The 60,948-nt window shown below is 48.3% G+C and overlaps 2 protein-coding genes across 2 annotated transcripts; both read left to right on the top strand.

Annotated features, from left to right (window-relative positions):
- The first annotated feature begins 15,081 nt into the window (after window positions 1–15,081).
- Window positions 15,082–27,014, top strand: MFAP5 (microfibril associated protein 5). The gene is made up of 7 exons (XM_065397520.1): window positions 15,082–15,142; window positions 18,582–18,623; window positions 22,977–23,012; window positions 23,804–23,839; window positions 24,620–24,707; window positions 25,168–25,241; window positions 26,893–27,014. The coding sequence occupies exons 1-7, from the start codon at window positions 15,082–15,084 to the stop codon at window positions 27,012–27,014; spliced, it is 459 nt and encodes a 152-aa protein (XP_065253592.1).
- A 25,062-nt stretch (window positions 27,015–52,076) lies between these two features.
- AICDA (activation induced cytidine deaminase) lies at window positions 52,077–57,428 on the top strand. The gene is made up of 5 exons (XM_065413488.1): window positions 52,077–52,090; window positions 56,025–56,172; window positions 56,497–56,767; window positions 56,959–57,074; window positions 57,375–57,428. Exons 1-5 carry the CDS (start codon window positions 52,077–52,079, stop codon window positions 57,426–57,428), a joined length of 603 nt encoding a protein of 200 aa, XP_065269560.1.
- Window positions 57,429–60,948: the final 3,520 nt, after the last annotated feature.

Below are 60,948 nucleotides of genomic sequence, written 5' to 3'. Positions count from 1 at the left end.
CTGAGGGTTACCTAGTTACAATTCTATGCCTCATGGGGCACTGCCTTCCCCTACAAGGTTTCTATCACCTGCTGCCTTATTAGTGAGGGACCTTGGGCTACTTCCTGCCATTCCTTCCTTGGGATTGGCTGCAGGACTGTGACTATACCTGGCAGCTCCCTTGAACCAGGGAGATGGGGGATGATTGGCCAGCCAATGCCTCCCAAGAGCCAAAGGAAGGAGCTGTGAGGTACAGGAGGCAGTAGTAGGGGAAGGAGGTCACTGAGCACCATCTCCAAGTGAGCAACAATAAATAGGGAGGCCTCAGGCCCTGTTAGGGGAAGAGGTAGGGAAGCTGGCCAGCTGAGAGTGGACAGAGAGGATTTTCCATTGTGGGGAGGGATAGGTCATGACTTTGCTCCCTCAGGCTCACAAAACATATTGAAAATTTTAAGGCAAGGCTGTTTAAGTGCATTCAAATTATGATATGAATGGTCACACAACTCTCTCTTTCTTCCCCTTTCTTTTACTGTCCCTTCTATCTGTTCCTCCACTCCTACTCTTTCTTTCTTTCACCTTCCCCATCTCCCTAATAGCAGCCAAAATGGCAAATGCAATGCAGAAATTTCTCCTCATTCCTCCTGTACATTCTGATTCTTGCTGTCTCTCCCCACCACACACAGTCCAGTTCCCTAGGGTGAGCCCCCTCCCATAGTCCATTTTGCCAAAGCAGCTAGTGAAGGGAGGATGCTTAGCTTTCTAGCTCCTGGCTCATGGACACGGGGTGATGTCATCACTCTCTCTGCCAGCTGATTCGCTGGCTGCCAGGCACTCCATCTGTCAGCTTTCCATGAAAATCATGCATCTTAGTTTTGGGCTTTTTCTCTCCTCTCCTTTGTTTATCTGACCCTGCTTTCTCTGTTCCTGGGACCTTTTTGTGCTCTCTTCTTGAAACACATATGTGGCCATCTAGGATTTCACGGTTGTCACCTTGCTCCACTCTTTGGCCACTTGGAACATCACAGCAGCAGCAGAGATGGAACTGCATTCCTCCTGCTCCAAAAGCACAAGAACTGACCACTTAAGCTAAAGGAGACTCTCCATTAGCTGTTACCAGTATAGGGTGTATGACACAAAGTGCAAGAGTCCTGTTTTCAGTAGAGGTCAATGGTACATGTATAAGGCATCTGATTTTAGGTTTTAACAGATAAACATTGGTAATCTCCCCCCCCCCAAATTATAAATTGGTGTTTACCTAATAAACACTGGAAATGGTTACTCAATTCATGTTGACTTCACCCTTTTCCCAGTGTAATTTGTGTATAAAGATGATATCCCTGCTCCCTGGCTTGTATTTAAAGGTTTGTCTACGTGGAGCAGTAATGCAGACTATGCAGAGATCTGATTTCTAAAACACACCAACATGTTGCACATTAGTTGCATGTATAGACCCTTCTTGGTGCACACTAAAAGTTCCTAGTGTGCTTTAATGTAGTGCTATTTCAAACAATATTATGTGTATATACAAAGTCAGAGTTCAGAAAACCCCTGATTTTTGGACAGCTATATAGAACTCAAAAATAGCTACAAAATAAACCCTGAAAATGAACTTAATAACCCCCCCAAAGCAGAACCCCTATGTATGTACATCTAGCCAGTTTATTACAATTTATATGATTTCCCTACTCATTGCTCTTGTGCTAACTTATGTTCTTTGAATGATCCTGAATTCCTCATAGATTCATCGCTTGTTACAGCACAGTGATGGAGCCAGGACTCAGAACCAGGATATATATCTGGAATTCTAAAGTCCTGTGGGATATTAGTGGAAAATAAACTTTGAATATAATTCCTTCTCAAACTGTAACAAATTCCTTTAAAGAATGATATGCTCAGGTCCCCAAATATTTCTGGAAATGGAAACAAGTGTTACATTTGGGGATATTCAGGGATGGAGAGAAAGGAGAAAGAAAAAGGAGGGAGATATATGAAAAAATAATACCTAGAAAGAGTTACAGAGGGAAGGAGCGAGAAAGGTAGTCAGAAAAAGATACAATGGGAGATTAACAGAGGAGGTAGGTTGTGGGGGGGAGGGGGGAGAGAGGGACTTTTTGACTTTTAAAACACTTTTAGTAATATCAGTGCAGAAACACAGCAAAAACAAAAATACAAATTCAAAAACAGTTGCCAACCCCTGAACAGTACAAAGTGCAATTCCAATAGTCTAACACTGAATAAATTGATCCAAATAGCTTATGTGTATAATATCTAAACTCCAGAAGAAGGCGTAAAACCACTAAAAATCTAAAAAAAACCCAAAGAACATCACCAATCCCAGTACCAAGTAATTTACATCTACTTTTTAAAATGACCATCTTTGCTTGACCCAAAATAAACTTTGCAAGGCATATCACAGATCAATTTGTGAACCTAAACTTCACAGTCAAAATAAATACAGTAGGAGAAAAATCAAGAACAATAACCACAAAATACCCGGAAGTAAAACAAATAATGGCTGTAACCTGGAACAAATAAGAAATGTATGAAAAATAGTCTCCTCTGTGTGTCAGAAAGGACGTGACATGGACACCTGTGGAGTCAAAAGTTGCACAAATACATTTGTGGCAATAGCAACGTGAAGGATTCTCCATTGGAGATCACCTATCCTCTTTGCGATTAGAGGCTTGTTTACAGTTCACCAGGATGGATGGGTGGAGTCCACCACCAGAAATTGTTTTCCCCATACTGTATCGGAATCATCAACAAGCATTCAAAAATGATGTATCTTTACCACAAGCATAAACAGTGACTTATGGCCTAAGATATTATAAATAAGTTCAGAAGACCCATTGAAGGCAAGCAAGCTGCTAAGCTTGTCAACATCCCAATCCACAGCAGGATCAACAGGCAGGAAAATGGAAGCATTAGTATAATCAGGAATGTTTCCCTCAAGGAGGCAACTGTCCAGACTGGCAATATTGCTCCTAGGAAGTGCTGATTCTACCTCTGATAAAAACCAAGAAACCCAGCAAACAGAATGAAAACCAGGCTTGACAGCCAACATATCAACTGAGACCCACGTAAAATGGTAAAAGTAATTAAATGAACCAGTTTTGTTACAAGTGCTACAATAAGGGAAGAGACAAGATTCCTAGAAACAAGACTAGGAATGTGTATGGCAGGGTTATAAACAAGGAATTCAGCAGGCAGTCCTGGGAACTCCAGCTGCCTGTCCTGTTGCCTCAGCTTAAAAAAATCTCCAAAAATGAGGTAACACCTCTAAATTGAGGCGCCCAGGGTTCAAAAAATGTTCCTGATCAGAATCCAAACCCCCTGCAGACCAAAGAAAAGCAAAAGTCAGTTGCTTCCAAGAAACAGGCTTATCCCCAAACAACAGCTGTTACAGAGACTGTAACTGAAAAGTAGTGACTCTGCTCAAAGGATCAAAGAGACCTTGACCCCCTCGCACAACAGGCAGATACAAAACACTCTGCCTCAGCCAATGATGGCCATCCCAGCAAAAGTCCAAATTAATCTTCTGAGCTTTTTCTTAAAAGAGTGGAAGGGGATCCAAAACAATACATTTGTGCCACAACATAGAGGCAGTTAAATTATTAATGACTAACATCTGCCCTCAGAAGGAAAGTTGAGGCAAACATCATTTCCACTTTTGCAAGTTCCTCTCCAACTTGTTCATAACTCCCTGCCATTTCCAACTCAAAATATCATCAAGTCCCAGCAAAATATCCAATGCATTAAAGCCAGTTTGGCTCCACAGTAGTGCCCCCGGCAAAATTGGAAGGTTGGAGATTATCCAAATCCCCAGCAGCAGTGTGTCACTCTTCCAATTTATGTGAGCTAAGGAAGCCTGCTCAAAAGAATGCTGACATTCAGTCAAAACCTGGACATCGCAATTACGAGTAATAAACACAATCACATTGTCAGCAGGTATGGAGACTTGCACCAGAGAACAAGCTGGAATAGGGAGAGAAAGGCCAGAAAGGTCCTTTTGCAACATGCATAATTCACAGCAAAGCTCCTAATCCCCACAGGATCTGAAAGCACTTGGCCCAACAGTGTCTGAAAGTAGGCAATAATCTTCTGCTCTTCATGTTTCTTTTCCAGGCCAAATTAAAACTGAGTAGGTGCATCCATTTGAGAAAGGCCCTGAAATTGGGCCCTGACCAGTATACCTGGAACTTTGCTATCCAACAAGTTCTGCAAGAGCAGTTTTTTATAGTTCAAGCTCTCAGACAATTCAGCATAATTACTGCCATGAAAGGCTTTTTCAAGTTCCACAATCCCCAACTCTAACTCCTCTATACTCCAGCAGAGGCCCAGGGTTGTCTGCTGTGTGCATTGCTGACAAAAACATTGAATATTAATTTTATCCATCTCCCTCCATTGCCTCCAGGAGGGGAAAACATCCTTTGAGGCAACCCAGACTCCCCAAAAGTAATTGAAAGAATCCCAAAAGTGAACATATTGTAGAAGGTGAGTGTTAAAATGCCAGTGTAAACGATGGTCTTGCATAGAAGGAAGAGACAACACAAATAAGATGAAACCATAATCTGAAATCCCAGTAGGGACAATGCAACTAGAAAGCAAACAAGACCAATGATGAATTAAAACATAAAAAGGATCCAAATGGGCCATAGACAAAAGAGCTGGCACTAGCACTCAACCATGTGTACAGCGGTGCATTAGGGTGAAAATGTTGCCGCACAACAGTCATGCCAGAAGCCTGTTAAAGAGTTACAAGTCACTGAGCAGACAGAGGATGAGGTTCCAAATGATTCTTATTCAATCTCTCATTAAGAGTACAATTACAATCACACCCCAAAATTAAAATCACATTTGTCAATCAGTTTGTCAAAAGAGCATCTATGCTCTGAGGAGGAAAAAAAACAAAAATAAACCACACCCTGTCTTTCTCTACAGTAGAAGCATAGACATTAATAATAATAATAATAATAATAAAAAAGATGATATTGCTCAAAAGTAGCTCAAACTGTCAATATATGGCCTGGAACAACTTCCTGCACAACCACCAATCAGGCTTCATGTTGTCCACAGAGAGACAGGCAGTCCCTGTACCTGCAGTGAAACCATGACCCAGAAAAACATCCCCTCTCCAATCAGCAAGCCAATCAGTTTGGTTGCTAGCCTCTGTGTGGGTCTCTTGAAAAAATAAAAATGTCCACCTTTTTCTGGGGCAGATACTCAGAAAGAGCCACACTTTTTTAATGTCCCTCCACCCATTCACATTCAGAGAGCCACATACAAATTTATCCATCAGACCAGTACTCATTAGAAAAAATTTAAAAAACAGAAAACCCCTCCTCCCTCCTAAATCTCAAATAAAAACACCACATTTTCCTATATCCATTAATCCCCAACATTTCCACTGGTCAAAGAGACAAGCACTTTGATCATCAGGTTTTTTTCAATCTGTAGCACTTCTGTTTGTCAAACTCAGACACAGAGACATGTCTCATAGTATACTGAGCAGACAACACAACAAGACTAAGCTCAGGAAACCAGTCTGACACCTCTACTCCACATTTCCTTTTAGCCACAGCCAGAAATCTACCAATAGCATCCAGGGTATGTCTCCTGTCAGGCATTCAGGGCCCAGGAATCTGAGGTCATCATCCCCCACATTCTCAGGCTCAGAATCACTGCTGACCTCAAGGGTTTGGGGGAGCGGGGAGGGAACCTCAGAGAAACTGGAGGGATAGGGCTGCTGGACCGAGGGGGCAAAACTAATACCTGAGAATTCTCCGTGTCCCCAACCTCAGCAACACCCTGAGCAGTGTGCTCTCTACCCTGCCCAAACTAGCCCGCTTAATTGTACCCTCAGAAACTGGAGCTCTCTTCACAGTCAATGGCCATTTTTTGCTTTGGGGCTTTGCCAGCAAGCCAGAATCCACAGCCCAGGCCGTGGATTCCATAGCCTCCATTACGCAGTCAGGCTCAGGCTGGGAGGCCACTGAGTCAGGAGCCACAGAACCAGTAATGCCATCTCTCCCAGGTTGTAAAGGGGCACTAATGCCCCAGACCCAACATCCCAGAGACATCTGGAGCCTGTTGGGACCCAATCTCTGCCACAGCCACCTCACTCTGTGCTTCACTCCCTGTGGCCGGCCGCTCAGACATGCGGCCTGCGGGGCAGAGGCCACCAAGCCCCCTACCTGGGTCACTTCCTATCATATTCTCAGCCCTCTCCACAGTCTCAACAAGGGTTGGCTTATGAACTCATGGAGAGGAGGGTGGTTCTCACTGACTGTGATTCGGAGACTCTTCTCCTTCAGCTGCAGCCCCCCGGTTCCCTGTCTCCACAGGGTTTTTTTGTGGCTCTGCAGAAGGGTCTGGTGTAGGCAGTGTGCTGCTTCAGCAGCCTCTCTGCAGGAGTTATCAGTGTAGGATTGCTTCCTTGCTCTGCTCACCCTGACTGAGCTGGACCGTTCCCTTTTGAGCTCTGCCTCCATTGTGAGCATGCCCAGCAGGTACAGCTGGGCATGACCTTCTGGGCCCAGAGCTGCTTGTTAACCCTTGGCTCCCCATTGTGGGGCTTATATACCCCATCACACACGATCCCGTTCAGGCTAAGACTGGAAGGTGAGTCTTCCTCATGCAACCACCCTCCATCCTGATAAAAAAAATCAGCATTTGTGTGTGCCTGTTGGTGACGAAGTACCTGGAAGTCGTAGGGCTCCAGGAAGAGGTACCACCTCATGATCCAGGTGTTGGATCCTTCATGGAGTTTATCCAATGGAGGCAGGGCATAGTCTATGATGAGTAGGAAGGAGTTCCCTAGGAGACAGACTCATAGACTTTAAGATCAGAAGGGACCATCATGATCATCTTCTAGTCCAGGAGTTTTCAATCTGCGATTTGTGCATCCCCGGGAGGTGGGGTCCACAGACTATGTGTAAGGGGTCCGTGAAAGGTTGTCATTACCACACATCAGTGGTTTTCAACCTGTGGTCTGCAGATCCCTGGGGGTCCACAGACTATGTCTAAGATTTTCAAAGGGGTCCGTACCTAAGTTCCCTGTAAGCTGCACGGCCACGCAGCAGCCCATTTAGCACCACGCAGGTGCTCAGGGAACCCGCCCGGCTGGGACCTGCTGGAACCGGGGGAGAGGCGCCTCTTCCCCGGCCTGAACCCAGCCCCAGCCCCAACCTAGCCAGGCCCACAACCTGCCACAGCCAGGGCAGGGGCGCCCCTCCCCTGGCCCCAACTCAGCCCCGAATCTGCCACGGCCAGGGTGCCCCTCCCCCAGCCCGAACCCACAACCCAGACCTGCTGCGGCTGGAGCGCCCTCCCCGGCCCGAATCCAGGCCCGACCTGGACCTGCTGCAGCTGGGAGAGTAGCGGCCCGAACCCAGCCCTGGCCTGGACCTGCCACGGCTGGGGCACCCCTCCCCTGGCCCCAACTCAGCTCTGGACCTGATGGGGGAGGGGTGGCCCAAACCCAGCCCTGGCCCAGACCTACCGGGGCAGGGGCACCCCTCCCAGGCCCCAACTCAGCCCCAAATCTGCCACAGCTGGGGTGCCCCTCCCCCGGCCCAAACCCATAACCCAGAGACAGCCCGGACACCTGCCACAGCCAGGAGAGGGGCACCTATCCCACGGCCCCAGCCCTGGAGCTGCCGTGTCGGGGAGAGGCGCCTCTCCCCATCAGTCCAGATGCTGCTGCAGGGAGAGAGAGCTGTGGGGAGTCCTCTCTCCCCACCGTAGCCCTGAAGCACCCTCCTGCACTGCAAACCCCTCATCCCTGGCCCCAGCCAGAGCCTGCACCCCCAGCCAGAGCCCTCACCCCCCCCACCCCAACCCTCTTCCCCAGCCCTGAGCCCCTCACCCTCGGCCCCACCCCGGAGCCCACACCCCCAGCCGGAGCCCTCAAACCCCTGCACCCCAACCCTCTACCCAAGCCCTGAGCCCCCTCCCAAACTCCAAACCCTTCGGCCCCACCCCTACCACATGAATTTTTTTATGTACACCAATATGAAGGTGATATCACCTCCATATTGGTGCACATAACAAAATTCATTCCGGATGTGTGGGAAAAATTAGAGGGAATACTGGTCCGTACCTCCATTTAAAATTTTTTAGGAGTCCGCAAATAATAAAAGGTTGAAAACCAGTGATCTAGTTTAATCTTCTGCACATTGCAGGCCACAGAATCTCACCCACCCATTCCTGTAATAGACCCCTAATCTCTGGCTGAGTTACTGAAGTCACAGAATGACAGAAATGTAGGGCTGGAAGGAACCTCAAGAGGTCATCTAGTCCAGCCGTCTGATCTGAGGCAGGTCGAAGTATACCAAGACCATCCCTGACAGGTGTTTGTCCAACCTGTTCTTAAAAACCTCCAGTGACAGGGATTCCACAACCTCCCTTGGAAGCCTGTTCCAGTGCTTACCTATCCTTACAGTTAGAAAGCTTTTCCTAATACCCTAGCTGCAGATTAAGCCCAGTACTTCTTGTCCTACCTTCAATGGAGATGAAGAACAATTGATCACGATCCTCTTTATAACAGCCTTTAACATATTGGAAGACTTTTATCAGGTCTCCCCTCAGTTTTCTTTTCTCAAGACTAAACATGCCAAGTGTTTTTAACTTTTCCTCATAGGTCAGGTTTTCTAAACATTTTTTCAGTTTTGTTGCTCTCCTCTGGACTCTCTCCAGTTTGTCCACATCTTTCCTAAAGTGTGGTGCTCAGAATTTGACATAGCACTCCAGTTGAGGCCTCACCAAGTCCTCAGATCATCATTAGGGCTACGATTTTGTCACGGAGGTCATGGAAGTCACAGACTCCGTAACTTCCAGAGACCTACATGACTTGAGCCTCCAGCACCTGGGAGCTGTAGGGTCCCTCGCCACCCCTGGCAGCTGGGAACTGCAGGGGCCAAGCTCCCAGCCGCAGAGGGCAGCAGGGGTGCCCCGCAGCTCCCAGCTGGGGCGGGGGGCAGGGATGCCCTGGACCTCCCAAGCAGCGGGGGGCAGGGATGCCCCGGAGCTCCCAGGCTGTGGGGGACCCTGAGCTCCCGGCCACTGCAGGCGGCGGAGCCCCCGTGAGCTCCCAGCTACTGCGGGGGTGCTCCGCAGCTCCCAGCTGCTGCGGGAGCCCCAGAGCATGGAGCCGCCATGGGCGGCTGGGGTGTCTCAGAGCTCCCAGCTGCCACAGGCAGTCGGGGTGTCCTGGAGCTCCGAACCGCTGCGGGCCACCAGGGTGACCTGGAGCTCTGAGCCCTGCCGTGGGCAATGGGGGAACCCTGCAGCTCTGAGCCAGGCCCTCCTGGGTGATGTGGGGAGCCTGCAGCTCCCCATTTTGTCATGCATATTTTTAGTAAAAGTCACAGATAGGTCACAGGCTTCCGTGAATTTTTCTTTATTCATAGAATCATAGGACTGGAAGGGACCTCGAGAGGTCATCTAGTCCAGTCCCCTGCACTCATGGCAGGACTAAGTGCCTGTAACCTATCTGTGACTTTTACTAAAAATATGCATGATAAAGTCTTAGCCTTAATCATGATTTAACAACTAGTTTAAACCTGTAAGTGACCCATGCCCCACTCTGCAGAAGAAGGTGGGGAATAGCTTCCAGGTATTGTGTTGCATAGTCCACGATCAAATAATATGTGCTTTTCTCAAGGGGCCCCACTAAATGCCCACCCATTCAAAGGGTACTCCCACCACTGGGAGTGGAACCAGGGTGTCCCTTTGGGTCCTCCCAGCTGACATTCAGGGCATGAGGCACAAAAATTGCATATTTCTCTGTGTATCCCCGGCCAGAAGAACCTGAGGGCCACTCTCTCCAGCGTCTTTTCCCTCCCCAAGTGTCCCACACACAGCACCGAGTGTGCTGGGTGGAGAACCATCTGGCGGAACTTTTTGGGGACCAGGAGCTGTCTCTTGCATTTGGGGGTCCCACATTACCCTGTAAAGCGGTTCATTCCAGAGCTTGAAGTGGGGCCACTACTTTAGTTGTCGAGATTTATGCTTCTTTCCATCAGAGAAGGCTATCTGCTCCCATGCCGAGCTCAGAGTCTGGTCCTGTTGCTGTTCCTGCATGAAATCTTCATTCTTAGGTAGCCATATAGGACTTACACCTTTAGGTGCCCCTGAGCTAGCAGTCAGCTGGGTTGACATTCCTGGCTGACAGGAGGTACCTTCCCCGTGGTCTTCCATCTTGCCCTGCCCCATAAACCGCCTCTGGGATTGGGTTGGTTTCTATTGGGGGGGTCTCCGCTCCACCATTTCAGGACCCCCCTAACCATTTTCAGTCCTGCCTTAGTATCCTGGGGTAGACCAGGGTGCCCAATAGCCTTATCCAGTAGGTCTTGGTGTAGCCCCTTACCCTCAGCTGCACTTCCGTAGTGGGGTAGGGTTAAATGTCCCAGTGTATGCACTGGAGATCGATAGGAGTGCTTGACATGTCGAGAGACTCAGCAAAGTTTTCTTGCACGATTGTTTCGTTGCATCCTGAGTCTACCAGGTCTGTTACCTTAGACCCAATGACCCATACTAGGATTAGCATCTTGGCTGGGTTCTGTCTGCAAGCCCTAGTGCATGCAGTCCAGGTCTGGCCATAGCAGTCCATAAAATGGCATTCCTACCTAAAATGTCCTTTCTGTCCACACTCAAAACAGTTGCCCTTTGGAGCTGTGGCTGGCTGGCCCTTCTCTGGGGTTGTGGGGTTTCCCAGGGAGCGTGTACCCCCCTTCCCAGGGACCTTGGTCCCCTTGCAGCTCCACCTTGGTGGCGGGGGTCTGGCCCCTGGATGGGAGCAATCTGAAGTGGAGCGTCCAATTCAGCAATCCTGGGCTCTCCCCCAGCCGGGCCTCCACTATGTGTCAGTGTCCTGAGTTCAGGTGCCTCGGTCCTAAGTATCAGCGAGGCCGGACCCTCTGCAGCCACATAATTCTCCATTAGGGTTATGGCATCTGCAGTGCTGCTGGTCAATGGTGCTTCACCCATCCTCTCCCACCGGCCAGGAGAACCTGGATGAACTGCTCCAGCACGATAGGCTCCACTACTTTTACTCCAGTCTGCTTCTCAGGGTCCAGCCAGTGCCAACACTGTTCTTTCAGGCACTGTGCCACTACGCCGACCAGGCTCCCGGTGGGTATTTTTCCTTCCTGAATCATTGGTGGAATGTCTCAGGGTTGATAACCATGTAATCTAAAATGGCTGCTTTTACTTTAACATAATTCAGTGCCTCTATGGGGTCCAGGATCCTGTAGGTGACTTGGGCAGGTCCCATCAAATACGGGGCTATGAAAATGGCCCAGTGTTCTTATGGCCAGCATGCTGCAGTGGCCAGCTCCTCAAAGGTGGCCAAGAGGCTTCTGGGTCACCCTCGGGACCCATTTTCATGAGCTTGACGGGCAGCCCAGGGGGAGGGACATCACCTGAGTATCCTGGCAACACGGCGTTAGATGCCCTCTGGGGCTTCAGGATCTACTACTGTTGCATAGGCATTGCTGTTGCTCCTGCTGCTGTGCTGCCAGCTCTCGGATTAGCTGCTGCTCCTGGGCTGCTTGCTGTTGCTGCTGGCAGCTATCAGTTGTAGTAGCTGCCCCTTGTTGTTGCTGGTTTTGGACTGCCTGCTGTTGTTGGCTCGCTATTATCCATTTAAGCAGCTTTTCTGTGTCCATGGTCTCCTTTGAGCCAGGTTTGTCGGTAGGTGCGCCATCAATCTATCGGAACTGGGTTGATGCCCATGTTCACCACCAGTTGTCAGGGTCTTCGGTGTTCAAGCCCCAGCGATATTGCCTAGTGTCGAGAGTCCAGGACCTCCTACTCCAGCGGGTAGGAGTTTCAGATCATTGAAGATCTGCTGGTTAAGTTTGCTCTTGTACCTGCCTATGAAAGCACAAGACATGCTGAACCTCTGGGGCTTTGCAGCCCAAATTAATTCTCCTGATAGGGCTAGTGATCTTACCATAACTAGCCAGGTCTCTAGCCAACTGCTTATTTCCTAAAAAAGGAGGAACATTAGAGACAGTGACTTTAACAGCAGGTGTTGGGAGCAGCAAAACAGGGACAAAAGCACCTTGCACAACAATCCCCTCCACAATCACCTGCTCAACAAGGCTAAGCGAGGCAACAAACACAACAACAACCTTACTCATGTGGAAGGTGTACATCACATTTTTAAACCCAATCACCTTCCCCACAGCTAGAACACATTCCCCGCCAGAGGCAGAGTCTGGAGGCAAAATCCACAACCCAGGACCATGCGTTAAACCTTCAGAATCTGCAACAAACTGAGGTCTCTGTCCCCCCAGTCCAGAGAACAGACAAAAGCCTGCTAAAACAAAAGAAGTCCTGAAATTAAATCCCAAACTCCAAAACTAAAACACAAAACCCCATATCCCCAGCAGAAAGAACAGCAAAGCACACCCACTCTCCAGAGGCAGATTAAGGTTTTGTGGGGCCCTGGGCCAGAGCAAGTGGGGGGGGGGGCCTCCCCACTCCCATTCCACCCCTTTCACCTGCAGCCTCACCCATGGCCCCACCCTGTTCTGCCCCTTCCACCTGCGGCCCCGCCCCTGTTCCACCCACAGCCATGCCCCTTCCACTGCCCCCAAACACACATTGCGGCCTGCAATCCATTTGCTCCTTTCTGCCCATCCGAGACCGGAGAAGCTCTGTCCCCCATGCCATGGCCCCGGGGCCGCAGCAGGGAGTGACAGCTCCCCCAACCCTGAGGCCATGGCAGGGAGCAAGAGTCGGGGAACTGGGGTTGGGGTGCGGAGGCTTCCCCCATGCCTCCCAGCGCTTCTGCCAGGAACAGGGTCAAGGCACAGGGGCTTCCCCTGCCCTGCCTGGTGCTGCTACCTGGGTTGGGGTGTTGGGGCTTCCCCTACCCCACAAGCCCAGCGCCTCTGCCAGGGCTCTTTGCTTCCGCCACCCAGTGGATCTTTTTCCAGGGCCCCCCAATTGGCCAGGGCACGGGCCCCATCGGTCCAGTGGCTAATCTACCCCTACCACTCTCAGCCTCACTCCTACAATCCTCTGAGAGAGAGAGAGAGAGAGAAACAGGAAAATGGAGAGAGAGAAAAACATAGAGAGAAACAAAGAGATGGTGATGGATATGTGCTTTCTACAGGGATGTTTGACACTAGTAAATCAACTCTGAGAATATGGCAGGTGGTTGAATCAGAACCCAGGGCCCTGGTGCTTCCCATTACCTAGGAGTGCCTGGGAGCAGACAACAGCAGGTACAGTGTTGCAGCCACACCTGTGCTTTTTCGTTAATTTGTCTGGTGACAGAGCAGAGCAGTTTATGGACAGGTAGTGAGAAGAGTGCATTCCTCTAGCATGGGAAGAATGACTCTTGCGATTTCTAAGCTCTGGAGTTTTTAATAAAAGTTAAACATTTGTTAGGGAAATCCAGGTGAGTCCTGGCAGTGCTTCAATGCACAGGAGAATAGCAGGAAGATAGGATGGGCGAGAAGAGACTAAGGCTATGTTTACACTCACTGCGGTATAACTTATGTCATTTGGGGGTGTGAAAAAGCCACCCCCTTGAGCAACGTAAGTTACACCGACCTAAGGATTGGTGTAAGACAGTGCTATGTCCGCAGGAGAGCTTCTGCCGCCAACATAGCTACCGCCACTCACGGGGTTGGAGTAGTTAAGCTGATGGGGGAGCTCTCTCCCGTCGCCTTAGAGCGGTTACATTAGAGCAGCAGTTCTCAAACTGTGGGTTGGGACCCCAAAGTGGGTCATTCCCCCATTTAAATGGGATCACCAGGGCTGGTGTTAAACTTGCTGGGGCCCAGAGCTGAAGCCAAAGCCTGAGCCCCAGTGCCCAGGGTTGAAGCTCAAGGGCTTCAGCTTCAGCCCCCCCACCCAGGGCTGAAACCCTTGGGAGTCAGCTTTGGCCCCCCCGCCTGGGGTGGCGGGGCTCAGGCTTCATCTCTGGCTCCCTGCCCAGGCCAGGGGATCTCGAGCTGATCTCAGGCTTCGGTCCCCCCGTCCAGGCCAGCGGATCTCAGGCTTCGGTGCCCCGTCCTGGGGTCGTGTCATAATTGTTGTTGTCAGAAAGGGGTCACAGTACAATGAAGTTTGAGAACCCCTGCATTGGAGAGCTTACAGTGTAGCCATAACCTAAAGCAATGGGGTAAGAGCAAATGGCTGAGTGAGGGGAAAAAAAGTGTGACAGAGGAGGGAGTGAAAGAGAAGGGGAGAGACCCAGGAGAGAGAAGGCAGTGGATGAGAGGGAGAGAGGGTTTCTGCACTGGATGGCAGAGTGAAACAGGATACACGTGTGTGACATAGATACTGGGAATCCATCCCTGGCACTGGCCCATCCGGAGGGAACAGGAGGAGCTGGCTCTATTTGGATCATAATAAACTGGAATGAGGGTGTGGGCTGCTTCTCCTCACCCCCCCTCCCTCTCATTCCATCCGCATTATACCACCAAATCCTGCTACTTCTCTCTGTTTTTTTTCTAAAATCGTATTTTGAAGACAACCAAAAGTGGAACATTTTCTGGGAGTGGCTGAGTGTGCCTCACACTCCAGCCAAAGTAGAGGACCAGCCAAAGGGGGAAGAGACAGCGTCTGCAGCCGAAGAGAGTGGAGATCGTGGACAACAGTGAGTGAAGGAGACTCTATCCCTTTCCCCAACACCCCACAGAATAAGTTCCAGAGAGAAGGGGGAGGAGGAGGATAATGATGGGAAACTTTTCTAAGGGTTCCAGGCAATACCATGAGCAAATGGGTGAGAAAAAGAGAGGGAGAGGGGATGAATGTTTGGGGTGGATGGATGGGGAGAGAGAACGAATGGAGGGAGAGAGAAAATGAATTGAGAGGGGAGGTGGAAGTAGAAAGAAAGAAGGCAGACAGGATGCTTTCTCCAGTCCAAAATGTATGGGGAAGGAGCTCAAGAATGGCAATGACAGAGCAGGAGGGAGATAGATGGAGGGAGAGAGGATGAGGAGAAGGAATGCATCGGGGAGAGGGATTTGCAGTCAGTGGATGAGGACAGTGTCTGGCCTGCAGGGGGAAGGTCTCCCTGTTCCTGGTGCGGTTTGTGCCAGACTCTCATCTGACCTCTCTCTCTTTCACTTTGTAGGGATGATGACTTTTGGAACCCGTGCACTGCTGTGCATCATAGCCCTCTCTGTCCTCCCAGCTGGTGAGTCACCACCCCATGGAAGCCACATCAGGGCTCTCTCCCCTTTCTTTGCCCCGTGGAGGCTCACACAGAGACTACTGTTCAGTGACAGGAGGGGAAGGACACACACACACAGATGGAGAATGACAGGGAAAGAAAAAGGGGAGAGTGCAGGAGAGGATGGAGAGAATGCTGGAGGGAAGTTTGAGAAGCAGTGATCAGTGCCCATATGTTCTCCTTCTCCTAAGCAGCATGGATAGGAGCAGAGAGAGGTTCAGGGAGTGAGCGGAGGGGAGATGCATGTTTGCAAATTGTTCCCCTACCAAGCATAGCTGCCATTTCCCTTGGTTCTGCATGGTTGGTGGGATGCATGGAAACAGGTTGGAGTGGCCAGGCAGTGAACAGCTCCTCTAAATATTATGAGCCTCCTCTCACACTGGTGTAAATCAAGAGTGGCTCATTGGAGTCAATGAGTTACACAGGCGTGACATAGATATATGTGAGAGGTGGCTTAGGACCAATGTTTAGAAAAAGGTGTAGCGGTAGTATGTGCTCAGGAGGGAGCACAATGTATTCTCAGCTGGATATGATGGGGGCAGCAGATAGTTGGAACCCTGGTCTCCCAGACACTGCCTGGGGCAGCGTCTCAGACCGGGTATGCGGAGCACTTCCAGCTGGTCCATGGAACTTGTTCTGTCACAGTGGTGAAAAACATCTATCAGTCTTCAAGCACTGATGCTTCCTGCTGGTTGTTCCCCATTCCTGGCCTCATTGGCTTTCCAGAGGCTTTTCTGGCCAGTTAAGCTCAGGATTCCAAGCTTCTCTCCACCTGCTGCTTCATGTCTATCTGTGCTCTGAGTTTCTTTGGCATAAATTCAGGTGGGATTAAATTTGCAGATGACACCAAAATGGGAGAAGGCAGCACCAAACTGAAGAGTAAGCTGGAGAGAGTGGAGAAGAGAATGAGGGATGATTCCATCTTAATGGATAGAGAGTGCTGTACCCAAGGAAAGAGAGAACCAGGGGATAGGTATCGAATAGGGGATATAGCCCGACAGCTGCACCCTTCACATTAAAGCAATTCTCCCATCATTAGAGATCAGCCTGTGCTGAAATGTGTGGATCCAGAGAGGGACATCCCCATTATTCAGTGGCTGTTTGGATCTGGCATGTTTCTGATCCTAATAGTACTTTTTCCCATAAGCAGGTACTGTAGCTATCACAGAGCAAATGTGAGCTGGTGACTGACAGAGCAGGGAGGAGAGGCAGCCCTGGCACAATCTTGAACTTAAAGGTGACTTGCAAAGTAAAAAGAAAAAGAGGTTGTGTCCTTTTCGGTGTTTTTCTGATGCACAAACAAGGCATGAAAGGGTTTTTTCCTCCTTGTTTTTTACCCCAGGCCAGGTCGACACTAAAAAGTTAGGTCGACCCAGCTACGTTAGTCAGGGGTGTGAAAAATCCACACCCCGAGTGGTGTAGTTAAGCTGACCCAACCCCTTTTGTAGACAGCGCTACGTTGACAGAAGAATTCTTCCACTGACCTAGCTACTGCCTCTCAGAGAGGTGCATAACCTATTCCAGTGAGATAACCTCTCCTGTCCGGTTAGGTAGTGTTTACACTGAAGTGCTACAGTGGCACCACTGCAGCAAGTGCCACTGAAGCATTTAAAATGTAGACAAGCCCTTAGAAATATCAGGAATGTCCAGGTTGGTCTCTCTCTGTTTTGTTGAAGGGCTAGTTGGAGATTTAGATAACTGGAGTGGGGCTTTTTCACCCACCGAGGGGGTGAGGGTGCCACATCTTTAGCAATGAGTGCTTTCCTCCTAAGTGTTTGAATTAAGTAGGTGTTAATACAAGCAAACCAATTAAACAGCCGAATAAGAAATCCCTCTCCCTCTTAGTTACTTGGATTTTATAATCAGACCAGTTTTCTATTGTCCTTAGTCTTCGGGAGAGGAAAGGCTAGACAAGAAGTGAATTTCTAATGTAGAAAATAAGCAGACTTTATAAAAAAGTTCAGCATTTCAGACCTGCATCACAAAGAGGAAAAAAAGGGCACAACCCTATTTCCCCCCCTTTGCATGTTACCATTAAGAGATGGGCCAGAGTAGGAACAGCTTTGAGAAGCAGTGGGTTATTGTACCTGGGTGATGTGTGTAATACCTGGCACTTCCAGGATCAGTGGCCAGTGAAGGTGGATAGCTGCACAGCCATTGCTGGGGACTCCACTGGGACAGGACACAGAGGGTCCTGAGAGAACTCTTGAAATTCGGCAGAGTAGGATTATGCCCATGGGCCCAATTCTCCCCCTGCAGGATACAAGTAACTATTACTGAAGTAAGAGATAAATAGGGCTCTCAATCCCCAATCCTGTAGTCCTTACTCAGGCAAAGCTCCCAGTGACTTCAGTGATAACTTTGGTGGAATGAGGGTAGAAGGCTCAAGGGCATAGTGTATCGGGCACAGTGTGACAGGGCCAGTGGGGTAGTAGATAATGTTTTCACCCCTCAGCTCACAGAGAGCCGTTACTATACAGTGGGTCATTCCTACATCTGTCCTAGTTCTAATTTGCTCTGCTCTACCCTGTATCACCAGCCTTTTCCTACCAATTCTTTCCTTTCTCCCCACAGTTATGCAGATGTTGTCCTCCTCCCTGGTTTAGCAGAAAACTTTTACCTGTTTTGAGCTGCTTAAAGAAGCAGCTCTCTTGCCATTGGCATTTTGAAAGTAAACAGTGTATCTCAGTTTTTATTCCTCCTCTGTTACACTGACTGCACAGGTGGCCTCCATTGCTCTCTGCCTGTCCCTTTTTCTCACCTTATAATATGCCTGGATGTAAGTGATCTTCCAGCCTATTGTCAGGGAATGTGTGGTGCTCCATAACCGAGGGGAAAGATAGTCTGGTGGTTACAGCTGTTGATTGGGCACCAGGAGACCTGCCTTCTGTTCTTTACTGTGCCAATGATTGGCTGTGGGACCTGGGGTAAGTCACTTCCTCACTCAGTGCCTCAGTTCTCTCTCCTATACAATAGGCAGTGTGATACTTAACCTACCTCAGAGGGGGATTATGAAGCTTAATTTGCTAATGTTTGTAAAATGCAACAAGGTGTGCAAATGGTGCTGCGGAAATGCAAAGTCTGGGAACAAATCTGTGGCCCCTTACAACTCCACAGCTGTGACTGCCCACTCCCAGTTGTGCCCACTCAGACATGTATGGTAGAGCTCTTGCTATAAAACTTCTTAAACTAAAGGGCAATCTCCTTTATCTATTAGGAGTATAGATCCTAAGACTAGAGCTGAGCAGTTCTCATTCCATCCAGTGGAGGGCAGTGGTCTCCTGTACATACATTAGCTAGTTCATGACTGTTATTATTCATTATAATTATATAGACTCCAGTTTATGGAAATCCCCCTTCTGTCTTTTCCCCACTCTCCCCTCTCTCCTACCTTATCTTGCAGACTGGTTTCTACCGATGGTCAACTGTCAAGAAGACCCAACAAGTAAGTCTTGCTGTCTGCTGCGTGTGTGTGTGCGCGCGTGCACGTGTGTGCATGTGTGTGGGCTGAAAGAAAACCAAGGTGCTGGTTACTCAGTAGGAAGTGCTAATCCCAATGCCCCAGTATGGTGCTAGAGGGTATTAAGATTTTGGAGGTGTTCTCCTTTGTATGAGGCCTAAAATAGGCACACCAATCACTCAAGGTTGTTAAAAATCTGATGGTACTTTGTGCAGGGATAGGTATGTTGGTCCTAATGTCCTGGATAATCATATTCTATCTCACTGCTATTCAGTTCTTCATTTCCTGGCCTCAGCTGTTGTGTAGTGCAGTTATGCAATGTTAAACAGCTGTCATGTTCTACCCGGGGCCGGCTCCAGGCACCAGCCCACCAAGCATGTGCTTGGGGCGGCGCCTGGAGGGGGGCGGCGCGGCAGGGCGCTCCGGCCCGAGAGCGGGGCCGCGACTGGGCTCGCCACCCTCCCCCCGGCGCTCCGGCGGCAAAAAAGCCAGAGCCGGCCCTGGTTCTACCCCGGACATGGTGGTTGTTATTAATCATTTGTATTATGGTAGCACTCAAAGACCCCATTCGGGATCGATATCTCATTGCACTAGGTGTATTCACATACACAAAGTAAGAGACAGTCACTGTCCCAAAGAACTTTCAATATAATTTAAGCCAAGACAAGGGACAAGGATAACAGTGATAGTGGTTACAAAGACTAGCTAGGTGCACAATTAGCAGGGTTTGAGTCACTAATAGATATTAGGATGTGTGTAGATATATGTGTGTGTGTATTTATCTCTCTGTGTGTGTATACACACAGAGATGTACACACAGAGATACACACACAGATACAAATAAATTAATCTCAGCAATCCCCATGGGCTCTCTGCCCAGTCACTACTATTTAGCAATTTACTGTAAGCATCATGATAAAAGTGGATCTCGAGGAGGAATTTGAAGGCGAACCGGGTCATGGCTTTATGGAATAGCTGGGCAAGGGCATTCCCTGTGGAGGGAGTAGCATGGAAGAAAGCTCAAAAATGTCTGTGGGAGAAGCACCTAAAATGGGTGGTTGAGGCTGGCACTGCTGGCAAAGTAGAGTGAGGCAATGCAGTAAGAGACAAAGCCACATAAATAGGGGGAGGTAGAATTCTGAAGGACCTTTAAAGGTGAGGACATGAACCTGATGTGATGGAAAAGGAGGGGTCTGAAGAGGGGACTGATGTAGTGAGCGTGAGAGTGACAAGAAAAGCTCTTTGCAGCTGGGGTTGAATGGACTGGAGAGGGGTGGTATGGATATCAGGGATCCAGAGATTGCAGAAATCAAGATGGGAGAAGATGAGGCCCTGGATGAGAACTTTAGCTGTGTGGACAGAGGGAAAAGACTAGACCTTAAGGTGTTATGGAGGAAGGAACTTCAAGATATGGACATGGCGTGGATGTGCAGGACAAGAGGCAGGGAAGAACTAGAGATGTAGCTGTGTTTCAGTGCTGAGTAAATAAGCTCTGTATGTACCAATCTGCAAAGCACTTTAGAGTTCTTCAAGAATTCATTATTATTTATTATGGTTTTGAGTGCATGCATTTCTTTGATTGTTTGTGAATTGATGCTTTATAGCAAAGGATTGTGAGAGACAAGTTGGATCCTGGGATCTGAGAACCTAACACTGAGTCACTCTCTAACAGTGGGAAGTTAGAGGAACCTTACCACTACCTCAGTGGTACCCAAGTGTGGAACACTTGGTATATAAGAAGAGCATGGTCTAATGGTGAGAACAGTGGATTATATGTCTGGAGACCTGGATTCTATTCCTGACTTTACCACTGACTCACTGTGTAGTTTTGGGCAAGTCACATTATCTCTCTTTGCCTCAGTTTTCCCATCTGTAAAGTGGGATTATGATCATTACCTATCTCCAAGGAGAGGTGAGAGGATAAATGAGTTAATGTTTGTACAGTGCTTTGAAAACATAAGGTGCCACATCACTATGCCTTCTCCTCTCCTCTCAGAGGCAGACCTTGCCTTAGCCAGCCATCTCACAGCTACACTCCTGCAGCACATTCTACCCTCAAAGGCTTCTTGGAAGCTGTGACTCTTGCAGAATGTGGCCACCAAACTTCTGTGTAGGGAACAGGATTGGGAGCACATCACACCCACACTCCACTTGCCCAGCTTTACACCTTTCTGCAATATGGGCTAGGTTCAACCCAGTTCACCCTGAACTCCCCAGCTGTCCATCCCAAAGGTGAGTGCTGCAGGAACCAGGAGCAGGGCAGCTCCTCACCTCCGACGTTTCTCCCTCCAGTACGGCCTCCCAAGATGGGCCAGAGCTGAGAGGTCAGAATCTGGATTCAGAGTTCAGTAGGGGTTTAGAAATGGGGTTTGTTGATGGCCCATCTGTGCCTTTACAGTGTCCTTTACAACACAACCCTGGAGTTCTCTGCACTCCTCACAGGGAGGTTAGTTTGGGGTGGAGGCGTCCTGGTCTATAGGAAATGGCTGTTTTATACTTGAACTAACCTATGTACACAGGGCACCTTGATACTCTGGGGATGGGTGCATTATAAGAATCAGTGAAATGTGAAGCTCAGGCTCTGAGCTGAACTTCCTGGGGTGGTGGCAGGGAGGAAGAGACTTCCCATGAAATAGCAGAGGATTTGGAGAGGTTCACTGACACATCTGGGCAGCACTGCAACTCAAATTACATGCATGTTTGCTGACAGCTAGTGGCCCTTTTAGGGTACTCCACGGGACAGATATGTGGAAAATGGGGAGGGCTAGTAATAAGCAGGCTGTAAGGGGGGTGAAGGGAAAAGAAGTAAACAGAGATGGACATATTATTAATTCCTTTAGGAATGTCCCCCTGATGTGGTCTCTAGCCAATCCCAGGCCAATGGAGGCAAAAAAATCAGTGCCCAGGATAGGGGATATATGGAGGCCTCTCTCCCAAGATGGGTGGTCAGAGCAAGATTAGTAATAATTCCGTTTTTGCATGCAAAACACACTGCTATAAGATCCAAGGCTTGCCAGTGAGAGTCCCAAGTCCCAGGAGGGGGTGGATAGAGGTGGGGAGAGGCACCGTGTGAATATTTACTGGATAGGCTCACGCTATCTTAGGGGCCCGTCATGGCAGCAAGAATCATCTGGCCCACTATGGTTAACCAAGCCCAAGTGTAAACCTTCGTAAGAGCCAGAGGAAAAGCCTTGAGAGCAGGGCCCAGGCTCTGGAATGCCTATTCAAAGAAGATCAGGAAGAGTCCTTCCCTGATCATCTTGGGGCCTCACTGAAATACCCGCCTCTCCCCCCGCAGCATTTCCCAAGGTACAGGAACAGAAGAAAACCTACAGCACATTCATAGTGAAAAGTCCACAGTTAGAATAAATAATAATTATATAATAATATAATGAAGAGCAGGCTGGAGACTGACGGTCTCTTCTAGAAGGATCTTGCTGTTCCTGATTATCCCCTCACACCCAGTGCTTCTAGGCATGGCAGTTCATAGCCCTGGCACCTCTGGGCTTGGCATGTCAGTTATGAAAATAAAAAAAATTGCTTGAGCCCCAGCACCTCTTTCATTACAAATTAAGCAATGCTCACACCACCTAGATAGCATGGCAAAGAACACTTTAGAAATGCTAGAGAAAGACTGAGAATCAGGCTATGTCTATACTACAAGCCAGGAGTGTGATCACCAGCTTGTGTACACATACTCGCATTAGCTCAATGAGAGCTAGTGCTAGTGTAAATAGTAGCGTAGCCATTGTAGCATGGGCAGGGGCAGCACAGCTTAGCCATGCCAAGTACAAACCCACCTGAAACCCCTGGACACGTACTCAGCAGGGCTAAGCCATGCCGCCACTGCTGCTGCCTGTGCTACCGTGGCTACACTGGTGTTTATACTTGCTCTAGCTCTCATCAAGCTAGCTTGAGAACGTGCATGCCAGCTGAGAATCATACCCCTAACTCGTAGTGTAGACGTAGCCTCAGAGAGAACACCAGATAGATAGAGGGTGTATGTTTGATGTGAATTAGTGGTGATGCAGTTCAGGAGGGGAATGCAGGCTTCAACTTTTTGCCATCAGTGAGTTAGGTTCAAATGGGACCTAAGGGCACAACCGGAAGGACTTTTACTGGGTCTAAACTTAGTCCTTTTTGGTACTCATCATACAAAATCCAGCATACGGAGGGCTGGAATAGCAGGGGGGTTGCAGAGTAGGACAGAGGGGCATTGGCAGAGCTGTGTGGGGAGCCCAGCACTGGAATAGCAGGGTGGCTGGCAGAGCTGGGGGGGGAGGGGAGAGGACCAAAAACTCAAAGCAGGATCTTTCAGATCATTCTCTCTTTTTCCAGTTGTGCCTGACATACAACCTGTCACTGATGACTTGGGTAAGTTCATTCTTCTGACAGTGGGACTACTCAGGGCCTTCCTTTCCCTGCTGATCCCTACTCCCAGCTGTATCACCACTAGAGATCCCTGTCACTTCACACTCAGAGTCCCACTTTCTCCATTGCCCTTAACTCCAGCTGTAACTCTCTAGAAATTCCTCTTTCTTTACATACTTGTTTTTTGTTAACAGGTCTGCCTGATACTGAAGGTATAGTATCACAGAATATCAGGGTTGGAAGGGACCTCTAGAGGTCATCTAGTCCAACCCCCTGCTCAAAGCAAGACCAATCCCCAGACAGATTTTTGTCCCAGATCTCTAAACGGCCCCCTCAAGAATTGAACTCACAGCCCTGGATTTAGCAGGCCAATGCTCAAACCACTGAGCTATCCCTCCCCCCCAAAGTAGTAGCAGATGAACAAGGTGTGTACAACTGCTTTATTAATATAAATGTCTGTCTTTTGAAGGAGACATTAACCTGATCTCCCTTCTGGCCTGTCTCTGGGTCAGTAACTAAGGATGACACCCCAAGGCAGGGTTTGATCAAGGGTGGAGAGGAACTGCACTATTAGAAGGCATGTGAGCTCCCTTTTGCCCCACCTCTGGGGGTTCCAGTGCCCATACCACAGGGCATTAGTGTGGCAAAGAATACTGCTTTGTTAGAGGAGCTGCTCTCCCTTGGGTAAGACATTCCCCATGCTCCCTCCTTTACACTTAAGGACCCCTGTTTTTCACTGTTTATTTTAGAAGCATAGCAAATAATCCAAAATTCACAAATCCTTTGTTTTCTAGTTCCAGCTGCCATTGTAAACACAACAGAGATACCAGGTATGTTTAGTTTTGAGATTCAAAGTAGGGGACATGGAGCCTGTCATCTTTAGGGCATCATTTCCTATCCACTGGGAACATAGAAATAGCCAGATTGGATCAGACCAGACCTGACCAGATCCATTTGGGCAGTACTAGGTGCTTCAGAGGGAGGTGTAAGTACTGGTCACTGTCAGAAGACAGGATACTGGATTAGATGGACCATTAGTCTGACCCAGTATGGCCATTCTTATATTCAAGTAACCCCATACTGGACAGTTATGGAATAATCTGCCCACAGGGGAAGTTTCTTCCTGACCTCACAAGAAAAGTGGCTGAGTTATAACCTGAAGCATGAGATTTTATATCCTTTATAAAGCTGTATCTTAAATAATATGGCTGCAGATATTATTTGCATAAATGTCCATTCAGAATTATTCTAAACTCTGAGTAATATTCTGTTAGTGAGTTCCACAGGTTCATTGTATACTGTACTGAATGTTCTCTTGTTTTTGTATTATGAGCTAAGGGGAATAGAAATGCTTTATCCTCATCCTCTAGACCATTTATTATTTAGTATGACACCTTTATCAGGGTCTCTCTTCTCTAAACAGTCCCAGCACCTCAAGAATATCAGGAAATGGGGTATGGAGCCTTTAATATCTTGAGCACTAGATCCAATCCAGCCCCAGGTTGGAGGCTTTTGTAAAATGAATGGAGGCTTGCAGTCCAGTGCCTAGTGAACTTGTGTCCACATCACAACGGCCAATGGCATTCATTTGCACCTGTGTGTGTTCCCAGAATGCCGTGAGGAGCAGTTCCCTTGCACACGCCTGTACTCCGTTCACAAACCTGTGAAACAGTGTATCAGTTACCTGTGTGTTACCAGGTAAGAAGCCTGCAATCCCCAGGAGAAAAACCAAGTCACTATCACAAAGAGCACATCCAGCTCAAAAAGTGTGCACTCTATGGAGACACAAGAGTTCTATCCCAAGTTCTAGTCCCTACAAGGGAAGAGAAGTGGGTGAAGTGAATCCTAAAAGTGTAATTGAGGTTCTTAACTAATGCAGTGTAATACTTAATATATTTGTAACTCTTTGAAGTTGTAAAATGTTCTGTGAGCTATTAATTATTATTTAATGTATGTATTGGACCAAATCTTGAAGTCCCCACACAGGCAAAATGCTTTGTTGACATCAATAGGGATTTTGCCTTAGTAAGGACTGACTGGAACTCAGGATATGCCTCCTTCTTTGAATGATTATTGCCTATATCACTTTTTGTTCTCATGAATCTGAATCTCTCTCTCCCATCCTTGACATGATTCTGGTGGCCTCTCATCCCCTCAGTGTGCGTCGCATGTACATAATAAACAAGGAAGTGTGCTCTCGTGTGGTCTGCAAGGAGGATGAATTCATGCAGGGTGAGTGACGCCTGGGCGGAGGAGCAGCAGAGCAGAGCTCTGTGGGGAAGGGGAGCAGCCTTGTTCAGATATGCTTTCCTTTATGAGAAACTGTACCGTGCCTGTCAAGTGACATTTCTCTCTGGGGGAACTAGTGGTTGATGGGACAGTGGCACAAGGTGGCTGACCTTTAAAGAGGTTGGGGCTCCACTTCCAACCCTCCTGAGCTCCCCTCACTCCCTTCTTCTTGACAGGGGTGGCTGTACCACCTTATAAGGTGGCATCATAGGGGGAATCCATGCCCACCTCTACTACAGATTTCTGGCCCTGTAACCTACACTGCGCAGTCTACAAAATGGGACCTAATGGAACCTCTTCCCTTTTACCTCTCTACTTGGGGGCTGCTTCCGGGAGCGGCGTGGGGCCACCAGCCATGGCATGCAGGCAGCCTGCCGGCCTGAGCCCTGCTGCGCTGCCGTCTGGGACTCGGGGGCAGGTTGTCAGATATTTGTCCTGCATTTTGGGGGCCCCCCTGTCATTGGGGACCCCGTGCCACCGCATGGGATGTTTCATGGTAAATCCGCTCCTGTTTATACCAGTATCATGTTGTCCATACTGTGGGGTAGCACATATTTAACGATGTCTGTTTCTAAATGCGTATAGTAAAAGCAGTGCCTGTAGACCAGCCCCAACAGTCATGTTTTTATTGCTGTTAGTCCTGGAGAGCCCATAAAGCTATGGGAGAGCTAGCAACTTTATTCTGCCTTGTGCATTATCAGTAGAATCATTAGCTGGCTTCCCATTGGGGAAACTTTATTGCTGGTAGAGATGCAAGAAGCAGAGAGAACGTACTCAAAACTGGGACCTGAAAATCCAGGTATGTAATAGCAGCTTTTAGAAAACTCCTCTTGATTTGTAAACCAAGCTGAAATTGACACAAAAGGAAGGAGCTGGAATTTGAGGATTTGCAGAGTCACTTCTCTGATAGAAATGGCAACTTTAATCCCAAGTTAATATTAACTTCTAGAGATGGGCCAGAGCAGAGAGTTAAGATCTAGAGTCAAACATCCCCAAAATTTGGGGACAGGGGAGACAGGCCAAACCAAACCCTTGGGTCTGAACAACTAAAAAGATAGGAAGCAGCTCAGCTGCAAAATCCACATGTGGATCCAGATCTGAAGTTCCACAAAGCTCTGTAGTAACATTGAGAACGGATCAAATCAGTAGCCAAATAAATAGTTTAATGGGTTTTAAAGATCTTGGTTTCACCTGGAATTTACATGGTGTTCCCTGATTAATAGATTAGATTCTACAAATCCTGTGCAAGTCTTTACTCAAAGGCAACCAGGGGAAATCTGGTGTAACTCCTCTGAGCTTAAAAGAGTGATTTCTGACTTACACTAGTGTAAATGAGGGCAGAATCTAGCCCAGTCTTTATCCAGGCAAAACTCCCAGTGACTTCAGTGTGAACTGTGCCTGCATAAGGCCAGAATGAATTCTGAGTAAAGGCTTCAGGATTCGTTTCTCTGTCCCATTTAAATCAGTGTCCATCACAAGTTTATATGGATAACGTCAAGCTTGTATTGCTAATTGTTCATGTGATGAACTGAGCTTGAATGAAGCCCTAATCCTGTGTCTCGTGTCTCTCTGCAACTCTCTCCTTTGTCTCCAGATGAGATCTGCCGCCAGCTGGCTGGCCTCCCCCCTCGACGCATCCGCCGCTCCGGTCAGCCCCGAGGCCCTCCCTGCAGATGGGGCCAGAACAAGGAGCTCAATAAGCCTGATGCTCTGTGAGCTACAAACAGTAGGAGAGAGAGAGGGGGAAAGGGAAGAGGAGAATCATTGTCAACCCACCATCTACAACCCCAAACAAGTCCTACTGGCCCTCCTGCAACAACAGCTCCCCCCACCCCACCCTTCAGGTGGTGCAGTGCATGGGGTCCTCTCTGTTAGTGGCTGCTGTCTCCTCTAAAGGGTGCTCATGTTTTTTATCCCAAACTTGATCTCGCAGGCCGTGATCAGCCTATTTCCTGCACTGCTCCATCTCTTGCTCTCCCCCTCCCCCCCCCCCCCCCCAAGAGAGAGATGAGGGTGGGGACAGAATGTAGGTCTCCTACAATTCACAAACCTTTAGGGAGGACCAGGCCTGGTCACCACAGCACTCCTTGGATGGAGCAAACCTGAGTGTCCTGCATGACTACACAACTCACTAAATCCTAGGATGCTGGGCCCAGCCCCTGCAGCTCTTCCAGCCCCCAATGATCTAGGATCCTCAGGACCAGTACTCTGGTAACATTTCAAGAGAGGTCAGGAGTAGGAATCAAATCCGGGTTTCTTGCATGGCATCAGAGTGAAAGTCCTTAGAGTATCCCATCCCAGTCTCAGGGGACTGAGACAGCAGTTTACTACCTGGCAGCCTAGCATTAGTCCCTAGGAGACTCCATGCCCCATCTCGACACTGCTCAGTGCCAGAGAAATGACAAGTGTGGGACTGAGAATTAAACCTTGACAACTCCCAGCTACAATTCAAGACAAGTCTCATAGGCCCTGCCAGCAGTAGTTCATTTATAACCAGCTCTGGGAAGCTTTGAATCCCTTTGTTACAAGCCATCTGCTTCGGTCATAGGAACAGTAGCCAATGAAGAATCTTTGCTTAGCAGAGCAATCTATTTTCACAATACAAACATAAGATTTATTGAGAAGTGTGCCAGTCTTCCTCCTAGCCCACCCTCTCCGCTCCTCCCAGCTCTATGCCACACCCAGGAGATCCACAGCGAAGGTATCACTGCAAACAATCCAAGCAAATGCCAGTTAGTTGAGCTCCTGTGCCGGGGAAGGGCAAACGTGAAGAATGGGTACATCATGGAGATGGGCTGGGAACTTGGTACCTCCTGGTGTGAGGGGCATGGAACATTTGGGTCTTTCAGATAAAGAACGGGTTTGTCTTGGATAATTTGGGGAAGTCGTGGCTCAACCCAGGTTTATACATATGAAATACAATGTCACAGCTGCTTTAAAAGTCTCTGTGGAATTCCTCTCCCACCCCAGCACCAGGAGCTCTTGTAGCAGGCAGGAAATGTGTGTTGGGTTGGCACAGGGAAAAAGAGAGGGAATAAATTGTTGGGCACTGGCAGGGTGACTCGGCCCTACTTTACAATGCAAGGGGTTGAGAGCCCCATGGCCAGAGGAGTGGGCACACATGCAAAGATAAGCCAGCTGTGTGGAAGGGATTTCATTCCCCTAGCACTAGGCTGTTCCATTGTGGTCTGGGGTAGAAGTGAGTCATTTGGGGCAGAGTGGGAGAAGATTTGTGAAATATACTTACAGTGGTGTGGTCACTTATCCAGCACCCCATCCCAGCCAGGGGCTGCTTTGCAGGCACCCTGCCCCTAATTTTTTACAGGTCCCTTAAGCTCCCCCATCTCTGTTGGGGCTAACACCACTCCTTTCTCAGTCTGGCTTAATGTCAAACAAAGCTCACACAGACCTCAGAGTCCATAATCACAAAATAACCCAAACAGCCCCCAATGAGTCCCCACTATAAAGTCAAAATTATCACCTCCCCCATACCACTCTGGCTAGAGCTGAGCCCTCTGGCACAGCCCCCTCACTAACAGCCTCAACCAGAACCCTACAGGAGCCTGCCGCCTTTTATATTAGAATACCCGATTCCCCTCAGGTGAGGCTCATCTCATCATCAGGATTGTTTTAGGCCCAGGCTCTCCAGCTCCTGGGCAAGCCACCCTGTTACAATACTGAAGGGTCTTAATCACTATAGCAGTGCAACTTAACTATGGCAACAGGGTCAGCTGGGGCCACGCAGTTAGGTAGTTTATCCCACTACAGCTAGGGGCGGGGAGGAGAGTAGGCAGGGCTCAGTCATTAACAAAGGTATTGTTCCCAACTATAAGGGAAGGCCAGTTTGTTTAGTTCCCCACCTCCTGATATATTGGGCATAATTCCACTTGGTAGGAGCAGCATTCTGCTATATATGGCCTGGGTGACACAATAAAGAGGAGAGAGGGCTAGATACAGGAAGAGTTCTGCTATATAAAGGCAAAGTTGCCCTACATAAAAGCCTCTTCAGAGCGGACAAATGTCTACTTTGTACAGAGAGAAGCTGTGTTACATCCTACTTAGGGGAAGATACCCCATTGTAGAGGCAGATTTTTCCTATGTAGGGGCAGGGATCTGCTCTACATGGGCTGAATTTTTCTCTACAGACCCACTATATAGGGGAATGAGTTCCAAGGTAAACAGGGAGTTTACCCATCCCTGGGAACTATAGGGGCATAGTTCTCCTATGCAGAAGGCAGAGTTCCTCTATGTAAATAGAGACTCACTGCATAGGGAGCAGAGCTTTGCCCTATGTAGAGGATGAGTTCATACAGAGAGCAGATGCCTGCTACATTGGGAAGAGGTGATTTAAAGCTAGGATCCTGCTCCCATTGAAGTCAATGGCAAAATTCCCATTGACTTCCATGGTACAGGATCAGGGCCTTAAAGAGTCCTGCCAATTGGAGGAGAGTGGAGATAAAAATGTTAGAAGGAAGTGGAATTAGACCAAGTCTCCTCTCTGAATATAGAGTTGAATGTAAACATATATAGATATATAAATATATTACATAGTTACTGTACAGTATATCTAAATCTCATGTTCACACAGTTTGGGGGAATGCATTAGAAACCTTTGCTGTTGCTTAAATCTCACACTGCATGCAGGGATTGTAAGTGGAATTCCCCTGGGAGAACACTGTCTAAACATTATAGTCCATGTAATGCACACCAAAACATTAAAAGAAAACGTTATTTCTGATTAGTCTTGGCAACTTGTGTTCTGGCTTATTTGTCTCTGCTTCTCCTTTTGTTTCATCCTGACCTGCAGCCAGTTCTGGGCCTCCAACACAACTCTATACACCTCAACATTTCCCTGCCCTGCGGCAGCTCTTGCTATTCCACTCCTGGGATTCCCGCACAGGTCTGCTGACGTCCCTCAATCCTGATGTGCAGCACTCCCAGTCCTGGACTTCCTACATAGCTCTGCAATTGCACCTCATTCCTGATGAGCTTGGCCCTGGGGCATTTCAGTATTTTATCTAGAGATTCCTGTAATCTCTTTAGGGCATTTGTTTTCCCAGCTGATTAAACCAGTTTATCCAGAGTTTTAGTTGTGACCACTGAGGACTAGAATAACTCATGTGCCATCTAAGATTTCACTCTGAGAAAATAATTCCTTAGTACGAAAACACCCTGCTTTGGTGATGAGAATGTACCACTGTCCAGTTGTAGAAGGGATGGGGATGGAATATATTTTTTCACAACCCAGGCAGAACCTACTGAACCATCTAAACTCAGAAATATGAGTAACTCAGATCCATTGCATCACTTAAGAATCACATTTTATACAAGAAGTAAATGTCTCTCCAGTGCATTCGAGATGAGGATTATGAAGATTTCTCACTTCTCCCTAAAATGTCTGCTTGTCCCATAAACTCATCTGAGACTGACTGCACCAGCCATAGAAATGCATTCTCAGGACCTGGGAGATTTCAAGCTCATGTGTTTGTTTGTTTAGACAGAGCTTCTAGAAACACAGGCAATGCCTATGGCCTTTCCTCTGGGCATTCTCTGTCCCTAAGGGCCCTGTCTACAATGAACTTTCAACTGAGTTAGGGAATTATGTTTAAACACAGCTCCAGCTAGCAAGGTTTCCCAGGAGGTCTGACCAGAGTGAATGGGGCCAGAATCACATTTAAAATGCGTTCTAGACTTGGTAGCTGATTGTTTACAGGCACTTCTAACCGGGGTTTGAACTGGGAGTATACAGCATATACCCACTTCCCATGAGTCAGCCACCTGGTTTTGCACATCCTTCCCCTGATGTCAGTACCACTGGCTCATCAGCCCAAGGGGTAACAAATTAAAAACTGCAGCACCATGAGCAGTGGCATACAATCCCAGTGTGAAGCAGTTGCAGCACTTTTGCCAGCAGAGGGACCCAGAGTCACCACTGAGCTACTCACTGGGAGGAAGGCAGAAGGAACCAATGCTGAGACCTGTTTGCAGGCCCAGTTGCTGGGGGGAGGGGGAGGCTCCTCTTTTCCCTGACAGGAAGGGGCTCTTACTCCTCCCCAGAAATGGTAGAGAGGGTACGGGGAAGAGGAGGAGAGTAGGGCAGGGCAGGGAAGGGCCTGGACAGGGAGCAGCGTTTAGACAATCCCACCACCCTTTGCCTTTCCAATTGTACGCAAGTGTAACATACCTCACCGTCCCAGAGCACCCCTTGTGGCAAAACCTGGCATTACAGTCTCTCCGCCTCACTCCCCTCCTTGAGTAGGGTTGCCAGGTGTCCGGTTTTCAACCAATATGCACAGCCGAAAAGGGACCCTGTGCTGACAGGGCTGTTAAAAATCTGGTTGGCAGTGCAGCAGGGCTAAGGCAGGCTCCCTGCCTGCCCTGGTTCTGCGTGGCTCCCGGAAGCGGCTGGCATGTTCCTGTGGCCCCTAGGTGCAGGTGCAATCAGGGAGGCTCCATGTGCTACCCTCACCCCGAGCACCAGCTCCCATTGGCCGGGAACCTGCCTTAATCCCACTGCACCACCGACTGGGAGCTGCCTGAGGTAAGCTCCGCCCGGCTGGAGCCCAAACCCCCACACGCACCCCAACCCCCTGTCCCAGGTTGGAACTCCCTCCTGCACCCTAACTCCCTCCCAGACATAGGCGCCGACACCGTGGGTGCTCCGGGGAAAAATTAGTGGGTGCTCTGCACCCACTGGCAGCCAAGCTCCCCTCCCCCCTGTTACCGCCCAAGTGCTCGAGGCGGACTTCAAATGGTCCGTTGCCCGGTGTGCTTGGCACCAATAAAGACACCGAGGGGAGAAAGCAAGCCAAGTTTATTTCAGAGCTCTGAAATGGCACTAGGAGACCAGCATGTCTCAAATCCAGTGCAACAAATACAAATAACTTTTACCTTTTATACTTCAAGCAGTCTCTGTGTAAGCCTTTGTCCTGTTACTCCCTCTTACACCTCCCACCCCTCCCTTCTCTAGCAGTTACAATTAGAAAAGTTCCCATACGCCTGCTTATCTTGTGGCCTTGCAAGGCCTGTTTACAGCAGTCTGCCTGCTAGAAAAGCTGACCCTTACATTTCTGCTTCAGCTTGCTACAAAGCCTGTAAGCAGCGAGCACAGAAGTAGGTGAGAGTTCACAAGATGGGGTTTGGGGGTGCAGATAGGCCCAGAGCAAAAGAGCTTCATCGACACTTTGGTCTTCCACTCTCCCGAGTTACCTGGTAGCTATGCCTAGTAGCCCCCCAACAATCCCTCCTTTGAGAACACTCAACAAACCTTTGTCAGAGTTTTCTCATACTCTAAAGACAAAATGCGACTAAGCTCCATACAATCAGGATTATCAATGAGAGGGTATAAAGGAACCTCTGGAGAGGGAGAGGGAGAGGTACAAATCTTACATATTAGCACTTTACAGCAAATGAGCAAAAGAACAAGAACAAAACATATCACCACACCTGTGAGCAAGATGCGAACAATGTTTCCCCCTATATCCCCTAGTTCCCCTAAACCAGGTATCCAACCCCAAAGGGAATCCAAAATAGTGGGTTCCCCTTCCTGGGCCTTCCACTGGTTAAAGGCCCGTTCTGCTGACAAGATGTGCTTGTTAATGTCCTGTGAAAACTCTGGGACATAGGTACAACACTCTTCTCCAATAAGGGCACAGACCCCGCCTCGTGAGGCTAACACATAATCTAGGGCCTGTCGGTTCTGCAAAGCCAGCAGTCGAAGCTGGTACAGCTCAGAACTTATGCTTTTCTCTATGGCTAGGGTATCATTGGCAAACTGGGTGAGAAATTTAGACAGTCTTCTGTAAAGTTGGGCTAGACGTCCCACCCCATAGGAAGGGAGGGCTATCATCCCAAACCTGTCTCCTTCACTGATGGGTTCTAAGGTAGCTCTCAAGGACCGATAGTACCTGGGACGACCTGAAGGAGCCTTGGGTAGAATGCGGAGGGGAGGAGCAAGATAGCCTTTGTAACAGCTACCATGCCAACCATTAGGAAGCCATTTGTAGGCACTAGTACCACAAACCCAAAAGGCTTCACCATAACTAGCCCTTCCGTTGTTACCTTGTGAGTCCTGTAGGGAGGCTTGTGGGGAAAGGGTTATCACAAACCCAAATACCCAGAAGACAAGAAGAATTATCACTAAACAAGTCAAAAAATAACAAGACCAAGTACATAGGCCAGGTCCGCCTTCTGTGAGAAAATAAAACCAATGCTCAGGGTTCTCGCGGGGAGTATGCCGTGACTGTTCAGAAAGATCACAACGCATTCCCAGCGATCCTTACTGTCTTTTGAATAACAGCTTAAGTCCCAAATCGTCGTTAGCCGTCTTCTCCGCAGGCTGGACAGTCCACTGTTTAGGAGCGGGCACTGCTTTCAGTCGAGAGTGATGAATCCAGTTCTTGTGTCCTTCGACCTTTGCCGCTGTATGGGTGACAAGCAGGACGGTGTGGGGTCCCTTCCACTTCTCTTGGAGAGGCTCGTCCTTCCAGGTCCGCACGAGAACGGAGTCACCAGGCTGCAGGGAGTGGACCGGAGTATCCAGCAGAAGAGGCTGTGAATCTTTGGTGTACCTGTGAAGAGAAGAAAGAACAGCAGACAGAGAGCACATGTACTGAGACAAGAAACCACACCCCACTTCCCATTCCCCTGCCAGAACTGGGGTACCATTCATAGGCCATGCTCTTCCAAACATAATCTCGAAGGGACTAAGCCCTATCCTACCCTTAGGGAGAGCACGAATGCGAAGTAACACAAGGGGTAAGGCATCAGGCCACTTAAGAGAGGCCTCCTGACAGACCTTTGAAAGGTGTCTCTTGAGCGTCTGATTTGTGCGTTCCACTACTCCACTGGCTTGTGGTCGCCAGGGTGTGTGGAGTTTCCAGGGGATTTGCAGAGCACTTGATATCTTTTGAACCACTTGAGATGTGAAGTGTGTTCCATTATCAGATTCCATCCATTGGGGGAGGCCGAAGCGAGGAATAATTTCCTTGACAAACTTAAGAGCCACTGTTTTGGCAGTGTTGTTGCGACATGGGAAGGCTTCAGGCCATCCGCTGAATCGATCCACTAAAACAAGAAGGTACCTGTACCCTTGAGTCCTGGGAAACTCAGTAAAGTCTATTTGCCACACCAATCCTGGGCCTGGGGTAGGTTCCAGGGTGGCTGGTGGCACTGCTACTCCTGGTCGTGGGTTATTCTTTTGGCAAATTAAACATTCAGCTTGTACCTGTGATGCTAGGGGTTTAAGTCCAGAGGTTAGAAAATATTTAGTCATGAGCTGGGTGAGAGCCTCTCTGCCTGCATGTGTGGTTTGATGCAGTTTCTGCAACACCGGTCGAATCAGGCCCTTGGGCAGGAGGATTTTTCCCTCTGTGGAATAAAACCATCCCTCTTTTTCCTGGAGACCGAGACTGTCAGCCAGGTTTCTGTCCTCTTGGGAGTACTGAGGGGCTGCAAGCTCACCCACTGATGGGATGAGGGCATGCATTTGGGCATTCTCCTCTGTTGGTGATTTCAGGGTAGCAGCTCGCTTAGCTTCCCTGTCTGCTTTGGCATTGCCCCTGGTTACATCTTGATCTTCCCTTTGATGGGCTTTGCAATGCACCACTGCTACTGCTGAGGGGAGTTGTACTGCTTCTAAAAGCCGGAGAATTTGAGACCCATGCTTGACTGGAGAACCTTGAGCTGTTAACATTCCCCTTTGCCTCCACAAACCAGCGTGGGCATGCAATACCCCAAAAGCATACTTTGAATCAGTAAAGATATTAACCCGTTTGTCTTTTGCCAGCTCGAGGGCACGGGTCAGGGCCACTAGTTCAGCAAGCTGGGCAGACGTTCCTGCCGGTAAACTCTCAGCTTCCACGGTATCATGAAGAGACACAATAGCATAACCAGCCCTCCTTTGCCCATCCACAACAGTACTACTTCCATCTGTATACCATTCCAAGTCAGCATTTGGGAGTGGCTGATCTTTTAGATCTGGGCGGCTAGAATACTGAACATCTATGATTTCTAAACAGTCATGTTCCTGCCTTTCTGTCTCTGGTAGCAGTGTAGCTGGATTAAGGGAGGGACAGATCTGCAGGGTGACTTCAGGATTCTCTAACAGCTTTGCCTGGTACCGAGCAACCCGAGCCTGTGTGAGCCAAAGACCCCCCTTAGTGTCCAGCAAGGCTCGGACCATATGAGGAACATACACTTGCACAGCTCCTCCCAGTGTCAGCTTCTCCGCTTCCCCAAGCACCAGAGCAGTAGCTGCGACCGCCCTCAAACAGGCTGGCCATCCCCTTGAAACTTGATCCAGTTGTTTAGAAAAGTATGCTACAGGACGCTTCCAGGCACCTAATAGCTGGGTAAGCATTCCCAAAGCTACCCCTTTTCGTTCATGCACATACAGTTGGAACGGCTTAGATATATCGGGCAAGCCGAGGGCTGGAGCTTCCATTAGCTTCCTTTTCAAGATCTTAAATGCCCTGTCCGCTTCTGGGGACCAGTGAAAGGGGTCTTGATCCGCTCCCTTAACACATTCATACAGAGGTTTAGCCCACAGTCCAAACTCTGGAATCCATATTCTGCAAAAGCCTGCCATGCCCAGAAATGCTCTAAGCCGTTTAGGGTTGCTGGGGATGGGAACTTGGCAGATAGCCTCCTTTCTTTCGTTTGAGAGCTGTCTCTCTCCCTGCCTGATGTGAAATCCCAGATATTGAACCTCTGTAAGAGCAATTTGGGCTTTGTTTTGAGATACCCTGTATCCTCGCAATCCAATAAAGTTTAGGAGACTCACAGTAGCTCTGAAACAAGGGATTAGACCCACAGCAGCAATTAGCAAGTCATCTACATATTGCAGCAAGAGGGCTCTGTCTGAATTATCCCACTCCTCCAAATCTCTGGCCAAAGCCTGTCCAAACAGAGTGGGGGAATTTTTAAATCCTTGAGCCAATACTGTCCAACAAAACTGCCTCTTAACCCTTCTGTTGTCCTCATTATGCCTTGCAGTATTTTGCTGATCTCAGTTGCTTGGGCACATTCAGCCCCCCTTCCTCTTGGTTGTCAGCAAAGTCTTGGCTGTGAACACTGACCTTGGACTGAGGCCAGCTGTATTTTCCTCTCAGTTAACTCATTCTGTGCTTTTTCCTCTTCTCCCTTTCTCAGCTTCTTCTAACTTCCAAAGGAACCTTCCACTCTTCACTCATACACCTTTTCTCCAACCATTAACACATACTCATTGCCATCATGCACCTTTCCCAGTAACATAACTTCTGTGCAGAGCTTTGAAGCAACAAACCAGGACGAGCACACTCACTTCTAAGGATTCCACTCTGTACAACTTCTGGTGTCCAATAGCTTTCCCTTTTAAACCTTAAATGCCTTCTCTGTCTTCCTTCCCCTTAGCCTTGGCTATAACCTGAATCCGCTCCACTTCAGACAACAGGGTTCTCATAAGTATATTACAATCATCCCAGTCAGGCTTATGGAAGAATACACTGACCCTATCTGTGCTGGCCGTTCCTGTGTTCCTGGACGGGCTACCACACTCTCAGTAATCAACGGATACAATCCCACGGGGGGGGGGGGGGTACTCTCTAAAGCCTGTGGGGGTGGAGGAGCCGAAGGGGACACCGATTCTGGCATTACAACAGTGGGAGGGTTCTGGGGTTTAGCAGCGCATACTACCGAGCCTGTCGGAATCAAATGACACTTGAGCAAAATATCAGTCCTATTTCTTAACACCATAAACGTATACGCATAGAGATGTTCATTCCATTTACCTGTTTTCTGACAAAACAAAAGCAACTGAAGGATCGTGTTGTAATTAAGTGATCCTTCCGGTGGCCACCTTTCTTGGCACTCCAGCTGGTACTGAGGCCAATCAACTGTACAGAACCTTTTCAATTTACTTTTAATCAACTGATCAGATCCAAACACCTTCCAGTTCACCAGAATGCATTCTAAAGGTGTACACTGTACCCTGCCGGCTGTACTCTGTCCCTGCCCCATACTGAGGGAGACTCTGGGCGTCCCCAAGTCACAACAGGTAGACCTCTGGGCGTCCCCAGGTCAAGACAGATAAAGTCCCCACTGGACTGTTCCTACCTTATCCACGGGTCCGGTTCTGCACCGTCGCCCTATCGACGGTCCGTCGCCCTATCGACGGGACCGGTTCCCCATCGTCGCCCGCAGCTGCTTCTCCACTGTCTGTGTGCGTTGCACCGTTGTGCCCTCCGGGGTCGAGCAAACCACGTCTCTGCCGAGGCCCCCGATGAAGTCACCGGTGCGCGCTGGGCGTCGGTTGTCGTCGTAATCCGTCGGCCACCAGGAGGGATCCGGGCAAGGCTAAATTTCAGCCTTGAGCCCACCCAGGGACGCCAAAACTGTTACCGCCCAAGTGCTCGAGGCGGACTTCAAATGGTCCGTTGCCCGGTGTGCTTGGCACCAATAAAGACACCGAGGGGAGAAAGCAAGCCAAGTTTATTTCAGAGCTCTGAAATGGCACTAGGAGACCAGCATGTCTCAAATCCAGTGCAACAAATACAAATAACTTTTACCTTTTATACTTCAAGCAGTCTCTGTGTAAGCCTTTGTCCTGTTACTCCCTCTTACACCTCCCACCCCTCCCTTCTCTAGCAGTTACAATTAGAAAAGTTCCCATACGCCTGCTTATCTTGTGGCCTTGCAAGGCCTGTTTACAGCAGTCTGCCTGCTAGAAAAGCTGACCCTTACATTTCTGCTTCAGCTTGCTACAAAGCCTGTAAGCAGCGAGCACAGAAGTAGGTGAGAGTTCACAAGATGGGGTTTGGGGGTGCAGATAGGCCCAGAGCAAAAGAGCTTCATCGACACTTTGGTCTTCCACTCTCCCGAGTTACCTGGTAGCTATGCCTAGTAGCCCCCCAACACCCCCACCCCACCTCTTCCTCCCCCCAGAGCACGCCGCGTCCCTGCTCCTGCACCTACCTCCCAGCATTGCCCACCTGGCTGCCACCAAACAGCTGCTTGGCGGCATTAGCACGCTCGGGGGGTGGGGAGGAGGAGCGGGAACATGGCACGTGTGACAGGTTGGGTCATAGAAACCCCTTGGGAACTGCCACCTGATGTGTCTAGACTACCTCTGAGCCTGTTTTTCCTGCCAGCTTGGGACTTCAGTGCCTTGCCTTGTTTGAGCCAGACACGCTTGCCTGCTGCAAACACAGATCCAAGTCTGAACCACATCCCCCACAAGCTGCAGGCTTAACTGAAAACAGCTTAAGAAGTGCTCCTGTCTCCAGCAGTCAGATACCCAACTCCCAGTGGGGTCCAAACCCCAAATAAATCCGTTTTACCCTGTACAAAGCTTATACAGGGTAAACTCATAAATTGTTCGCCCTCTATAACACTGATAGAGAGATATGCACAGCTGTTCCCCCCCCCCCCAGGTATTAATAAATACTCTGGGTTAACTAATAAATAAAAAGTGATTTTATTAAATACAAAAAGTAGGATTTAAGTGGTTCCAAGTAATAACAGACAGAACAAAGTGAATTACACCTCTACCTCGATATAACGCTGTCCTCGGGAGCCAAAAAATCTTACCGAGTTATAGGTGAAACCACGTTATATCAAACTTGCTTTGATCCGCCGGAGTGCGCAGCCCTGCCCCCCCAGAGCACTGCTTTACCGCGTTATATCAGAATTTGTGTTGTATCGGGTCGCGTTATATCGGGGTAGAGGTGTACCAAGCAAAATAAAATTAAACATGCAAGTCTAAGCCTAATACAATAAGAAAACTGAACACAGGTAAATCTCACCCTCGGAGATGTTTCAATAGGCTTTTTTCACAGACTGGACGCCTTCCTAGTCTGGGCCCAATCCTTTCCCCTGGCACAGTCCTTGTTCCAGCTCAGGTGGTAGCTAGGGGATTTCTCATGACTGCAGCCCCCTTTGTTCTGTTCCACCCCCTTATATATCTTTTGCACAAGGCGGGAATCCTTTGTCCCTCTCTGGGTTTCCTCCCCTCCTTCTAAATGGAAAAGCACCAGGTTAAAGATGGATTCCAGTTCAGGTGACATGATCACATGTCACTGTAAGACTTCATTACACACTTGCCAGCACACAGGTATACAGGAAGACTTACAAGTAAACAGAGACATCTACAGACAATTGTCCTGATTAATGGGAGCCATCAAGATTCCAAACCACCATTAATGGCCCACACTTTGCATAATTACAATAGGACCTCAGAGTTATATTTCATATTTCTAGTTTCAGATACAAGAATGATACATTCATACAAATAGGATGAATACATGCAGAAGAACATAACCTTTGCACAGATATGTTATATGGCATACCTAGCATAAAACATATTCCAGTTATGTCATATTTACATTCATAAGCATATTTCTATAAAGCATTATGGGATGCAACGTCACAGCGCGCTCAGGGGAGGAGGTGGGGCCGGGGTGGGGAATTGGGGAAGGAGTTGGAATGGGGGCAGGGAGGGGATGGAGTTGGGGCGGGGACTTTGGGGAAGGGGTTGAGCACCCAGGGAAAGAAGGGAAGTCGATGCCTATGCTCCCAAAGCCCACACCCCAACCCTCTTCCCCAGCCCTGAGCCCCCTCCCAGAGCCCACACCCCATCCTGCACCCGAACCCCCTGCCCCAGCCCTGAGCCTACTCCCACTCTCCAAACCCCTTGCCCCTAGCCCAGAATACCCTCCTGAACCCCAAACCTCTCATCCCTGGCTCTGCCCCAGAGCCCGCATCCCCCGCCGGAGCCCTCATCCCCTCCTGTACCCCAACCCACTGCCCCAGCCCAGTGAAACTGAGTGAGGATGGGGGAGAGCGAGCGATGGAGGGAGGGGGGATGGAGTGAGTTGGGGCAGGGCCTCAGAGAAGGGGTGGGGCAGGGGCGGGGCAAGGGTGTTCAGTTTTGTGCAATTAGAAAGTTTGCAACCCTATCCTTGGGGCTCCTGAGGTCTGTGTCACAGGCCAGGTCACATTTATGTTCTCCCCCCTTGCAGGATAACAGAGCCCATTAGCCCAAGTCCAAAACCAGCACCAGAACAAAAGAACCTACCCTGTTACCCAGGTATGGTTGCCAACAGTCCTGTATTACAAGGGACCTCCCTTATTTAAATAGAAAATTGCCTGTCCTGTACTAAATCAGTAAGGGATACCTTTTATCCCATATTTCAATAGCAGGGGGCCAATACTCACAGGAGCATCTTTCTACTCTCTTCCCAACCCCGGGCCCTTCAGTGCTGCACAGGGAAAGCAGATGGGGCTGCGCTCAAGGGCCAGGGTTGGGAGAGGAGTGGGAAGATGCACCCTTGAGTATTGGCCCCTGGCTGGACACAGCCCCCTGCTGACTCCAGCCCTTGAGAGTGGCCCCGTCTGCTTTCCCAGTTCAGGCTCTGTCTGGCTGGGTAAGAGGACAGGGCTGTGTGCCCTGGAGCTGTGCTGAAGGGCCAGGGTCAGGAAGGGGCTCTGTCTGGCAGGGGGGTCAGTACTCCAGGGGTGTAACCTCCCCTCTCGCTGAGTCTCTGCCCATGTCCCTAGCTCGGTGCACAGCGCTGCAGCAGGCAAAGACCAGCAACTGCAGCTTCCAACTTGGCTCCAAGTGTTAGGGTGTTTAGATAGCAAGTGTGAAAAATCGGGATGGGGGTGAGGGGTAATAGGAGCCTATCTGAGACAAAGCCCTGAATATTGGGACTGTCCCTATAAAACCGGGACATCTGGTCACCCTATCTGGTGCCTGTGCAGAACCTGAACAGGATTCGCAGCGACTGCTGGCCCAGCACCCGAGGCCCTGGGTTCTCCGGAGCATCCAGTGCTGGAGAGAGAGAAACTCTAGGAAGAATGCGCGTGGAGGAAAAGGACTTGCCTTAGATTATCTTTTGTTTTAGCTTGTGAATTTTCCCTAGGCTAAGAGGGAGGTTTATTCCTATTTTTTTGTAACTTTAAAGTTTTGCCTACAGGGGAATCCTCTGTGTTTTGAATCTGATTACCCTGTAAAATTACCCCCACTCTGAACTCTAGGGTACTGATGTGGGGACCCGCATGAAAGACCCCCTAAACTTATCTCTACCAGCTTAAGTTAAAAACTCCCCCAAGGCACAAATTCTTCCTTGTCCTTAGAACGGTATCGCTGCCACCACCAAGTGAGTTAGACAAAAGATTCAAGGAAAAGAACCACTTGGAGTTTCTGTTCCCCCAAAATCCCCCCAAGCCCCTTCACCCCCTTTCCTGGGGAGGCTTGAGAATAATATACCAACCAAATAGGTCAACAAAGTGGGCACAGACCAGCCCTTGGGTTTTTAGGACACTAAAAACCAATCGGGTTCTTAAAAGCGGAACTTTATTAGAAAGAAAAAATAAAATAAGGACGTCTGTAAAATCAGGATGGAAGGTAATTTTACAGGGTAATCAGATTCAAAACACAGAGGATTCCCCTCTAGGCAAAACTTTAAAGTTACCAAAAAACAGGAATAAACCTCCCTCTTAGCACAGGGAAAATTCACAAGCTAAAACAAAAGATAATCTAACGCATTTCCTTCCTATTACTTACAATTGGTACTCTTAGATGCTTAGTTCAGGTATGGCTTTAGGAGATGTATTTTCCCTGCCCTGGTTCCTCGCTGACCCGGAGAGGACACACAAAGAGAGACAAAACAAAAACCTCCCACAGATTTGAAAGTATCTTCTTCCCTCATTGGTCCTTTTGGTCAGGTGCCAACCAGATTATTTGAACTTCTTAACCCTTTACAGGTAAAAGAGGGATTTTATGCTACCCTTAGCTGTATGTTTATGAGAGTGGCATGTCAAAGTGTTTGTTCATTTGTTGGGCTATTGTGTAACACAGCAAAGTTCACTGGCTAATACAGCTGAGTTGGAAGCAGGAGATCAGGGTTCCAGTCTTGGCTCTGCCACTTACCAGCGGTGTGAGGTTAGACGAGTCCTTTCACCTCTCTGTGTCTGTTTCACCTTCCACCCTTTGTTTGTCTTATCTATTTAGATGGGAGAGTCTTTGAGTCAGGGACTTTTACTATGTGTTTTTATAGCACCTAGTATAGTGAGGGCCCAGTCATGGCTGAGGCCTCGAGATTCTACTATAATAATAGTAATAATAATAATAACTGGCTAAATATTTGTGATCATATCTCCTTCTAATGGCTGCTCCTCTCAGGATTCGAGCTTGATTGTGACAGCTGCAGAACTAGTCTAATAGCTGGAATGACAGGGGCTTGTGTGGAAGGTTCTGTGTTCTATCTCAGCAAGGAGGGATAGCTCAGTGGTTTGAGCATTGGCCTCCTCAACCCAGGGTTGTGAATTAAATCCTTGAGGGGGCCACCTAGGGATCTGGGGCAAAATCAGAACTTGGTCCTGCTAGTGAAGGCAGGGGGCTGGACTTAGGGTGACCAGACAGCAAATGTAAAAAATTGGGATGGGGGGGGGGGGTAATAGGAGCCTATATAAGAAAAAGACCCCAAAATTGGGACTGTCCCTATAAAATCGGGACATCTGGTCACCCTAGCTGGACTCGATGACCTTTCAGGATCCCTTCCAGTTCTATGAGATAGGTCTATCTCCATATATTTAGATTCCATGTGTATGCAGACAAAGGACCATTACAATAAACTGAAAACAGATATGCTCTTTATTGGATACAGATCATGGGCCATCAGCAGGGGCGGCTCCAGGCACCAGCACACCAAGCGCATCCCTGGGGCGGCAAGCCGCGGGGGGCGGCCTGCTGGTCCCTGTGAGGGCGGCAGTCAGGCTGCCTTCGGCAGCATGCCTGCGGGAGGTCCGCCGGTTCGGCAGTAATTCGGCGGCGGGTACGCGGAAGGCGCGGGACCGGTGGACCTCCCACAGGCATGCCGCAGAAGGCAGCCTGACTGCCGTGCTTGGGGCAGCAAAATACATAGAGCCGCCCCTGGCCATCAGGCACCAAATAAAGGGCACATCTTAATATACAGGGAAGGTGGTCACCCCAAAAAAGCCTGAGATGATTGCTGTCCAAGAGAACAAAACCTCAGACATTCTATGCTCAAGGCTTTCTATGAAAGTATTTGCTGCTCCGCTCTTTCACCTACAGCAGCATAGACAAGGTCAGACTGTGTTAGAAAACACTAGCTGGAACAGTGTTTAAAACTCATTCCTGTCGCCAGCTGAGTGATCAGGTAGGCTTCCAAATGGCGATAGAGAAAGTGGAGCAAAAGGCATAAACTTTCAACATGGATTAACCACAGTACAAACAAAAAATACTTCGCCCCAAGTTCAAGCCATAGACTATCCCCGAAAGGTGTTTGTCCAACCTGTTCTTACAAACCTCCAATGACAGGGATTCTACAACCTCCACAACTCTGTGGTGATGTTGCCAGCTGTGATAAATGAAACGGGGAGGTGGGGGAGCTCCCTTTTATGGACAGCCAGTTAGCTATAAATCCCTCTTGGTAGTTGTTCTCTACTTGCTTTACCTGAAAATGGTTAAAAAGTCTCCTTGCATAGGTAAAAGGAAGGGAATGGGCACCTGACCAAAAGGGCCAATGGGAAGGCTAGAACTTTTTAAAATTGGGAAAAACTTCTCTTTGTCTGTCTGTGTTGTTCTCTCGGGGAGCAGAGACAGGACTGGAACTATGCTGTAAAAAGCTTTGGGCCAGGTATGAAAAATCATCAGATCATACCAAGAAACTAATCATTTGAAACCCCAGATATGTAAGTAGATCAGGAAATGTCTAGGAAAACGCGATTAGGTTTCTCGCTTTTATTTCTTTATGGCTTGCGGACTCCTCTGTGCTAACCCTAAATGCTTTTGTTTTGCTTGTAACCTTTAAACTGGACCTCAAGAGACCGATCTTGATGCTTAATCCTTGTAATTTTTTTTTCACCTAGCAAAAGCCTAAGTTCCAAATGTATTTTCTTTCTTTTTGTTCTTAATAAAATTTACCTTTTTTAAAGAACAGGATTGGATTTTTGTGTCCTAAGAGGTTTGTGCATATGTTGTTTAATTAGCTGGTGGCAACAGCTGATTTTCTTTGTTTTTTTTCTCAGCTCTTCCCTGGATGGGGGGTGAAAAGGCTTGAGGGTACCCCACAGGAAGGAATTCCCAAGTGCGCCTTCCTGGGTTCTCAAAGGGGTTTTGCTCTTGCGTGCTGGCAGCATCAACCCATTCAAGGTCAGAGAGAAGCTGTAACCTTGGGAGTTTAATACAAGCCTGCAGTGGCCAGTATTACTTTTTAGAATCCTTGCAGGCCCCCACCTTCTGCACTCGGAGTGCCAGAGTGGGGAATCAGCCTTGACACCAGCCCAGCTGAAATATCCATCCCAGGAGAAGCTGAGTATATCTGGACCAAGACAGGATCATCATTACCTTCATTGTCATCCTAGAGACCAGCGTGGAGGCTCCTGGATGGCTACTCCTGGCTGAATTAATTGGGGGGGGGGGGGGAGGGGAGAGATTTGGAAACCTCAGAAAATGCCTCTCCATTTGATAGTAGTAGTAGGAGGAGTAAGATGCAGTAACACTGCCTCTGAAGAGCTCATGGCTACTCCATTCCCAGTATCTCCCAGCCAGAGCATGGAATATTGCAGGAACTATTGCTGTAGTTCTCAGCTACTCTGGTACTAGTGGGAGGCATTATAAGGAATGTCCTAGGAATGCGGGCTGTGGAGGGCTCCCAGCTACTTTAGTCCCAGCCTCTCCCAGCATGGAGATCTGTAAGAAACAGAGCCAGGCTGTGGCAAGAAACTGAATTCAGGAATTACAGCAGATACCGAACTTTCCTGAGCGAAGCTTCTTCTTGTGCTGTTAATAGCTTGACAGCAGTGCAGCTACAGAACAGAGTGTGTAGGAGGCAGGTTTGGTCTGTGAAACCACAACCACAGTTGGGTTGCTATCATTCTGAAAAATAACTTCATGATGAAATGCTGAGTTTCTTCCCAGATCTGGTAGCTGACTGCAGAAGGCCAGCACTGGTGACCTCAGGTCTCCAGGTACCACCAGGTCAAGGGAGATATAGCTGGCTGCAGGGCCAGGCAGAGGGGAGAGACAGACAGCTCTGGAGCAGAGCAAGGCCTTTCGGGTACCTGTGATGGGGTCCCTGGGGTGCAACCTGGACTGTGGCACTGCTCAGACCTCTGTCCCATCAACCTGGCATATCCGTCTCATACTGTGATGCCGTGTCAAGCCAGAAACCTCTGGCAGGTACTGCACTTACACAGACATCCACAGGCAGGGACACACCCAATAGATAGGGCCCTACCAATTTCATGGCCATGAAAAACGTGTCACAGACCATGAAATAAACCCTTCCCCATGAAATCTGATTTCTCCCTTGCTGCTGGGAGCATTTCAGCCAGGGGGCTCCTAGCTGCAAGTCCTGGCTGGGCTGGGGAGGGACAGGACTTCTCCTTCCCCTGCACAACTGCTCTCACTCTCAGGGGGAGAGCAGACCCACCTCGGAGTGCCTCCCCCTGCTGCAGGAAGCTCCAGCCCTGGAGGTTTCTGCAACTGGAGAAGACTTGTGGACGTGGGTCCGATCTCCCCCTGCTGCTGGAAGTGCTCCAGCCAGGGGGCTCCTAGCTGTGAGTCCCTGGGGAGGGACAGGACTTGTCCTTCCCTTGCATGGCAGCTCAGGGGTTGGAGGGGAGGGAGATCAGACCCATTTCTGGGTACCTTTTGGGTTGGGACCCCCATGGTTACAACACCTAGCTGAAAACGTGAAATTGGTCAATTAAAAAACCCTGTGGCCGTGAAATTGATCAAAATGGACCGTTAATTTGGTAGGGCCCTACTAATAGAGTTACATGAATGATTTCCCAGACACTCATGAACCATCAATAGGGAGGCTCCAGCCAATTCCCCCCAGCTCCCCAGCCTTGCACCCCAGAACTGTACTGTTTTGCACTGGTCAGAAGCCTGGCCAGTGTAAGTTCATTACCGAGTCCTCCACCTCTCGACGTGGAGAGGACACACAAGCCTTTGTAAACTGAACTGAGATTTCCCAAGCGCTTCAACCAAAACACACTGTTTTAGGTAAAATATAATACAGGTTTATTAACTACAGAAAGGTAGATTTTAAGTGATCATAAGTAGCAAGCGTAGAGATCAAAGTTGGTTACTTTAGAAACAAAAATAAATTTGCAGTCTGAGTTCTACAAGCTAAACAGGATTTGAATCAAGCAGCGTCTCCCCCTGACAGTACAAACAGTTCACAGCTCCTCAATACACAGGCTGGGACTCTTTTCCAGCCTGGGACCACCCTTCCCTAATTCAAAGTCTTTGTCTTTCAGATGTTCTGCCAGGTGTTGAGTTGTGGGGGGAGAGATCCCAAGTGGTGATGTCACTTTTCCTTTTTTATATGTTCTTCCAGCTTGCTGGAAAGATCTTTTGCTGTGACATGGGGATCAGTCAGTTCCCATTGGTCAAGCAGTCTCCACTGTATATGTGCTCCCTCTGAGAAGTCTCTGGGATGGTGGATTCTTTCCTTGATGGGTGCTGATGAGCTGTCTGGCTACTCCATTGTTGTACCTGAAAGGCTGGTTGTGGGTGTTCCCAAGCTCACAACATATTTCAGTAACACATACATAGAAAAACTTCATACGTTCCCCTACAATGATAACACATACAATCCAACAGGATATTAATGTTCAACCGATCAAGACTTTTAAAATGATACCTCATAAGGCAGACTTTGTACAGAACATATCATAATTATATCCCAGTGGTGAATTGTGGGGGTTCCAGGGTGCTGCTTTGAGGTACCAAGTGTCACAGTATCCCTGGGTTGGGGACTATGGAGGTGGGAGCAGGGCCAGCAGAATAGGAAGTATGGGTAGAGCTGGAGACTAAGCCTGCTGTGTAGCCCCAGTTGCAGGACAGCATGGGGGAGAGGAATGACATCCCATGCTGGAGAGTGAAGGTCTCTGCTTGTCCACTCTATGGTGATTGGGTGGCTGGGCTTGAGCTCTGGGAGGAGCGGGTGGCATGGGAATGCCGACTGAAGCCCGCTGTGTATGGGGAGGGTGTGAGTCTGAGCATAGAAAGGGTGGAGGTGAACAGTGCTGGGACCAAAGTTCTCTGTGTATGTCCAGGACGGAGTCGCAGAGGCTCTGTGGGAAGGAGATGGGTGAACAGTGCTGGAGACTGAGGTCCTGTGCACAGCCCTTGAAAGTAGTACTGTAGAAACAGCACTGAATAAATGGCAGCAGTTCAGCTGCCCCATCAATCATCTCAGTGCAGGGACGCTGTTTTAGCTTTGATTGCTGACTCTGCATTTTTCTTACTGTAAATGAGGCAGACTGTCAACCGCATGCTGCAGCCACGCGCTGGTGAAGACATGTAGGGTAGTCGCTGCACGCTGCCTGGGCTCTAACCACATCCTCCACACCTGTGCATGGTGGACAAATAACTCTCCAGCCCTCAATTTCCACTCCTACCCCCTCACTTCTTCTTCCCTCCAGCCTGGCATGTGATCTTGGAATTCCTCAATGACAGATAATGTGTCAGCTATCAGATTTCAAGGGCCAAAACCCTTATTGTCTGAAGACACCCAGAGAGAGAAACAGGCAGGGTCAGGAGAAGAAGGACTGGAGCATTGCCAGGGCTGTGTGGGGAGCCCAGCACTGGAATAGCAGGGGAGCTGCAGGCAGGGCCGGCTCCAGCATTTCTGCCGCCCCAAGCAAACAAACAAACAAAAAAGCCGCGATCGGCGGTGGCAATTGAAAAAAAAAAAAAGCCGCGATCGGCGGTGGCAGTTCAGTGGCAGGTCCTTCACTCCTAGAGGGAGTGAGGGACCTGCCGCCCCCGAATTGCCGCAGGTGCCGCCCCTCTCCCTTGGCCGCCCCAAGCACCTGCTTGTTAAGCTGGTGCCTGGAGCCGGCTGCAGGTCAGGACTGAGGGGCATCGGCAGAGCTGGGTGGGGAGCCCGGCACTGGAATAGCGGGGGGACTTCAGGGCAGGATTGAGGGGCATCGGCAGAGCTGGGTGGGGAAAATCTGTACATTGTCTTACTGTCCTATATTTAATTCTAGCGAGGCACTATGAGTACTGAAGAAATACACTCAATGCAGTTAGCAAGCTTATCAGTTTATTTATGTACTCATCATGTTTAGTAGTGAAGTGACCTCTTTTCTCTGCTGTTCTTAGCTTGAGGTCTCAGTGCACAGACATCGCCTTGGTGGTTTCAGCTTCTGCTCCCACTGAGCAGAGAAAGTTTTTCTGCATCTCTGAGGTTTTCACTTGAGGGGAGGGGAAGCAGGTGGTGGCGTTTCTAGCTGTCAGCCAACAAAATTAGCCAACTAGAGCCACCGGCGCTTGATTTAAAATGAGATTTCTGAGCAAGTGGTGAATGGAAAAAACAAATAGATATTTATATCTCTACACACAGATCACACGACTTCCTGTTGACTAAACAGGCAGCCTGCTCTCTGCTTTGGGCTGGATAATTGCTTTTAAATATTTATTAAATGTTAGCTCTCATTTCTCAGACTTTTGCTGTCTGAATCTTTAAAAACAAATCAAGTTTGGTATTTTTCTCGGCGGCTCCTTCTCTTCTCTGCTTGTCTCATTTTATATTTTGAATGTGCCAAGCTCTGAGTTCAAGCACAGGTGCAGGTTTATATACAAGATCCCATTACAAATTGGAACCGTGCCCTTTGGTAATAAACACTCTCCCAACACAGCCTGGCCCACCAAAATGCTCCCGGCTTCCTCTCCATTAGCTCTGGGGGGAATGGAGGAGTCTTGCAATGAGCCCTGATGGTCAACAAGCTGTGCTGGAGAAAGAAACAGACATGGAGGAGCCTTCTCTGGGAATGACCCATTGCCAGTCCCTTCCCATTTTAATTAAATAATGATGATTGGAACATAGGGAAGAGATGCCTTAGAGATATTAAATAATTGATAGTGGTAATAATCTCTTACATTTCTCTAGCATCTTCCACCCAAAAGGATCCCAGGTGTGATAAACACTCTGCAGATTACAGAGGGGATTATAGTGGTTAGAGCACAGGTCTGCGAGTCCTGGTTCTGCTGTTGACTCACCCTGTGACCTTGAACAAGCCTTGTCATCTCCTTGTGACTCAGTATCCCCATCTGTAAAATGGGGAAGATACTGCCCATACTGAGAAGAGGTGCTGAAAAATAATTACATGTTTATAAAGGGCTTTAGATCCTCCGATGGAAGATGCTATAGAAATATTCTTTCTTTCTTTTTCTTTCTTTCTCCCACTGTGCTTCTTTCTGTCTCCCTAGTTCCATATAGAGCAGGTAGAATCTGCCCTGCTTTTAGGTAGTAGGGATAATGTGTTAAACCTCTGAGAACATGTCCCCTTTGGGGGGTTTTAGGTGAAGGATCTGGTTAAATATCATATGAAACGTGATATTTGTTAAACCTTCAGGTAAGTATGTACACTGAGCCGTTGTTTAAACAGAGGGCTAGGCTAACAGATAAAGTTCTTGGACTTCTTTCAGTGTGGAAAACTTGATGTAAGCACTTGGCTATGGAAATTAAGAACCAGAAAAGGAATGGAACTGCAACCTCCTTAATGTAATGATGAAATACTGGCAGGTGTGTTCTTGAGAAGTAGCAATTTCTGTGGGGTATATGGACTTTTTTTACATCCTCTGAAATGATTTTCCTGTCTTTATCTCCTTCCCAGTTAAAAGGCACCAAATTTAAATGGGAAAAAAGTTGAATTCACTAACACAACATACTATAGGGGCCAAGAGCTTAGAAAGATTCAAAATGGACATATATATGAATAATAAGAATGTCCTCTGCAATTCTATTAGCTAGGGTACATCTTTATAAGGCATATAAACCCTCATGCTTTGGGACATCAATCAAACACTAGGGGATAGGGGATCAGCTGGTGTGAATTGTTATAACTCCTGAAATCAATGGCATATATGATAATTTACACTAGTTCTGGATCTGCCCCATTCACTTGCAGTCAGGAAGAAACTTCTCCAGTATGGGGTTTCTTGCACCTTCCTCTGAAGCATCTGGTATTAGTCACTATCAGAGACAGGGCACTGGGCTAGATGGACCTGGGGTCTGTTTCAGTACAGAAATTCCTATGTTCCTTATATTTTTGCATGTACTGGTTTCATATGACTCTATCAGTCATTCTGAAAGTCAGCTAAACAAATAAAGAAAATAAATCAAGTACAGAAAAGTGCAGCACTTCCTCCGATATTATAAAAACAACCACAGCCCTATCCCAGCAGCCCCCCCTATCTTGTCTTGCCCTAGTGCTGATAATGCACAGTCCATGTTCTTGCGGCTGTTCATAAAACATGGAACGTGGTTGCCAAGAAAGAGGGAGAGATGTCGTGGAAAATCTCCCCATCACCCCCGTGGCGCCCATCCTGAGCTGAGCTGCTCTCTGAGAAGTCTCAGCTTTCTGTGCCTTCCCTAGAATGAGCCACAATCCGCAAGGTGCTGAGCATCTCCCGTGAGCAGCGGGCATTGCAGGGGCTCCTCATCATCACCCAGGAACAAGCTCTATGACTTCGGGGCAGAGCTCTGTCTGCAAAGCACAATGTGTACATTTATGCTGCTGTAGTCATGAGTCTGGCTTATCATAATGAATGGCTTTATACATCTTCTGCATAAGACATAGAACTGGGGCTCTTCAGCTCTGATCCGGCAATTTACAACCTGTGGGCAGACTGCTACCGCTGCAGCAACTGCACCCACACGTAAACAGGAGAATCATTAAAGATCCCATGCGGCTTTCTGCAAGAGGCTGCCTGCTTCTCAGTCTCTCTCATTATATCTCTCTCATATTTGCTCAGCATCAGTCACCATAATATTTAGGTGTCAAGTTGGAGACTAAATTCCATCACTGAGCATTACAATTTGCCTCTCTAAATTCTCCTTGCATTTTCAGCTGGAGATAGTTTTCTTCTCCATTTCCTGTACTGATCTGTTGTGTAGTGCTGCTGTGTGCTTTTAAACAGCAGCTGTGTCCCACCCCAGAGATGACTGCTGTTCTGCAGTGAGGGATGCAACTCCTTTGTACACAGTCTGCAAAGCCCTGCAGGATGAAACTGACAACAGCAATGTAGATGACAGTAGTAATCTGATGTTTTCTATGTTCCTTCTATCCAAGGATTCCAGACACTTTACAGACATTGATGAAAAAAGCTTTACAATCCACCTGTGAAGTTGGTCAGCATTATTATCCCCCTTGTACAGATGGAGAAACTGAGACACAGAGAGATTAAGGTCCAGATCATGTAAGGTATTTGGGAACCTAATGCCCACTGAAATCAAAGTTAGGTGCCTAAATACCTTTGAGGACGTGGGCCTAAGTGACTTTGCCCAAGGTCAAACAATGAATCAGTGGCAAAGCTGGAAAAAAATCCCAGGAGTCCTCGCTCCCAGTCCCCTGCTCTAACCATTAGACTACATTTCCTATTTAGTTGAATTTTATTATTGATATTAATTTAGAAATATATCTTAGAGCTAAGAGGGGACCAATGAAAGGTGCAGGGGGTAGAGAGGAGTAGCCAATCAGGGCTAAGCATCTTTTAGAACTGAAGTCCCTTTACACGATAACCCTTTCCTCACTGGTTCCTGTGGCCCCAAAGAGCTCTTTAACTCCTCCCCTACCTAAACCAGACTGAAACCTGGAGGGAGATGATGGGTGGAGGCGACAAATGGGGGAGGGGAGTACAGGGCAGTTCTCATTTCTGTACATCGAGTCAGAGGACCATTCACACGGAGCAAGTGAGCAGGGTGACTCAGAGGACCTCCCTGTGACCCCCGTCACCTCAAAGGAGACCCCGGCATGGCCATGGACAGGTACCCCTCTCCCTCCTACCAGAACTCAGGGCTTCTCTCTTGGTATGAATCTTTTCTGCACAGCTGCTCGCCGTCCCTCTCCATTTCGCCATCTGACTCAGTTCCCCAACTCTCCCTCCCATCTCTTTCTCTCTCTGACTGTCCCTCACTACATATTTCTCTCTCTCTCTAGCTCTTTCTGTCATTTCCCCCATCTCTGTCTAACCTATTCTTGTTCAGAGCTTTCTTTCTTTCTAGAACTAGGATGGGTACAGAGAGCAGAGGGGTAAACATTCAAGTGCTTCTGTGATCTATCTATCTATCTATCTATCTATCTATCTATCTATCTATCTATCTATCTATCTATCTATCACTATAGATTTCTGTCTCTTATTCTCTCTCTGGTGTTCATATACTTGCTCCTAGGTACAGATCATTCCAGATTACAGTAGCTCTACTTGCACTGCAGTTACACAGTGACCAAATGATCACCTAATCACTCTCATGCAATTGCATGCCATTCTCCCATGCAAGGACCTGCACTGTGATTTGAACATTTGGGGAGTGTATCTATAGTAGAGGATATGCTCAACACCTAACCACTTTCTTTAATGACTGAATATAATCATGACTCAGATAGCATCCCCTCTAACTATGCAGGAGCTATATGGGGGGTAAACACCCAGTAATTTGTAACTAGCTATACAGTGTGAACCTGCTCAGTTGCTTTAACCTCCTAGTCTCTGCCCAGGGTTGACTTGTTGATACCCACTTACCAAACATGTTTTGAAGTCATTACTATAGCAGAACTCCCAGTGGAGTCAAAGCCAGAGCAAGAACACAGCCAGAAGTGGAATTAGCACTAGAGCTGGTTGAAATGTTTTGAGTGACAGATTCTCAGTCGAAAAATTGCCTGTTTTTGACATGGGAAGTTTGCATGAAAATGGCTCCCCCCCCCCCCCTATTTTCATTTTTTCTGATGACATTGGAAAATACTAATTTGAGCATCATTTTGCTTGTTTGGTTTATGGTTGTTCCTTTTCTCCCAATGCACTGCCCTTTTCCAGTGGCAAAATTGTTAAAAAGAATTTTAAAAAGAGGGGAAGGAGGGATGAAAAATGAAGCATTTGAAGGTGAAAATGTTCACAAAAATTTTCAAATAAATGAAAATTTCTCCCTGTTCCAATCCCACGGAATGACAACGCTTCGAAAGGTCACATCTGTCATGATTTTTCCCTCCACTTTCTCCAGCTAAGATCTCAGTATTTGGTCCTAGATGTTATACTTGCTCCTTAGCCCGTAACAGTGCAGGTAGTGCTACTGTAACATCCTGAGGTTAGTCTACTGAAGGCAAGAGCAAAAGGGGCGCCCCCTTTCTGTCCCCTTTTCAAGGGGGATAATGCCACACCTCCCTGCCCCCCCTCCGCCCCCCCACCCCACCCCCCCGCAGCGGTAAGCCACATTTGAAAGTGAGAGTGGACCATTGGCCAGGAGGTATGTGCTTTGTGGACTAGAGCCAGAGCCGCTTCTGTGGGTCGGTGGATGGGTGGGGTGGTGAAAGGCGGGTTGGAGTTGGAATAAAGCGGTACTAGCCCATTGGGGGCCCCAAGCAGGACTATTTTTGCCCCTCCTCAACACATAATAAAAAGTGAATAGGGGGGCCCCTTGAGCAGCTTGGGGCCCTAAGCAATTGTTTAGTCTGGTTATGCCCAGCGCCGGCTCTGGATGTGACTGTTCCAAGTGCACAAGATACAAGTGTGAAATAAAAGCAAGCGTGATAAGGAAGGATGGATGAGGAGAGAGAGAAATGGAAAGTCAGAAAGACACTCTAAGAAATGGAGTGAGACAAACAGAGAAATCGAAACGTGGAGATGTGTGTAGTCAGCTCATTTGTATGGTGCTTCTGGCCAACCTTGTATGCTAAGCAGGGTTGGACTGCAGCCGTGCTTAGGTGGGAGACCTCCAAGAAATCCCCAGATGCTGCAGGGAGTGGCAGGAGTAGCTCAGTCGGGGAGCTCTCTCTTCTCAGAGTCAGTATTGAGTCCAGTGCCACAGTGGATACTATGTTGGGGGGAGAAGTGTAGGGTGCTCTGCCCTCTGGGTCAACACTAACGCTCCAGCATGGGAAGGAATGCTGTGGCATCAAAATCAGAGGACTGCCATTTGAGCTAAAGGAATAACTCCATTAACTGGTAGCAGTAGTAGGCTCTTGATCTTTTTGTGGACCATCCACAAGAAGAAGTCATGACACAACTTAGTGTGTTACATGTTTACGAGTTTAAGTTTATAATATAGACATTGGGATGAAATATGATATGCATATAATGTTCTTTATGTACATTTAAGGTTGTGGGTTTGGAACAAAGGATGTGTGTGAGTGAGGGATGTGTGTATCTTGTGTGAGAATGAGAGTTGTGGGTCTATCTCTGTGTGAATGTGCATGAGGGAGGCATATGTGTGTAAGGTAGGAAGCTTTAAATATGTAAAAGCGGGTGTGCTGTGGGTATGTAAAGGTATATGACAGAAGGATATGTGAGTGTGAATGTGCAGCTGTGTGTGACAGCTGTAGGTGTCTATGAATGGGGGGGTGTATGCATGTGTGTGAATGTGTCTGAACGAGTGCATATGTGTGTGTGCAAATTAAGGTTGTGTAACATATGTATGTGTATGAAGCTGTGTGACAGGGAAGAGTGTATGTGTGTGTAGCGAGAATGTGATTGTAATTTCCATGTTAAATACCGAGTTACTCAGATACTATGGTGATAGGTAGCTAGATGTGTGAGGGAGCAATGTATGTGTGTCACACAGAGAGTGTGTGTGTGTAAGTGTGTGTGTGTGTGTGTGTGTGTTGAAGAGATGTGTGTTTCCCTGAGACTCTCAGACCTCAGACTGAAATCAGACAAACCTGATACAATAAATCAACAGACACAAGCTTCCCTCTCCCAACCTTTACTCCACTCTCATCCCCCTACAGACCCAAACCCTATATCAACTGACCTGCTATAAGTCCCTCCATCACACATCAGCCCTTCAGAGCGAGGAGATGACATGCCAGGATTATTTTTAACCCATTCACTTCTGTTTTGCATTGCTGTGGAGGTGGCTAGTGTCTCACCTCAGTGAGCACAGCTGTTCACAGCTCCTGCTGCAACCCCGCATTGAGGCAAAGCCCATTAGAAAAAGGTCTATAACTTCTGCATCCCCCTGGGCCAGAGTAGGACCCTACGCAGAGTAATGGGCCCCTATGTGTGAATTCATTTGACTTAGGGCTTGTATCCATATAGGTCTCCATCCAGAAATATCCTTCCATTAGACTGAATGGAATCTTTTAGCTAGATTGCTGGTCTCTCCCCTCCCCCATTCTGTCCTCCCTGTGTGGTTTATTCCAGCATTCCACTGATGTTTGTCATTCCACCATGTTTATCTCTTGGAGGCCAAGGCAAAGTTTTTCCATTCAGCCTGCTCTCCAGAGCTTTGTCCAATCCTAGTTCTAAATCTCCCTAGTGATGGGGCTGCCACCCCTTCCCTTGGAGACTTTGCCACAGTCTCACACTGTGAGGAAACATTCCTTTATTGCCCAGTCCAAAATGCCCCATCTTCTCAATCGCACCCCAGGTCTCCTCCCTTCAGACTCCCAACCAATTGCTCTGCCTCCTTGCTTTTATGCCCTTCCGATAGTTTCATCCCCTCCCACCTTAGTTGTTGTTTAACCAAACTCTGTAGATTAAGTTCTTTCCATTTCCACTTGTAGAGTCCCCCCCCCTGCCCCTGCAGCCCCGTTGCCCTGTCTGTGTCCCTTTTCTGAACACTGTGCAGTTCTGGTAGAGATGGGCCTAGGAATGGAGAGGATGTTCTAAGTGCAGTCACACCAGAGCCCTGTACAGAGACGCTGTCGCTTCCCTGCTATGGGATGTGCTATTATAGTTTAATCTTCCCCTCAAATGTTCCCCTGCAGCTTCCTGATGAAGCAGAAGAAATTCCTCTACAATTTCAAGAACCTACGCTGGGCCCGGGGCCGCCATGAGACCTACCTCTGCTATGTGGTGAAACGTCGGGATAGCGCCACCTCCTGCTCCTTGGACTTCGGATACCTGCGCAACAAAGTATGGGCATGACTTGGGCACCTATCAATACAGCCAAGCACCTATCAGCTCACTTACCCAACCATCAGGCCCCCTGTGTACCCACCTACTCACCCCAATATGCATCAGTGCACCCACCAGCTCATCCCCTACCTATCCATGCATCCATCAGCTCACCCGCATATCCATCCTCCATCCATCCATCCATCCATCCATCCATCCATCCATCCATCCATCAGTTCAACCCTATATCTGCCCATACACTCATCCATTCCCCCCATATCCATCCATGCATGTCTTCATCCTCTCTCCCATCGTCTCCCTCTCTGTCTCTCTCTTGCTCAGTCGGGTTGCCACGTGGAGATGCTCTTCCTGCGTTACATCTCTGCCTGGGACCTGGACCCTGGACGCTGCTACCGAGTCACCTGGTTCACCTCATGGAGCCCCTGCTATGACTGTGCCCGGCATGTGGCTGACTTCCTGCGTGCCTACCCCAACCTGACACTGCGCATCTTTGCCGCCCGGCTGTACTTCTGTGAGGACCGCAATGCTGAGCCTGAGGGACTGAGACGCCTGCACCGGGCTGGGGTCCAGATCGCCATCATGACCTTCAAAGGTGAGACAGTATCTCAGAGGTGGGGAGACAGAGGCCTGGAGAGAGGGGACAGGGGAGAGATGGCGACGGAGTCATGGGGGAGACATATAGAGGGATATGGAGCCCTAATGATCCCTGGGGACAGTTGAGTCCTGTTCTGGGCATCCCTGACTCTGCTCCATGTCGTCAACCTGTCTCCTGCTCCTTGGCAGATTACTTCTACTGCTGGAACACCTTCGTGGAGAACCGGGAGAGGACCTTTAAAGCCTGGGAGGGGCTGCATGAAAACTCTGTCCGTCTGTCCAGGAGACTCCGGCGGATCCTCTTGGTGAGGGACATTTCTTTTCCCCTGTCCATCCAGTGTCTCCCCTTCCTCCACTGCTGCATTTCTTATTTGCTCCTGTGTGTCCCGTCTCTCCCCTCTATCTTCTCTTCTTGACTTTCGTCTGCCCACTTTCCTCACCTCTTCTCTCCTCCATTCCATCTCCCTTTCATTTTTACCCCACCCTTCTTCGGCTCCTCCCTTCTCCAACCCTCCTCTCCTCTTGTCCCCTTCCTCTTCTCCACCCCTCTCAGCATTTCCGCTCATTGCACAACTAACTCATCTCTTCTCTCCTGCTCTGCACAGCCACTGGATGAGGTGGACGATTTACGAGATGCCTTCAAAATCCTGGGACTTTGAGGTGGGCAGGAGTGAAGGTCACAGACAATCAGAAGACTCTGGAAACACACTGGTCCTACAATGTCTCTCTTTCTCTCCCACTCACACTTTCTCCCCTTCCTTCTTTCCATCCCTCCCTCCACTCTTAAATCCTCATGTCCTGAGAAAAGACCTTTCTTACTTCCCTTCCAAGGAAAATTAGGATGACCCACTAAAGACAGAATTCCCCTGCACTCCCACTCCCACTCCATCCAGCACTACAGCCTTGCTTGGGGAAGCCAGGACTGGAGTGAAAGCCCCACACTGCTCTACATTGATGCTTATATGTAGCATCTCTGTCTTCAATACAGAGTTAATTCAAGTGATCAATACCCAGGTCTGAGCATCCAGGTTGGCCTAGCCCAGGTGTGGGTGGCCACACTGCAAAGCCCCATCTGTGTTACTGTGTGCTCACCGGTGCTGCACTTGCCCATGTGTGCCTCTAGGACTCCTGGGGCACATCCCAGGGTTCTTTGTCCTGCAGTGAGCTGAGCCGCTTCATGATTCTCTGCCAGTGAATCGTGGGACAATTGGTCTGTCCTTCTGGGCACACGGGGGGAATTGTGGGAAGGCATTGGAGGACGAATAGTGATTGAGTCTGTGCCCTCACTGCAGAGTGGGAGTGTTATCAGTCAAGCGCAAGCCTCTCTCAGCCTTTAGCCTATAGTCCCAGCTGTGCCAGCTAGGCCAGGTGTAAAGCAGCACCAACCTTGAGAGGGTTTTGTGTGTAGCCAGGAGCTGGGTTAGGGGCAATACATGAATAAGAGCCTGAGTTAACTCTGCAGTGAAGACAGACCTCTAACATTTCCTGCTGAGAGAGGACAGGACTGGATTAATTGTGAGTCACCCATCCTGTCTCCTTATGCTGCCTCCTGCTGGGAGAGGCATCAACTGGAGTTCATGTGAGACTGCCATGAAGCCAGCTGTCCTGCATTGATCCCCATTGTGCCCCCTGCTATGAAAGGGTAGGGCTGCAGTAGCCGAGAGACTTCCCTTGCCAGCCCTTTTGTCCAGCTCTCTGCACTGCCTCCCACTTGGAGAGGTTGAGACTGGGAGACAGAATCCTAGAAATTTGAGGTGGAGATGCTGTGGCCAAAAGTTTCAAGGGTGTCCACTAATTTGAGGTACCCACCTCAAGATACCTTGGGCCCAATTTGCAGAGGTGCTGAGCACCCACAGCTCTCATTGACTTAATTGGTCCTCGACTTCTCAAGCTGGGCAGTGAAAAACAGACATCCAGATTTAGTGGAGACTTTTGAAAATGCCGGCCTAAATCTATTTCATCTTCTTCGCGCAGCTCCCTCAGTCAGGGCAGGATTGTCCCCTGCGGTCTAACCTCCAGGCCTTCATCAAATATAACACTCATAAGCAATGGAGCTTCCATTATTTCCTTTTTGGGAGGGACTATTCCATAGTCGATTAGCAGCTGTACGTTCCCCACAACCAGTGTCCCTGCATGATGCTATACAACACATCCTTCTGGGAAGTCTGACACTGCGCTATCTGAGATCTCCTTAAGCAGTTAGAGCTCCTGCACCATTCCAGGTAGTGCTTCCTTTTGGGAGAGGCTCGAACTAGAGTGGTTGAGAGCTCCCCTACCGTTCCAGTGCCCGCCCCATTCCCTACAGTGCCTCCTGATGGGAGAGGTAGGAAAAGGACTAATTATGTGCTTTCCACACCCAAGTCTCCTGCACTGTTTCCTATAGCACCTCCTGCTTGGAGAAACTGGAACTGGAATAGCTGTGAAAATTCTCTGCAAAGCATTAATTTCCATGCATGGTGCTGTAGAAGTGCTTGATGTGATGCCTGTTAATGTTTGTACATATATATATATATAACTACATATATATAAATAAATAAAGTTCTTGTGTATGAGTAGGCTTGGCAGAATATGTTTTTTTTAATAATTTCAATGTTTATTTTGAAGCACTTTTTAAAGTTTTATTGATTTAGATTGTCACAGTTGCACGAAATTATGGGGCAGGGTCCTCATTACATGTAAAAATATACAAAGTAAATAGCCTTAAATAAAAGTCTAATAAGTTTTCAAGCAGCATTTCCCTTACTTTGCCTAGATGCAAATTTTGATTATTATCAGTGGAAATTTTTTCTCACGGGTTTGTGTGTGTACAGTGAAATCAGCATTTACTGCTTCCAAACCTACGTATGAGCCTTAGCTTTTGTGGTCTGTTCCAGAGATGAGCCATATAAGAGATATGAAGATGGAAGAAAAGCTTGGAACATAATCCAGATGTTAAAGCTGAATCCTAGACATGCTGGTTATTTTAGGGATAAACCAATGGCATCCCCTCAAATTTGCCCTTTAAATCATTACAACGTCACACATCAAACGCAGATCGTTATAGTGGTCAGGCAACTCACACTTTGGAAATATCAATGGAAAGAGGCAAAGTGAGTGATACTTAACATGCAGGCAAGGCTTATAATAAATAGACCACAACCCTTCCCCATACAAGGAGGTAAACCTCACTGTCCACAATTTACAGAGGAGGAAACTGAGACGCTGATTTGCACAAGGTCACAAAACAAGGAAGTAGTAGAGCTGGGAAGCGAACCAGGTCTCCTATTTTGAGCATAGCTCAGGGCCTTGGTCAGCAGAGAGCACTGCTTCGCATAATGTCACTACCCTTTTTGGAACATGGAATCCTCTGTAGAGTGATGAGCTATAGAAGTATTACTAAAAGCAACACTTTCTTAAAGTTGGGACACTGGATTTTATTCCAAGTAGCATTCACTAGTAATCCAAGGGGGAAATGAAAAGAGAGGAAATCTCACAGTAGACAAATAAAGGCTCCTTTATGTGCACTGAATGTTCAAAACCCATCACAGGTCATTTCCTTTCAAACCTCTAATAGTATTGACAGTAGCTTTGGTCATTTATCTAACCTAGCTGATCTATCTATAGTAATCTATCTGATCTAGTTCACGCATTTCCAACATGTACTGTAGTAGATAGGCACCAAACAACCTGGGTCTTATACAAGCAATCCATTAGTAAGGTGATTTATCATAAAGGCATTGGCTGCACTAAATTTGCTTTGTAAACTCATCCAAGCAGGATTACACAGGGTGATTCCATCCAGAGTAGAAACAGAGGTGAATACAATGTAATAACTTTGCATTTAATCCCCAAGGATCCCAAACTCTTTTCTAGACTGTAAATACACAACAAATCCTATGTCTTGGCAGGGGGTTAGACTAGATGACCCTTGCAGTCCCTTCTAACCCTATGATTCTAATATGGGTGTCACTTCACCAATTATATTCCCTATGAGATAGTGGGGAATTGATCCTAGGCTTCCTTCCTTATTTATAACTTGGATCAAGCATTAATTCTCAATAGAGATTCCAGGGGATCTACCCCAGGTCCTGTTTGTGAGTTAAGGAAGATGCCGGTATTGTGTAGGTGAATCCCAGAGGTATGCTCCCTATGGAGATCCCCGGGGAAAGCCAGAGCACAGAACCTGTAACGTCAGATCAA

This window comes from Emys orbicularis, chromosome 1, assembly GCF_028017835.1.
Source record: "Emys orbicularis isolate rEmyOrb1 chromosome 1, rEmyOrb1.hap1, whole genome shotgun sequence".
Taxonomy (NCBI): domain Eukaryota; kingdom Metazoa; phylum Chordata; order Testudines; family Emydidae; genus Emys; species Emys orbicularis.
The sequence above is the reverse complement of the archived record's forward strand: the minus strand, read 5'-3'. Positions and strand labels throughout refer to the sequence as shown.

Coding starts and splice junctions, on each gene's coding strand:
- AICDA (XM_065413488.1), top strand. Junction 56,173..56,496: donor TCGGATACCTGCGCAACAAA/GTATGGGCATGA, acceptor TCTCTTGCTCAG/TCGGGTTGCCACGTGGAGAT. Junction 56,768..56,958: donor CGCCATCATGACCTTCAAAG/GTGAGACAGTAT, acceptor GCTCCTTGGCAG/ATTACTTCTACTGCTGGAAC.
- MFAP5 (XM_065397520.1), top strand. CDS start 15,082: ATGATGACTTTTGGAACCCGTGCACTGCTGTGCATCATAGCCCTCTCT. Junction 23,013..23,803: donor ACCTGTCACTGATGACTTGG/GTAAGTTCATTC, acceptor TTTGTTTTCTAG/TTCCAGCTGCCATTGTAAAC. Junction 25,242..26,892: donor GGAGGATGAATTCATGCAGG/GTGAGTGACGCC, acceptor CTTTGTCTCCAG/ATGAGATCTGCCGCCAGCTG.